Source organism: Triticum urartu, chromosome 1A (genome assembly GCF_056163025.1).
Source record: "Triticum urartu cultivar PI428250 chromosome 1A, HENAU_Tu73, whole genome shotgun sequence".
In the NCBI taxonomy this organism is placed as follows: Eukaryota; Viridiplantae; Streptophyta; class Magnoliopsida; order Poales; family Poaceae; genus Triticum; species Triticum urartu.
The window spans coordinates 458,448,550-458,520,638 of record NC_141873.1 but is presented as its reverse complement, the minus strand read 5'-3'; the positions used below and the strand labels follow the sequence as shown (position 1 = coordinate 458,520,638).

The 72,089-nt window shown below is 45.2% G+C and overlaps 3 protein-coding genes across 3 annotated transcripts; 1 reads left to right on the top strand and 2 right to left on the bottom strand.

Annotated features, from left to right (window-relative positions):
- The first annotated feature begins 21,766 nt into the window (after positions 1–21,766).
- On the top strand, positions 21,767–23,902 carry LOC125535454 (uncharacterized). The gene is made up of 2 exons (XM_048698505.2): positions 21,767–22,649; positions 22,771–23,902. The coding sequence occupies exons 1-2, from the start codon at positions 21,919–21,921 to the stop codon at positions 23,600–23,602; spliced, it is 1,563 nt and encodes a 520-aa protein (XP_048554462.2). The 5' UTR covers positions 21,767–21,918; the 3' UTR covers positions 23,603–23,902.
- A 2,042-nt stretch (positions 23,903–25,944) lies between these two features.
- Positions 25,945–33,217, bottom strand: LOC125518699 (guanosine nucleotide diphosphate dissociation inhibitor 1). Its single transcript, XM_048683529.2, has 13 exons — positions 32,934–33,217; positions 30,042–30,104; positions 29,825–29,908; positions 29,424–29,531; positions 29,118–29,290; positions 28,587–28,698; positions 28,243–28,323; positions 28,084–28,146; positions 27,892–27,993; positions 27,578–27,702; positions 27,244–27,454; positions 27,083–27,157; positions 25,945–26,308 (listed from the first exon to the last, which is right to left on the bottom strand). The coding sequence occupies exons 1-13, from the start codon at positions 33,018–33,020 to the stop codon at positions 26,252–26,254; spliced, it is 1,341 nt and encodes a 446-aa protein (XP_048539486.1). The 5' UTR covers positions 33,021–33,217; the 3' UTR covers positions 25,945–26,251.
- Positions 33,218–35,996: 2,779 nt separating this feature from the next.
- LOC125518709 (guanosine nucleotide diphosphate dissociation inhibitor 1) lies at positions 35,997–41,537 on the bottom strand. The gene is made up of 13 exons (XM_048683540.2): positions 41,274–41,537; positions 40,541–40,603; positions 40,250–40,333; positions 38,901–39,008; positions 38,578–38,750; positions 38,081–38,192; positions 37,816–37,896; positions 37,659–37,721; positions 37,483–37,584; positions 37,163–37,287; positions 36,841–37,051; positions 36,677–36,751; positions 35,997–36,406 (listed from the first exon to the last, which is right to left on the bottom strand). Exons 1-13 carry the CDS (start codon positions 41,358–41,360, stop codon positions 36,353–36,355), a joined length of 1,338 nt encoding a protein of 445 aa, XP_048539497.1. The 5' UTR covers positions 41,361–41,537; the 3' UTR covers positions 35,997–36,352.
- Positions 41,538–72,089: the final 30,552 nt, after the last annotated feature.

Genomic DNA, 72,089 nt, shown 5'->3' with positions numbered 1-72,089 from the left:
CCATGATCTTGCGTGTGCGTAGGAAATTTTTTGAAATTACTATGTTCTCCAACAGTGGCATCCGAGCCTAGGTTTTATGTGTTGATGTTATATGCACGAGTAGAACACAAGTGAGTTGTGGGCGATATAAGTCATACTACTTACCAGCATGTCATACTTTGGTTCGGCGGTATTGTTGGACGAAGCGGCCCGGACCGACATTACGCGTACGCTTACGCGAGACCGGTTCTCCCGACGTGCTTTGCACAAAGGTGGCTAGCGGGTGTCAGTTTCTCCAACTTTAGTTGAACCGAGTGGGGCTACGCCCGGTCCTTGCGAAGGTTAAAACAGCACCAACTTGACAAACTGTCGTTGTGGTTTTGATACGTAGGTAAGATTGGTTCTTGCTTAAGCCCGTAGAAGCCACGTAAAACTTGCAACAACAAAGTAGAGGACGTCTAACTTGTTTTTGCAGGGCATGTTGTGATGTGATATGGTCAAGACATGATGCTAAATTTTATTGTATGAGATGATCATGTTTTGTAACCAAGTTATCGGCAACTGGTAGGAGCCATATGGTTGTCGCTTTATTGTATGCAATGCAATTGCGCTGTAATGCTTTACTTTATCACTAAGCGGTAGCGATAGTCGTGGAAGCATAAGATTGGCGAGACGGCAACGATGCTACGATGGTGATCAAGATGTCGCCCGGTGACGATGGTGATCACGACAGTGCTTCGAAGATGGAGATCACAAGCACAAGATGATGATGGCCATATCATATCACTTATATTGATTGCATGTGATGTTTATCTTTTATGCATCTTATCTTGCTTTGTTTGACGGTAGCATTTTAAGATGATCTCTCACTAATTATCAAGAAGTGTTCTCCCTGAGTATGCACCGTTGCGAAAGTTCTTCGTGCTGAGACACCACATGATGATCAGGTGTGATAGGCTCTACGTTCAAATACAACGGGTGCAAAATAGTTGCACACGCAGAATACTCAGGTTATACTTGACGAGCCAAGCATATACAGATATGGCCTCGGAACACGGAGACCGAAAGGTCGAGCGTGAATCATATAGTAGATATGATCAACATAGCGATGTTCACCAATGAAACTACTCCATCTCACGTGATGATCGGACATGGTTTAGTTGATTTGGATCACGTAATCACTTAGAGGATTAGAGGGATGTCTATCTAAGTGGGAGTTCTTTAGTAATATGATTAATTGAACCTAAATTTATCATGAACTTAGTACCTGATAGTATCTTGCTTGTTTATGTTTGATTGTAGATAGATGGCTCGTGTTGTTGTTCCGTTGAATTTTAATGCGTTCCTTGAGAAAGCAAAGTTGAAAGATGATGGTAGCAATTACACGGACTGGGTCCGTAACTTGAGGATTATCCTCATTGCTGCACAGAAGAATTACGTCCTGGAAGCACCGCTGGGTGCCAGGCCTGCTGCTAGAGCAACACCAGATGTTATGAACGTCTGGCAGAGCAAAGCTGATGACTACTCGATAGTTCAGTGTGCCATGCTTTACGGCTTAGAATCGGGACTTCAACGATGTTTTGAACGTCATGGAGAATATGAGATGTTCCAGGAGTTGAAGTTAATATTTCAAGCAAATGCCCGGATTGAGAGATATGAAGTCTCCAATAAGTTCTATAGCTGCAAGATGGAGGAGAACAGTTCTGTCAGTGAGCATATACTCAAAATGTCTGGGTATAATAATCACTTGATTCAATTGGGAGTTAATCTTCCAGATGATTGCGTCATTGACAGAATTCTCCAATCACTGCCACCAAGCTACAAGAGCTTCATGATGAACTATAATATGCAAGGGATGAATAAGACTATTCCCGAGCTCTTCGCAATGCTGAAAGCTGCGGAGGTAGAAATTAAGAAGGAGCATCAAGTGTTGATGGTCAATAAGACCACTAGTTTCAAGAAAAAGGGCAAAGGGAAGAAGAAGGGGAACTTCAAAAAGAATAGCAAGCAAGTTGCTACTCAAGAGAAGAAACCCAAACCTGGACCTAAGCTTGAAACTGAGTGCTTCTACTGCAAGCAGACTGGTCACTGGAAGCGGAACTGCCCCAAGTATTTGGCGGATAAGAACGATGGCAAGGTGAACAAAGGTATATGTGATATACATGTTATTGATGTGTACCTTACTAATGCTCGCAGTAGCACCTGGGTATTTGATACTGGTTCTGTTGCTAACATTTGCAACTCGAAACAGGGACTACGGATTAAGCGAAGATTGGCTAAGGACGAGGTGACGATGCGCGTGGGAAATGGTTCCAAAGTTGATGTGATCGCGGTCGGCACGCTACCTCTACATCTACCTTCGGGATTAGTATTAGACCTAAATAATTGTTATTTGGTGCCAGCGTTAAGCATGAACATTATATCTGGATCTTGTTTGATGCGAGACGGTTATTCATTTAAATCAGAGAATAATGGTTGTTCTATTTATATGAGTAATATCTTTTATGGTCATGCACCCTTAAAGAGTGGTCTATTCTTATTAAATCTCGATAGTAGTGACACACATATTCATAATGTTGAAGCCAAAAGATGCAGAGTTGATAATGATAGTGCAACTTATTTGTGGCACTGCCGTTTGGGTCATATCGGTGTAAAGCGCATGAAGAAACTCCATACTGATGGGCTTTTGGAACCACTTGATTATGAATCACTTGGTACTTGCGAACCGTTCCTTATGGGTTAGATGATAAAAACACCGTTCTCCGGTACTATGGAGAGAGCAACAAATTTGTTGGAAATCATACATACAGATGTATGTGGTCCGATGAATGTTGAGGCTCGTGGCGGATATCGTTATTTTCTCACCTTCACAGATGACTTAAGAAGATATGGGTATATCTACTTAATGAAACATAAGTCTGAAACATTTGAAAAGTTCAAAGAATTTCAGAGTGAAGTTGAAAATCATCGTAACAAGAAAATAAAATTCCTACGATCTGATCGTGGAGGAGAATATTTGAGTTACGAGTTTGGTGTACATTTGAAACAATGCGGAATAGTTTCGCAACTCACGCCACCCAGAACACCACAATGTAATGGTGTGTCCGAATGTCGTAATCGTACTTTACTTGATATGGTGCGATCTATGATGTCTCTTACTGATTTACCGCTATCGTTTTGGGGTTATGCTCTAGAGACGGCCGCATTCACGTTAAATAGGGCACCATCAAAATCCGTTGAGACGACGCCTTATGAACTATGGTTTGGCAAGAAACCAAAGTTGTCATTTCTGAAAGTTTGGGGTTGCGATGCTTATGTGAAAAAGCTTCAACCTGATAAGCTCAAACCCAAATCGGAGAAATGTGTCTTCATAGGATATCCAAAGGAAACTATTGGATACACCTTCTATCACAGATCCGAAGGCAAAACTTTTGTTGCTAAATTCGGAAACTTTCTAGAGAAGGAGTTTCTCTCGAAAGAAGTGAGTGGGAGGAAAGTAGAACTTGATGAGGTAACTGTACCTGCTCCCTTATTGGAAAGTAGTACATCACAGAAACCAGTTTCTGTGACACCTACACCAATTAGTGAGGAAGCTAATGATGATGATCATGAAGCTTCAGAACAAGATACTACTGAACCTCATAGATCAACCAGAGTAAGATCCGCACTAGAGTGGTACGGTAATCCTGTTCTGGAAGTCATGCTACTAGATCATGATGAACCTACGAACTATGGAGAAGCGATGGTGAGCCCAGATTCCGCAAAATGGCTTGAAGCCATGAAATCTGAGATGGGATCCATGTATGAGAACAAAGTATGGACTTTGGTTGACTTGCCCAATGATCGGCAAGAAATTGAGAATAAATGGATCTTTAAGAAGAAGACTGACACTGACGGTAATGTTACTGTCTACAAAGCTCGACTTGTCGCAAAAGGTTTTCGACAAGTTCAAGGGATTGACTACGGTGAGACCTTCTCACCCGTAGCGATGCTTAAGTCTGTCTGAATCATGTTAGCAATTGCCGCATTTTATGATTATGAAATTTGGCAGATGGATGTCAAAACTGCATTCCTGAATGGATTTCTGCAAGAAGAGTTGTATATGATGCAACCGGAAGGTTTTGTCGATCCAAAGGGAGCTAACAAAGTGTGCAAGCTCCAGCGATCCATCTATGGACTGGTGCAAGCCTCTCGGAGTTGGAATAAACGCTTTGATAGTGTGATCAAAGCATTTGGTTTTGTACAGACTTTTGGAGAAGCCTGTATTTACAAGAAAGTGAGTGGGAGCTCTGTAGCGTTTCTGATATTATATGTAGATGACGTATTACTAATCGGAAATGATATAGAATTTCTGGATAGCATAAAGGGATACTTGAATAAGAGTTTTTCAATGAAAGACCTCGGTGAAGCTGCTTACATATTGGGCATTAAGATCTATAGAGACAGATCAAGACGCTTAATTGGACTTTCACAAAGCACATACCTTGACAAAGTTTTGAAAAAGTTCAAAATGGATCAAGCAAAGAAAGGATTCTTGCCTGTGTTACAAGGTGTGAAATTGAGTAAGACTCAATGCCCGACCAATGCAGAAGATAGAGAGAAAATGAAAGATGTTCCCTATGCTTCAGCCATAGGCTCTATCATGTATGCAATGCTGTGTACCAGACCTGATGTGTGTCTTGCTATAAGTCTAGCAGGCAGGTACCAAAGTAATCCAGGAGTGGATCACTGGACAGCGGTCAAGAACATCCTAAAATACCTGAAAAGGACTAAGGATATGTTTCTCATATATGGAGGTGACAAAGAGCTCATCGTAAATGGTTACGTTGATGCAAGCTTTGACACTGATCCGGACGATTCTAAATCGCAAACCGGATACGTGTTTACATTAAACGGTGGAGCTGTTAGTTGGTGCAGTTCTAAACAAAGCATTGTGGCCGGATCTACATGTGAAGCGGAGTACATAGCTGCTTCGGAAGCAGCAAACGAAGGAGTCTGGATGAAGGAGTTCATATCCGATCTAGGTGTCATACCTAGTGCATCGGGTCCAATGAAAATCTTTTGTGACAATACTGGTGCAATTGCCTTGGCAAAGGAATCCAGATTTTACAAGAGAACCAAGCACATCAAGAGACGCTTCAATTCCATCCGAGATCTAGTCCAGGTGGGAGACATAGAGATTTGCAAGATACATACGGATCTGAATATTGCAGACCTGTTGACTAAGCCTCTTCCACGAGCAAAACATGATCAGCACCAAAGCTCCATGGGTGTTAGAATCATTACTGTGTAATCTAGATTATTGACTCTAGTGCAAGTGGGAGACTGAAGGAAATATGCCCTAGAGGCAATAATAATGTTATTATTTTTATTTCCTTATATCATGATAAATGTTTGTTATTCATGCTAGAATTGTATTATCCGGAAACATAATACTTGTGTGAATACATAGACAAACCAAACGTCACTAGTATGCCTCTACTTGACTAGCTCATTAATCAAAGATGGTTATGTTTCCTAACCATAGACATGTGTTGTCATTTGATTAACGGGATCACATTATTAGGAGAATGATGTGATTGACATGACCCATTCCATTAGCTTAGCACCCGATCGTTTAGTATGTTGCTATTGCTTTCTTCATGACTTATACATGTTCCTATGACTATGAGATTATGCAACTCCCGTTTGCCGAAGGAACACTTTGTGTGCTACCAAACGTCACAATGTAACTGGGTGATTATAAAGGAGCTCTACAGGTGTCTCCAAAGGTACATGTTGGGTTGGCATATTTCGAGATTAGGATTTGTCACTCCGATTGTCGGAGAGGTATCTCTGGGCCCTCTCGGTAATGCACATCACATAAGCCTTGCAAGCATTGCAACTAATGAGTTAGTTACGAGATGATGTATTACGAAACGAGTAAAGAGACTTGCCGGTAACGAGATTGAACTAGGTATTGAGATACCGACGGTCGAATCTCGGGCAAGTAACATACCGATGACAAAGGGAACAACGTATGTTGTTATGCGGTCTGACTGATAAAGATCTTCGTAGAATATGTAGGAGCCAATATGAGCATCTAGGTTCCGCTATTGGTTATTGACCGGAGACGTGTCTCGGTCATGTCTACATTGTTCTTGAACCCGTAGGGTCCGCACTCTTAAGGTTTCGATGACAGTTATATTATGAGTTTATGAGTTTTGATGTACCGAAGTTAGTTCGGAGTCCCGGATGTGATCACGGACATAACGAGGAGTCTCGAAATGGTCGAGACATAAAGATTGATATATTGGACAGCTATATTCGGACACCGGAAGTGTTCCGGGTGATTTCGAAGAAAACCGGAGAGCCGGAGGGTTACCGGAACCCTACCGGGAGAAGTAATGGGCCATATGGGCCTTAGTGGAGAGAGAGAGGGGCAGCAAGGGTGGGCCGCGCGCCTCCTCCCCCCCCCCTGGTCCGAATTGGACTAGGAGAGGGGGGTGGCGCCCCCCTTTCCTTCTCCTTCCCCACTTCCTTCCCCCTCCTAGTAGGAGTCCTACTCCTACTAGGAGGAGGACTCCTCCTTGGCGCGCCTATAGGGCCGGTCGGCCTCCTCCCCTTGCTCCTTTATATACGAGGGCAGGGGGCACCCCTAGACACACAAGTTGATCCACGTGATCATGTTCTTGGCCGTGTGCGGTGCCCCCTTCCACCATAATCCTAGATAATATTGTAGGGGTGCTTAGGCGAAGCCCTGCGACGGTAGTACATCAAGATCGTCACCACGCCGTCGTGCTGACGGAACTCTTCCCCGACACTTTGTTGGATTGGAGTCCGGGGATCATCATTGAGCTGAACGTGTGCTAAAACTCGGAGGTGCCGTAGTTTCGGTGCTTGATCGGTCGGGCCGTGAAGACGTACGACTACATCAACCGCGTTGTGCTAAACGCTTCCGCTGTCGGTCTACAAGGGTACGTAGATCACACTCTCCCCTCTCATTGCTATGGATCACCATGATCTTGAGTGTGCGTAGGAAATTTTTTGAAATTACTACGTTCCCCAACAATTCCATCTTAGAGAAGCTTTACTCCAAGTCATGAGTCAAAGCAACTCGACAAGATGTGAATACATCAAAAGGCTTAAATGAAAAATGGTAACCCCATTTTGAGCTTAAACGATGAGTATGACCTATGATCAAGTGCTCTCACTTGACTCCTAAGTCAATATACTCTAACATAGGTGACTTTGTTGCCGACCATCTTTAGATGAAGTTCTCGTGTGTCTCTCCGTGCTTTTGTCTCTTGCATATTTGTTTCCCCTTTCAAAAAAACTTCATCTAGAACTTTTAGTTTATTTTCTTTCCTTTTTGTTCTGCATTTTCTGCATCCAATTCATTGCAAATCTTTCAGTAAATTCCTTGCATATCCTTGTGAGATCTTACTTGTCTAGTGAGCTGAGGTGACAAGTGGTTTCACTCTAATGAACTCGGTCACACCGGTTTGTTCTCTTTGGCCCAACCGAAGCACACAACTCGGAGTCACCGATTCCACCACAGGAAAACCAACTTGCCACTTATTCCTGATTTCTGTTTGCTCTAGCTCCACTCAATGATTCTTGTCCTCTACTAGCATCATATTAGACATGCTGCTTTGCTCTGTGACTCGAGGACCAACCCATTTGTATCACATGTCCAGAAGAGCCCTTCTTGGAAATTGGTGTCAAAGGGGGGAGAGAGATCACATCAAAGCTTAATCCCTCCTATAGGGGGAGAAAGAGAGAATACTCAGGGGGAGAGAGTTTCTCAACTAGGAGAAAGTAATATCATCAAAGACCCCAGATGCTTGGTGTTCAAGAGGAGAGATGTCACATGTCTTTAAGAGGGGAAAGACATGTTTGGTTGCTTGCTTTAGCTCAAGCTCTGTTGTTTCCTTTTTTGTTGCTCTGATTTTCTGTTCCCTATCTTCTCCCAATATCCCATGCAGATTCAGGGGGAGCAAGACATCTAAGGGAAGGAAATCTCTGATTTTATTGCATATCTTTACCTTTGGGGACATGTCTATATCCAATGTGGTACTTAGTACTCACTCTACATGTCATCCTAGTCTTGGTTCTCTTGCGGTTTCTCTTGCTTGCTTTGGTCAGTAGGTGTATCTGTGTTATTTAACCTTGTTTGCGCAGGTTCATCCCATCCTAAGCCAACTCAAGACCACAAGGTAAGTATATGCATCACAGTCATGTGAATGAGAAGTTCTTGCTGATGTACATATTGTTTGCAAGAAGGACTCATGAGCATGAAGGTACATTTCTCACATTCACATCATTTACTCTGATGCATATAGCCAAGATACATGTAACACATTACTTACTCTATCATGTTTACGCATTCACATGCTCCTATATTCAATATTCACATGATTGCATACATGTAGGGGGAGCCTATGCATGTTACATGTCTTTCCAAAGCTTTACTTGCTATTCTCTATATCTTTATCTAAAGCTTTGATGTATGTTGTCATCAATTACCAAAAAGGGGGAGATTGAAAGCACAAGTGCTCCCTGGGTGGTTTTGGTAATTAATGTCAACATATCTCTTGTTGGACTAACACTTTTACCTAGTATGTTTCAGATAAGTTCAACAATGGAGTGGCATGGACTAGAGGATGTGGAACCCCTTCAAGATGCTAAGGACAAAGGATTGGCTCAAGCTTCAAGATCAAGACTCTACATTTTCTATTTTAGTGATCCAAGATCACATTGAGTCTATAGGAAAAGCCAATACTATCAAGAGGGGATGAGGTGTTGCTTAATGGCTTGCTTGCTCAAAGTGCTTAGTGATATGCTCCAAAACCCTCAACTACCTTCCCACATCCACATATGACCTAAACCAAAAGTCAAACTCGGCCCCACCGATTCTATCTATCCGGCGCCACCGAGTTTCAGATGTCATAGCCACTGCCACAAACCCTAGCAAATCGGTTTCACCGATAGGGATCTCGGTCTCACCGAGATGGGATTGTAATCTCTCTGTGTATGTCCATTACCAAAATCGGTCTCACCAAGTTTGAGCAATCGGTACTACCGAGATTACAATGCAAACCATCTGGTTAGCTTATTACCAAAATCGGTCCCACCGAGTTTGTGTAATCGGTCTCACCGAATTTGCCTGACCAACTCTCTGGTTAGCTTATTACCAAAATCGGTCCCACCGAGTTTGTGTAATCGGTCACACCGAGATTACGTTATGCCCTAACCCTAACCATATCGGTCCTACCAAGTTGCATCTCAGTCTCACCGAAAATCCTAACGGTCACTAGGTTTGCTGAATTGGTCCGACCGAGTTTAACCATTCCGTCCCACCGAGTTTGGCAAATTGTGTGTAACGGTTAGATTTTGTGTGGAGGCTATATATACCCCTCCACCCACTCTTCATTTGTGGAGAGAGCCATTAGAACATACCTACACTTCCAATACACATTTTCTGAGAGAGAACCACCTACACTTGTGTTGAGGTCAAGATATTCCATTCCAACCATATGAATCTTGATCTCTAGCCTTTCCCAAGTTGCTTTCCACTCAAATCTTCTTTCCACCAAATCCAAATCATGTGAGAGAGAGTTGAGTGTTGGGGAGACTATCATATGAAGGACAAGAGCAAGGGGTTCATCATCAACACACCATTTGTTACTTCTTGGAGAGTGGTGTCTCCTAGATTGGCTAGGTGTCACTTGGGAGCCTCCAACAAGATTGTGGAGTTGAACCAAGGAGTTTGTAAGGGCAAGGAGATCGCCTACTTCATGAAGATCTACCGCTAGTGAGGCAAGTCCTTCGTGGGCGACGGCCGTGATGGAATAGACAAGGTTGCTTCTTCGTGGACCCTTCATGGGTGGAGCCCTCCGTGGACTCGTGCAACCGTTACCCTCCGTGGGTTGAAGTCTCCATCAACGTGGATGTACGATAGCACCACCTATCGGAACCACGACAAAAACATCCGTGTCTCCAATTGCGTTTGAATACTCCAAACCCTTCTCTTTACATTCTTGCAAGTTGCATGCTTTACTTTCCGCTGCTCATATACTCATTGCATGCTTGCTTGATATGTATTGTGTTTGTTAAACTTGTGCTTAAACTCCACTTAAACTTAAGAATATTAAAAACTGCAACTTTTGGCACTTAGTGTCTAATCACCCCCCCCCCCCTCTAGACACCTCTTCTCGATCCTTTCATTGGGATATCATTATTGTCTCTTATTTACTTTAATGCATCTATACACTTGGTAAAGGGTGGAAGGCTCAGCCTTATGTCTGGTGTTTTGTTCCACTCTTTCCGCCCTAGTTTCCGTCATACCGGTGTTATGTTCCTTGATTTTGCGTTCCTTACGCGGTTGGGTGTTATGGGAACCCCTTGACAGTTTGCTTTGAATAAAACTCCTCCAGCAAGGCCCAACCTTGGTTTTACCATTTGCCTACCTACCACCATATACCTTCCCTTGGGTTCTACAGACTCAAGGGTCATCTTTATTTTAACCCCCCCCCCCCGGGCCAGTGCTCCTCTGAGTGTTGGTCCGAACCGAGCTGCCTTCGGGGCCACCTCGGGGAAACTTTAGGTTTGGTTTTACTCATAGCTAGTCTCATCCGGTGTTGCCCTGAGAACGAGATACGTGCGACTCCTATCGGAATTTGTCGGCACATCGGGTGGCTTTGCTGGTCTTGTTTTACCATTGTCGAAATGTCTTGTAACCGGGATTTCGAGTCTAAATGGGTCTTCCTCGGAGAAGTAATATCCTTCGTTGACCGTGAGAGCTTGTGATGGGCTAAGTTGGGACACCCCTACAGGGTTTTGAACTTTCGAAAGCCGTGCCTACAGTTATGGGAAGATGGGAATTTGTTAATGTCCGGTTGTAGAGAACTTGACACTTAACTTAATTAAAATGAATCAATCGCGTGTGTAGCCGTGATGGTCTCTTTTCGACGGAGTCCGGGAAGAGAACACGGTCTCATGTTATGCTTGAACGTAAGTAGCTTCAGGATCACTTCTTGATCACTTTTACCTTCTCGACCGTGCATTGCTTCTCTTCTCGCTCTCTTTTGCGTATGTTAGCCACCATATAAGCTAGTGCTTGCTGCAGCTCCACCTCACTACCCTTTCCTACCCTTAAGCTTAAATAGTTTTGATCGCGAGGGTGTGGGATTGCTGAGTCCTCGTGACTCACAGATACTTCCAAACAGATGCAGGTGCCGATGATGCCAGTACAGGGGACGCTACCGAACTCAAGTGGGAGTTCGACGAGGATTCGGGCCGTTACTATGTTTCTTTTCCGGATGATCAGTAGAGGAGCCTAGTTGGGACGATCGGGGATCTAGCATTTGGGGTTGTCTTTCTTTATTTTGGTTCCATAGTCGGACCTTGATTGTATTCTGGATGATGTGTGATTATTTATGTATTGTGTGAAGTGGCGATTGTAAGCCGACTCTTTATCCCTTTCTTATTCAGTACATGGGATGTGTAAAGATTACCCCTCTTGCGACATGCCTACCATGCGGCTATGCTTCTAAGTCGTGCCCCGACACGTGGGAGATATAGCCACATTGTGGGTGTTACAGTAATGTAGTTAGAAATTGCATGTTCATGTTGAAAAGAGAACATCATCAGAGAGTGCCAGTACACTATAAACAACAATGCCTCTTCTTATTTGTACGACAGTAGTGTATCCCAAAATGAACCATTACGCGTGACTCTGGAGACCACCCTCCCGTGCCTCCAGAGGCGACATGGCCCTGTGCCACCAAAACCTGGGTCACCATGCCTCCGGGCAATATCCACACACACACACATCCCAAGAGCGTCTCAACCGTGGTGATCCTATGCACACATGATTGCAGATGATTCACACCCGTGCCTCCGGAGGCAACATACCAATGCCTTCGGACAATACACACATGTGCATGCACGCACATTCCTCTAGAGACTCAACCATGGCTAGCTCCTACGCACATGTGACTGCACATGCTTCAAACCCGTGCCTCCGGAGGCAACATACCAATGCCTTCGTAGGATGCACACATGTGCATGCACGCACATACCTATAGAGCCTCAACCATGCCTAGCTCTTAAGCACACGTGACTGCACATGCTTCAAACCCGTGCCTTTCGAAACAAAGGAGGTTGCCTTTTGCACGACCTGCTGTATAAAAATTAAACGAGCCGAAGGCGAGCAGGAGGTTCCCTGGCGCCGGAGGCGCCGTGTCACACCACGACAGACAACGCGCCGCACGAACCAGCACACTGCATGACCGAAACACACTTCGACCTATGCCCCCCTTCAAGATGTTTATGAAAATTACACGAGCCAAAGGCGAGCAGGAGGTTCCCTGGCGCCAGAGGCGCCGTGTCACACCACGACGGACAACGCGCCGCACGAACCAGCACGCTGCACGACCGAAACACACTTCGACCTATGACCCCCCCTTCAAGATGTTTATGAAAATTAAACGAGCCGAAGGCGAGCAGGAGGTTCCCTGGCGCCGGAGGCGCCGTGTCACACCACGACGGACAACGCGCCGCACGAACCAGCACGCTGCACGACCGAAACACACTTCGACCTATGACCCCCCCTCCCTTCAAGATGTTTATGAAAATTAAACGAGCCGAAGGCAAGCAGGAGGTTCCCTGGCGCCGGAGGCGCCATGTCACACCACGACGGACAATGTGCCGCATGAACCAGCACGCTGCACGACCGAAACACACTTCAACCTATGACCCCCCCCCCCCTTCAAGATGTTTATGAAAATTAAATGAGCCGAAGGCGAGCAGGAGGTTCCCTCACGTCGGAGGCGCCATATCACACCACGACGGACAACGCGCCGCACGAACCAGCACGATGCATGACCGAAACACACTTCGACCTATGACCCCCCCCCCTTCAAGATGTTTATGAAAATTAAACGAGCCGAAGGCGAGCAGGAGGTTCCCTCACACCGGAGGCGCTGTTCTTCAATTTAGTAAAGTTATACAGTCGTGCCTTTGCTAGTGTACACCTGTGCCTATACAGAATTGACACGATTGAACTGCCATTTTGCATTAAAAAGTTGGTGTTTTTCCTTACTTGAAAGGTCACATTTGATAGTGTTGGTAGTCCCCGCCCGTAACTATCCCATAAATCTCCATTACCCAGAATTATAATGGAAACAAAAAGGGAAATGAAAAAGGGAAACAGGGAACCAACCGCGCGAACTGGTATTTTTTTGTGTTATCGCGCGGAAAGGGAAAACAAAAAATTCTGGTAATTCGAGGGTCAAACTGCAAAACGCACGAAACCACAAACCGGAAAGGAAAAATCAGGAACCAACCACGCCAGCTGGTTTTCCCTTACGGGAGCGCTCCGCGCGCGACACTTGTCACGCGCAGAGTGCTCCCGAACCGATCGTTACGAGCACTCCTTCGAAGCGCTCGTTAACTAGTTGCTCTTGCAATTCGATCCTTCGGTCCGTGCAACTGCGTTGAAAAAGAAAAAGGAAAGCCAGCCCACAACAAATGCGGGAAGGGCAGCGGGCAGCCCATATACACAACAAAAGAAAACCACAGGCACGAGGGACAACGCCCTGGGTAAAAACAACAAGTGCAAGCTTTTTTTGCATGGTAATATGTATCTCAATCATATTATAAAGAACAAAGTACAAGTCACGTAAAGACCGACATGACAAAATTTAAAATATAGCAGAACATCTCTGAGCTTGACACCAAAGCCCGTCACCTGCCTCTGGCACCACCACAGCAGCCAACGAAGAAAAGAATGATGAATCACCTCCTCACCAGAGCTCAACGCGGCTCCATCTGATATGCAGTTTTGCGGACCTCCAAGGTGGCTCACCAAAAGTGAAGCCCTTACCGTTGAACGAATCAGACCGGCGCAACACCCCGGACACGCCATCGAACTCTAGATCTGACACCACACCACGACTAAAACGCCGAAGAAGGGAACCATATCTGCCATCCACGAACCACGAGCCCAGCACATGCTCTGTCTTCTAGATGTCGTCGATGCAGACCACAATCTGCATCCGCTCCTAAACTACCTCCCAAACTCCACGCCGACGCTAGAGAAAACGCCGTCGCAACGGCGGAGCCCGAGGACACAGGTCCACCACGAGGATGCCGTCGCCGCCACGCCATCCTTACTCGAACAGACTGGTTTCCAAATCCATCCTCAACCATAGGACCGATGGCCTTGTTAGGAAAGGATCTGAAGAATCTTTATTCAGCATTGTCATCGTCACCGCCGAAGCAAAGACGATGAACAATCTAAAAACCTAGATTACGAGAGAGTAAAAGGGATCCACACGCGTGGATCCGGCGACCCCCCTCACCACCGACGACCGAGGTCGCCGGTGGAGGGTAGCCGCTGGAGAGCGGCGTTGGAAGATCGGCCTCCCCTGGCGGCGGCTAGGGTTCCAGCCGCCAAGGACGAGAGGAAAACAGAGAGGCTGGTGGATAACAAGTGCGAGCCTGGGACAACAGTTCTGCACGAGTCTACAAGTAATTGATCATGTAGTAGAGAACTTAGCTGTGCAATACTTATTTCTCATTTAGATGTGAATTAGCAATCCCGATAAATAAATGTCAAAAATAAACGTAAAATAAAATGTTTTTTATTGAACCTGAATATAAAATGAAATGTTGGTACAAGGAGATAGTGAACTGCATGATGCTTAAACAATGAAACAAAAATAAGAGACTAGAAAATCAATCCATTCACGTGTTTTGAGTTAGCCACAAGGACCGAGACGCTTATATTCGGGTCACGAGAATCACTCTCGTGACAAACCCAGCCGCCTGAGTCAAACAGAAAAGGTAATGTTTACAGCCGGACGACCGGCTGAAATTCGATCGGTCACGTACACGCTGGCAACAGGCCCACCCACCATCGATTAAGTTTGTCTCCCTTATCCCCACGAACTGATCCATCATTCATTCTCTTTCCTTATCACCTTGACCGTCTTTTTTCCATGGCTCCCAAATAAATTTTCGCCGGTGATGACCGTTGTCGATGTCGTGAGCAGCCGTCATCCACCTGCCCGCGCTGCTTCGGCGAGCGGCCGCCATCGACCCGCCCTGTGCTGCTCCGGCAAGCATCTGCTCATCCACCAGCGCGGCCGTGTGGCAACCCAGCTTGTGGCACGGAGTGGGGTGCTACAACCGGCGGCGACCATGCTACAACGGCGGCCAGCGAGAGTGGCAGCCGGTGGTGATCCCAAAACAAGTTGTTGTCACTGGACACTCGAGTTTTGCTGCAGCCGGCCCATCGAGTTTACTGGATCCGGTGGTGGTAGAATGTTTGAACCGGCAATTCAAATCGCTATGACGGCGAGGTTTTTGGCTGCAACTGCTATGGAGTTTTGCTGGAACCGTCATGAAGAACTGCAGGAAGCGGCTTGGATTTTTGCTGGAAGCGGGTACGCACCAAGTTGCAACCGTTGTAGTTTTTGCTGGAACCATCATGAGAGGCGACCAGGTGAGGTGCTTCACGCTTGAGAATATCGCCTGAGGAAGGAGGGGACTTTTTTTGCTAGAACACTAGTGCTACAACCCCTTTTATTTCTTGCTGGTACCGGCGGCGATTTTGCTGGAACCCGCTACAGATTTTGCTACATTCATTCACGCCCAAGCTGCATCCCGTGACTGACGGCGGCGACCATTTTTTTGTTACAACAGTTGTAGTTTTTGCTACGTCCGTCGATGATTTTTGCTACATCCTTTTTTCATGCTGGACCTGTAGGCTTGACGGCGGCGATCCATTTTTGCTGCAACCATTGTAGTTTTTGCTACGTCCATCGAGGATTTTTGCTACATCCTTTTTCATGGTGGACCTACAAGCTCGACGGCGAGTAGCTGCGGGTGGGGGTGGCCAGCAAGTGCGGGCGGCGCGGGGGTGCCCGACGAGCACGGGTGCGAGCGAGCACAGGCGGCGCAGGGTGGCCGGCGAGCGCGGGCGTGAGCGCTGGGCGGCCGGCGAGCACGGGCGCGAGCAAGCATGGACAGCGCGGGGTGGCCAGCGAGCGCGGGCGACGCAGGGTGCTGGCGAGCACGGGGGCGAGCGCTGGGCGGGGCGGGGGTGCCGAGCGCTGGTGACGAGTACGGAAGGAAGAAGGCAACTTAGTCGTTGCCATACATAGACCGTTAATTCATACGGATCCAACGCTCGGCAGCGGACCGGCCGAAACTTGGGCCGGCGCGCCGTGCCTAACGTTGGCCAACGGAAAATGGCAAACAAAACACAACCAGCGGATCTAAAATCCCTGCTGCGCCTCGTTACTAACATCGCCAACAGAAGACACAACGACAAGCCAGGCCATCGACAAAAAACACTAATCTTAGCACATGGAAATCGGTCAGCACAGGAGTTAGATGAGACATAGCTAATTCACATCTATTCTCTCTGTTCCTAAATACTTGTTTTTCTAGGCATTTCAACAAGTGACTATATACGAAACAAAATGAGTGAATCTACACTCTAAAATATGTCTACATACATCCGTATGTAATAGTCATTTGAAATGACTAGAAAGACAAATATTTAGGAACGAAGGGAGTAGATGTGAACTATCAAATCCGTTACTTGGTATATCATTTGTGGTAGTTAATTATACAAGCATATCATATAGTATTATTAGTGGCATAATATGAATGTGCATGAAAGCAGAAAATTACTTTTTAGACATCTTCAGCACCCTAAAGATGGTGTACTCGAATTTGCGAGTGCCATTATGCTTGCTCCAAAAAAGCAAAATGTACATACGGATATAGAAGGACCTAATGTGACATTAGTTGACAAATGCACGATTAGTCACAGATAGATAAACAGTTTGTCTAATTCACATCTAGATGTTTTTTAAGGATGTCACATCTAAGCTCCCACAAATAAGACAGCAACAAGAAACAAAAAAAAACCACAAACATAGTGGACATCAGGTTAGATGTGACATACACATTTAGATGTGTTCTATACAGACTCGTAGATAAATAAATGTCTCGATGGATATATATGAATTAACTGTTATTTAGAAACATGGTACAAACTCAGCCACTCACACCTGCGAATGTACACACACGCACCTTCTCTTTCCAAGAGATTTAGCCGGCAAATCTTGAGGTTGAGGAGGTTCACCACAGGCTCCATGTGGTTGACAGAATCAATCATTCTAAATTAACTAAATGATACCCCGCACGTTGTTGCGGGAATTTCTAACAAATAATTTGATGTTTAGAAACATGAGATAGTATGTGCCGATGATAAATAATATTCTTGGAAAAAAATATTGTTTAGAATAAGAGAGAATAGTGTTGAAAAGCTAAAATTGTGTGCACATGAATTTTAGTATGTGCGATGATAAAGAATATTCTTTGGAAAAAATATTGTTTAGAATATGATAAATGTGTTTTTTTAAATAACATTCTTGGAAAAAAATATTGTTTAGAATAAGATAAAAGTGTTGAAAAGCTTAAATTGTGTGCACGTGATTTTTTTACTAATTATTACCTTCTTTGATAAACTTCTTCTCCTTTATTACCTTAATAGTATATCACGAAGGTTCCCCGCAAAAAAAGTATATCACCAAGGTGATACATCACCCGCAAAAAAAAACCAAGCTGATGCAAAAAAAACACCTTTAAGTAGAGACATCTCAGCCCTTGGAAAAAACCTGAAACAACGATGACAACTATTAACTATCCATTCCATAAAAACATAGCTTGCTCAGAAGAAAAAATGCGAGTTCACTAATAATCTAATTTTCTGTTAAAAGATATCACTAATAAATCACGAGGTACACTATTGAGTAAATCATGCTTCTCACCGGATCAACCTTGTGCAACATACTGCTACCATTCATGACAGTATACTCAGGTTGTTCTCATTCTTTTTGTTTGTTTTGTGTAGTGCGCAGCATTATACATGCTTTTGAATTTGATGAAGCTTAGTTCCACTCCTAGAAATAAGCAATATGAGTTATCTGCATTTACGCAGATGTTAATAAAATTAAATTATGATTAAAAGGTTGCCCCGAAATATTATAGTTTGTAGGGGATGAATACATCTGGCGTAATTCAGAGCCTTCCGATCCATGTCCATGATGGCAACATAGGGCTCCAGTTTCTGGTCATGTAGCAGTGTTCTTCTCTATCGATCTGGCACTCTCGTTCTGCTTGTTCGACCCTTGCAGTAGTATCCAGTGGCGGCTGCAGAATTTTGACAGTATTGAACGTAGATAAATCGGTCCAAAATTTTAATGATGCACAAATTATTCACTACGAAAAAGAAGTACTCGTTATCTCTATGATGTGATTAGATAAACCGATTCACCAAATCAATCTGTCCAAAAATTAGGCAAAAAGATTAATTGATATTTTGACATACCTCAGCCCTAGCTGGAGCGTTCAGTCTACGATCGTTGTCGTCGGTGTGTGGCGCCTCGCCTGCTGGCTGCTGCTACGTCCTCACCGCTGCCTGCCTGACACCTATTCCTCTAGTTAATGGATACCGGTGCTCTGCTACATGTCCGCCGCCGCCCCGTCGCAGTAGCACCCAGTTGGAAGGCGCAATGATTCGTTCATGATTTGTGTGAGACGAACTGGCTTTATCCTAGTAAACGGGCCTATTAATGATCAGTGGCGAGATAGTGGATAAAAAGAATATGGGCAGGCCCTCGTTTCGTATGCCACCTACATTTGCTGCGTGCCGCACAACGTGATAACGCACAGCATGTGTGTGTGACACAATGTGGTAAAAGAAGTTGAGGTGAGGTGTGTGTGACACAACTTGGTAGAAGAAGTTGAGGTGATGTGGAGGCAGAGAATCCATGTCAACCTGTGGTGGGTCCCTTTTGTAATTCGGTAACGGAGCGCTGATGTGAGTGGACTGCTGATGTGAATAGCTTGCATGTTAAGATAAATAGGATAGTGGGGTGAATCTTTTAGGTATATAGGATTACTAGAGCAACAAAAGTCTATCAACTGTCCTTAGTTCACCCTCCGGAATAAGACCAACCATATACCTGTCCATAAGGAAAAGGCATGAAAGGCCGCAAAGACTGAAACCGAGCAAGATGGGCAGAAGCGAGAGGAGCATCATGAGGAGGTCCTCATCGGTCGTTGGAAAGAAGGTGGCGATGTAAAGAACCAAGACGCCGGCGCAGCCCACAAGGAACGTTACTGCCCATCTGCTACGGTCGTCGGCCTCCGGTACTACCAGCTCCAGATCGCCGTCGGCCATCTGCTTCGTGTGCCCTCAATCAATCGATCGATCGATCTATGCTTGGATATTTTCTAGGGTTTGGCCGGTCTGGTTAAGGTCGATGCAGTATTTGTTTGTTGGGATCTCTGCATCCGGCCGGCTGTGCATGCAGAGCCCTCTGATCGGCATCACAGGTATGTACGTATCCACAGCTGGAAAGCAACGGGGATCATTATGTACACTGTTAAAAAAAAAGACGCCGGACCCTTAATTAGGAACCCGCATACTGTGACAACGCCGTGAGAAATTTTCAAAACATTTTTTTTAAAGAACCCACGTATGACGTTGTATGCATCTCCGGAATAGGGCTCTCATCTCACTTCATAAATAAAGCACAATCTAAAGATACACATCCGAATGATACACGGTGTGAGTTAGCCCTCTTACAAAGTAGATACTGAGATAACCGGACCACTGCACGCGACTATGTTAGCGAAGAAAACACATAACAACCTAAATACAACTCCACAAGACGCTTTAGGACACTTAAACTCCACGATAACGCCCTTGGGAAAGGTAACGGTGCTAAGTGTTGTCCCAACCGACCCCAAAGGTCTTCATCCGGAACCCTGACACGAAGAGGAAAACCACGACAGCGTCTTTGAGAATATCAAAGCACCCACATGTGTTGCTGTTGTCGGCGTCACAACACAAAACTTTCGCTCAATATCTCACCCATGCCACCATGAAGCACCCGAAACAACTGTGGCGAGTACAAGTCTCCAGATCCGGATCTAGGCGTCGCTATTGTCGACAACAAATAGCGAGCCTGAGCCACCCACTACTACACCCCTCGCCATTCGGACGACCAAGTGGCATAGTCACTACCACCGGCATGGTGCCCACAGGAGAGCCACCATGCGAACCACCAACCCGGATGCCACATCGGCATTCATGTCCCAAGCCACTGCCAACCATCAACATCACAAGCACCGACCATGGTAGGAAGAGTGGAAGACCCATCCTTTCACTCCTAGCCTGGCACCAGCCACCGGGTCCGGGTTAATTCCTCCATAGAGGTGTCAACGCCGGGAGCAACTAGTTAACGAGCGCTCCTTCGGGAGCCTCGCAACAATCAGCGCCACTTGGTGTGCTCTCAGCCATTTCGCCACGTGTCGCGCTTTGGACGCTTCCTTCGGATTTTTTTTATTATTTTTCTGCACGCGTTTTTGGCTTTTTAAACGGTTTTTTCTGGGGGTTTTCGACGTTTTAGTTTTCCCCCTGTCTTTCTTAGCTTTTCGATCAAAAAAATTTTGAAAAAAAAATTTGCGCGAAAAATGCGTTTTCTTTTATTTTTCTTTCACGAAAGTCACGGTTTTTCTTCCGCGAGAGGCACGGTTGTGCTTTAGCGAGAGTCACGGCCATGCCTTTCGGAAACGAAAAAAAACCGCGTTTTCTGTTTTTTTTTTTTCGCGAGAGTCACGGTTTTGCTTCCGCGAGAGGCACGGTTGTGCTTTTGCGAGAGTCACGGTCGTGCCTCTCAGAAAAGGGAAAACAAAACGTGTTTTTTGTTTTTTTTCTTTCGTGAAAGTCACGGTTTTGCTTTCGCGATAGGCAAGGTTGTGCTTTCGCGAAAGTCACGACTGTGCCTCTAGGAAAGGGAAAAACAAAACGCGTTTTCTGCTTGTTTTTCTTTCTGAGAGTCACGGTTTTGCTTCCACGAGAGGCACGGTTGTGCTTTCGCGAAAGTCACGACCGTGCCTCTAGGAAAGGGGAAAAATACGCGTTTTCTGTTTTTTTTACGAGAGTCACGGTTTTGCTTTAGCGAGAGACATGGTTATGCCTTCGCAGGAGTCACGGCCGTGCCTCTCGGAAACGGAAAAAAAACATGTTTTCTGTTTTTTTTTCCTTCCACGAGAGTCACGGTTTTGCTTTCACGAGAGGCACGGTTATGATTTCGCGAGAGGCATGGGCGTGCCTCTTTCGGAAAGGGAAAAAATCGTGCTCCCGGTTCGGTTTTTTCGCCCGGTTTTTTTTATGAAAAAAAGTTTGTCTAAACCTATCAACATGGGATCTACTCCCTCCGTTCCACAATACATGCCTCCCATTTGTCAAAATATAGATGTATCTAGACATGTTTTAATACATAGGTACATCCAATGGAAGTCAAGTATTTTAGAACGGAGGGAGTAATTTTGAAGATCTCGACGCAAGGAATCCAATGATGAAAACGGTTTGAGATTTGGACGCACGGTTTAAGAGATAAAACGTTTTAAATAAACGAATCTATGAAAAAAGGAAAAACTTCCAGGTTGCGACAAGTGTCGTGCTGCATGTGCGCCACTTGTCGCGACCTGAAAAATGAAGTGTTCTTTGCAACGAGTACTCTTTAATTAATGATTTCGGTCAACGCCTCAGTCCCTAGCTAGTCCCAGTGGTTCTTTAAAGTCAACGCGAAAACGAGACCCATTCAAAGGCGGCCCTAGCATCCGCAATCCTACGGATAGACAGATCCCAATTTCCAACGAACTTCAGCTTTGATCTCCAATATATACTCCGGGCCGGCAAGCAGTCCGATACATCAACAGTCCAAGGTTTGTTTGCACCTCGTTCCAATATATAGTTCGCCAACAAACTTGCAAGCCCTAGAGCACCGCGCCGCGTACGTGCGCGATCGCGGACGACGGGAAACCAGACCGAGCGGCGCGAACGAGATCGACCCATCGACGATGGCATCGGAGCCGGCCGTGCTACCCGACGACGCCCTCGCGGAGGTCCTCCGGCGCCTCGCGCCACACGTCCTGGCCGCGGCCCGGCGGGTCTGCAAGGCGTGGCGTGACGCCGTCGACGCCCGCCTGCGCGGCAGCCTGCTCTCGCGGTCGGTGCGCGGCATCTTCATCAACTTCACCCGGCATTGCTTCTCCGAGTTCTTCTCCCGCCCCTCGACGGGCCCGGCGATCTGCGGGGGGCTCGACTTCCTGCCCTGCATGGGCGTCCAGGTCACGGACCATTGCAACGGGCTCCTGCTCTGCGGCGAACGGATGAACGAGGACCGTGCGCTGCCGCGTGAGTACGTCGTCAACCCGGCCACGCGTCGGTGGGCGCGTCTGCCCCATCGCCCTCGGCCGCACGTGCCGGGATTCGACCAGACCGCCTACCTCGCGTTCGATCCCGCCGTGTCACCACACTACCAGGTCTTTCTGATCCCACGCTTGCCACCGGCCGGCGAATCGGATGACGACGAATCGGACGACGACGAGTGGCCTCCCGCGTCATACGTGATGCATGTGTTCTCTTCGGTGACACAACAGTGGGGCGAGACGACCTTCCTTCGGGAAGGGGAGGCTGCACGGATCGTCGGCAACATGGATTCGGATTTGTGGTATAAACAGCATCGTTATCATGCCGTCTACTGGCAAAGCACGCTCTACATTCATTGCCGGCATGGCTATCTTACAAGGTACTAGCTACTTACTTGCTCCTCGGTGGTCATCCTAATTTAGCAAATAGGAGTATATACTACTAGTATGATCCACTTTATGTTGTTATTAAGCTGTTTATCCGATTGTTCATATTTGCAGGATGTCCTTGTCAGATCTCACGTACACAGTGATTAAGCTACCAGGTGCCTGTGAATTGAGAGGCTATCCCAACCACCATCTGGGGAGATCACTGGGAGGGGTGTATTGTGCGATACTTAATGGCTGGAATCAACTTCAGCTTTGGTATCTCAATGAATCCATCGGTCGAATTGAGTGGGTGTTAAAACATGATACCTTTCTTGGAAAGACCTTTGAACGCGAGGACTATGCTCGACAACTGGCCAAACGATGGATCTTGCAGGATGTTAACTACCGCAAGTGGTCCTCCAAATACCCTGAGGACGCTGCTTTCACAACACATGCAAATTACAAAGCGCCGGTGGAAGAGAAATATGATTGGAACTCCGACGAGGATAACATTCTTGACATTGAAGATGATGTTCAAGGGGGATACCGTGACAACTATTATTTCCTTGGGTTTCATCCTTATAAAGAGGTTGTCTTCTTGATTTTATCAGGGAGATCAGCCAGGGGACTGGCCTATGACTGGAACAACTCAAAATTCCAGGATTTGGGCACTTCATGTCTGACAGATTATGACCCCTTCAACGAACTACCATGCGGACAGACTGACTCATCTTTCCCATACACGCCTTGTTGGATGGGCGAGTTTGCTGGTAACGAATTAGAATCTCTACTTGAAGATGAGAAACTATATAGAAAAAAGTTGGAACAGAAATCTCAACGTAAAGAGAAAGCCACCTTTACCTTCATGGACGAGTACGATTTGCGCAAGCATCGTGGGCACACCAAGAGAGTCAAGGACTCTAACGCCAAGAATCGCCGTAGACGCCACATGGCGGCTTGGTAAGAACCAATCTTGACCGACTTGAAGTTCACCATGATTCGCCGGGGTAACCAAGTTCGAGCTTGGTAAGGCCACAGCGGAGCTAGTAACTGCCATTGCCAGATCCGGGCCGCTTGAATAAGTCAAGATACCTGCATTCTCAGTAGGAATTATTCAAGCTGTTTTCTTCCTTCGGTGTGTGGATCCAGACTCGTCAGCTATTTAAGGACTTTGGCGCTGTAAAACTGCTTTGTTGTTACGATAGTACATAAAACCACATTTGTCGCTGAAGTTAGTGGAATATTTTGTAATACAAATAGTTCCTTCCAGTAGTAAAAGTGATTTTGTTATCTATATGTGATAGATGCTGCTACTTCTAATCAACTCAATATACATTCGTCTTGGTGTTCTTTTAGTGTAATAAGGTTTTGCATTTGGTCCTATTTGGATTATTTTCACCATTCGTGTTGCAGCCACCTAATTAGGATAAAGTATACTATTGTCATCTCAGTTAGTAATCGGGTATATATGTGGTCTGTTGCCAGGGAGGCACCGCCTTATAATGTATACTACCATTTGCCAATTCCATCGTTTAAAGTGGTTATATGTTGCAATACTGAGGCATTTCCTCCATTAATCAATAATGTCCTTACTAAAGCAAACGGGATGCAGTTTCGCACAGGGAGAGTTCTCACCAATCTGCCATTCTCAAATTGGGGGATCACACACATTGCGCAACACAGTGGGGATAAAAGAAGCAGTCGTGCCGCCATTTTGCCTAGTTAGTGTAGGGTTAGGTATAGGTATAGGTTCGCCTTAGGGCAATTGGCTTGATGCTGTACTTGAGTTGTGCCCTGGCGCTCACTAGCGGCTCTTGGTGGTCATCGGCTCTCTCTATTGGTCATATTCTATGATTGATGATGGTCGTTGGTGGTGGATCTGGTGAAGGCTCCTCCACGGCTGGTGAGACCAAGCTAATGCAATCGTCTCTCCCGTCTTCCTTGGCCAGCATAGAGATGGAGCGGAAGACGACGGATCTACACTCGGCTCGTTTAGATCTGGCGGTCCATAGGGTATTGAAGTTGACCTTCTAGCCACCGCACTGGCCTTGGCTTCGTAAGTTGAAGATCGAAGGAAAAAATGCTTCCAATTCTGCTTTTCAACCCAAGGTGCTTTTTTCGATTGGATTTTTCAGTAATGGGCCGGTTACTAGAAATCCCGTTGGTCCCCAAAAAAATTGGTGTCTTACGACGGGATGATTTGAAATAGAATTTGTATGGCTTATAAAGGCAAACTATTATAGGCAAGTTGGAGACGAGCGTGCTCGCACTTGGAAAAAAGATGATTGGCGAATGAGTAAGGAATTGAACCTACGCCCTTGGGGAGAAAAGGCAGCTCATTAACCACTAGAACAACAATTAGTTTTTATACATGATACATTAAATGCCATATATTTGGGTGCTAAGATATTTTAAATTCAATTTTCAATGGATATTTCAAGCAAAAAGATTCAAATATTACAAGATTTTTGGATAACCAGCTTTTACCTGGTCACCCCGGTAAAAACAGAAACGAGAAAAGAAAAACATCGGTTCAACCTCCATAGGGAGGCCCTTATTTCCTTGCCTGCTATCGGCAAGGATTGCACCGGAGATGGTGGCCAAACCATCTCCGATGATGTTGCTATGTGTACAGTACCCAATTGTGTTCTTGTTGTCATCGTTGGGGTCCTATGTGTAAAAGAGAGGACATGTTTTAAAATCCTGACTGGAACTTTGACGAAGATAACTTTCTTGACATTGAATACGCTGTTGAAGAGGGATACAACAGAGACTATTACTATCCTTCTAAGTTCTAAAGAGATCGTCTTCGTGATTCCATCAAGGAAAAAAGCAAGACGAATGGCATATGACTGGAACATCTTAAAAATTCAGGACTTAGGCAATCTGTGTCGAGCAGATTTCGAACTCGTCTGCGAACTACCATGCAGAGAGGCGGATGCAGCTTTCCTTTACACACCCTGCTCTGCTGGATGAGCAAGTTTCCTGGAAACGGCTTTGAATCTTGGAATTGGAAGAGGAATCCAACTTTACGTGCATGAATGAGAGTTCAAGCTGTGCAAGTTCCATGGGCTAGCAAGAGGGTCACGGACTCTACCGCCAAGATCCGTCGCAGACGCCGCTAGTAGGGCACACCTGCGCCAATGTGAAGGCCAAGGCGACCAAATTTGACCTTGGCAAGACCACCAAGAAGCTAGTCACTGCCATCGCTGGATCGGTCCTGCTGCTTGATTGCTTTTCTGGAAACAGAAAAGATGAGTCGTACAGTTGGTGCGTGCAAACGATTTGGAATATCAACCCTGTTCGTAGCCAGAATTGTAAACTTATTTTAACAGTTATATTATGATACATACATAAAACCACAAAGTTCATAGCCAACCCTGCTCACTGTTCACATCATTCACTAATTACTCTTCTAGTACAGTAGTAAATAAAACCACCATGGTTCAATCGTCTGGAACCAACATTTTTTTCCATATTGCTGCAAGCGACAAGCATGCAGAAGACAATGGCCATAACACAAACTTTTGATCTGCGGGTGAAATAGTCAGGACATTTGTTATGGTTTGTCCTGCAGTGTTTGAAGAGAACGGCCGTATTTTGATTATGAAATCTAGTATTCTTCTTCAGCAGCACTAGCAGCACTCAAATCAACGCTGAGATCAATAGTCTGCAATGAGAAAACAAGAATAAAGTTAGAATGTAAAGTGGAGCTAGTCAGCACCTCTTTTTGTGACCCATTTAACACCTTTACATGGTGTTCTTGTGCAATTTACTCCCCTTGTTTAACAAACCATACAACGGAACAGGAGGAGTGCAGGAAAGGTACTTATATACCATAATAAAGGAGATACTAACAGCATGTACAGGCGTAGTTAGCTTTAACTACTAGCAGGCAGTGAGAATATCAGGCGATACCACCACTTAGATGATCCCAAGCTACCAATTCGAAAATTTCAAATCTAAATGTTTCAAAAAATTCCAAGAAAATTGTGAATGTTCACAACACATGTGTCTGCAACCCTAAACAATTCAGATCCAAATTCAAAGTACACATTGATAAACAAAAAATACAAATCCAGCATGAATAGTGTCAATAAGGACCAAAACATCAATAGTGTGAAAAACTACACTTTTCACATTTGGATTTGTCTTTTTTGTTTCTCAATGTTACCTCCGTCTCAAAATGTAGGACGTTTTTGTAGGCTAAACGTCATATATTTTGAGACGGAGGTAGTATATATCGAATTTAGATATGAATTTTTTTTAGGGGTTGCAGATACATGTGTTGTGAACATTCATGATTTTTCTCAGAATTTTTGAAACATTTAAATTTGAATTTTTCAAGTTGGTATTATGGGAGCATCTAAGTGGTGGTATCACCTGATATTTTCCCCTATCAAGAATTTAAAATTTTGAAAGGAAAATGAAGATGAAATATTACCTTTCCGGTGATCATTGTATACATGTTAAGAACGTCTGTCACAGTTGTCTCAAAATGTGTGGTAGCATCATAGCTCTACAGAGAAATAAACTGTCATAAACATCTATAACAGTCTAAATAAACAAAACCTCTTGTTATGATACATATACTGCAAAATTTACCGTTGAGATGAAGCAATTATCAAGATATGGTTCGTTCACTGGTTCATATCTGTCATACATATCAAAAAAGAGCTCATCTACTGGACCAAGTAGATCAATGCCAGGCTTGAGTTCGGATTGTATATTATCACTCTCTGCTTCTGCAGAGACAAATGCAATGAACTTCCCTTTTGGTGCGACGTTGTGGGTGTATGAGCAACAGAAGACATACCTAACAAGAGCAGACCAATAGAAATATCATAAATGAGGATTGCGTAATCATTCAATCAAGTGATGAGCTGTAAATCTAGTCATCCATCAAATGAAAATTGTTTGGGCTTGAGATAGGGCTCACATGTCTGAATTGCGTCCAAGTTGTTTCTGTGGCAAAATAATCTGGACTGAGTGGGACTCATTTGTATTTGGGATTGGATGACTCATAATAGCAATTGCACGTGCAACTTTGCCGATCTTCCTGACCTGTTGAAAAACATGAGCAAAACATCATCATTGGAAGCAATGCATAACAAAAGCTCCAGACGAGGTTGTAGTAAATATGAACTTCTCAAGAAGGGAAGGGAAGGGAATAATGAAGATAAAAGGCCAAAGTTAGACTAAATGTTTGCCATGTATTAACCTTGACAGAGTGCAGGCAAGAAGAATATTCACCTTGTTGGTCAAGTACGAAGGATCGCAGACAACTTTCTTGCATTTTGCGGTTTCACCTTCTGATGTAACACCACACGCTTTTCCTTCCATATCGAATTCAACCTACATGAATTAGGTGGCACAGGTGAAAGAAATTGTGATTTACCATACAGATCATGTGGGTTATACTAATAGGAAGGTGACAAATAATACCTTGCATTCTGGCTTACTTAACATGTAAGTGCCACCATAAACAGCACTTAGACGTGCAAAACCCTGTAGCATAAAAAAAGCATTGTAACAAATGAGCATCTTAGTAACATGTATGTGCAGTATGACAATAAAGGTATAGCAAACTGAAAACACACTGACCTGTGGCAGCTCACCCAGCCCATATAGAGGATAAATATAAGGCGAGCCCCCTTGAAAACGTGCAAGAGACTCCGAATATAACTAAAAGCAGATGATGGTAAGATGTAATCGAAATCCATGAGTCACACAATCAAATAAAAGCAATGACACTGCTAAAAGGAAGAACAATTACAGGGACTGGATTATGAATGATTGGCAACTACTCCCTCTGTCCCACAATGTAAGACGTTTTTGCAAGCTGTTCTAGCTTGCAAAAACATCTTATATTGTGAGACAGAGGGAGTACATGATGAACTTATAATACCAAACAAGGACCATCTACCATTGTTTTTGTCAAGACTTACTTTCATCCTTTTCACAGTATCAAGTGCTGGTTCATTGAGGTGACGATCATCCCTATGGAGAGCAAGCGCGTGGCCAATGAAATCCACTGTATCATCAACTAAGCCGTACTTTCTGCAAAAACACAAACAGAAAATATAGTTATTTTGCAGAAAGGGATAATAACAAGCACATGAAATATCCTTTCACACCATGTAGAAGGTTGAAGGCCAGGGACTAGTTATCATTATTAAAAGAAGCTAAAAAGTAACTGAAATAGGTTCACAGTTGGGAAGACAATACAGTAAGCGAATTTCTGAGGAAACTGAAAAGTTGGACAAGAACGATACTGTATACGTGCAACTGAACCAACTCTTTGCGTTCATACTTGATTTTCCTGAAAAGGTCATCCACATTTGGAAGCATGGTTCCCAGGCATTGTGTACTACCCTGACACCACTATAATTGTCGGCGACTTGGGTGTTGCAATTTGTTTATGACTAACATTACTGACAAAGCAATGAACAGAATGGAGCAATCATCAATGCACTCACGCTATCAATTCTTTAGTTGTCAACGTAGTAAGGTCCAATCCCTGATGTGTTTTTGGATCAGCTTCATCGTAATTTTGGACATAAATGAAGAAGTTCCTTGCTCTGCGTTTCTCAAAAAGGCCCATCAAAGGAGACTTCAGAGCCTCCATATCAGTCGCGGGAACCTTGTGGATCTGATCGAACATGATAACAGAAACAAGGTAAGTTGCACCTCTAGCATAGGATCAGATTACAGAACCTAACAACCTATGGAAGATACAGGATATGTGATGATAAAAACAAAAGGAAATAAGCTGAAGAATCTACCTTCCCTTTGCTGAAGACAAAGCTCCCATCAACAGCTTTGAATGACAAATACTTCGTTACATTAGTGTGAATGAGGGTTCGAACCAATGTCCCATTTGCCATCATAAACTGATCACAGAAACGTTTTGTGATAATCAATGAACAAATAAACATAAATCTGGACAGCTACCTTACAGGGTTGTTCTTTTTGTTCTATTTTTCCTGTTAGTAATACATGAGAATTCCATACTTTGTTGAATCATCAGTGAATCACCACATTAATTACATAAAGAAGCTCCGCATGTTTCCCATAAAGAAAAAAACTATGCACCATCATGAGGGTTTATTTGTGTAATCATAGCAAACATAGGTGGTGTAGCTGTGTTGTAAAGATAGTTTTGGATGGGAGGGGACTGTTGCACCTTTGGAACCATGTCTACGTTGTAATCTTTGCTTGAGCCTAGATGTGCCGGGGGCTTGTCTTCCCCTCTAAATTTCTTCCAGAGCTGTCCCCAAACAAGAATTTATTGGGGTTAATATAAATGATAAAAGCTCTGACAAAATCAATTAAAGAACAACGTGTAATAGCATAAAAAAAACTTCACAAAATCTCGAACCTCCAGCATTGGACTTGCTTACCTGATTAAGGTTGAGAGAAGTGGAATCTCCACCATAATAGTCATTTCTATCCATGTGCAAAACCTGTAATATCATCAAACACATGTTCGTAAGGGGGTTCTATACATGAATTTTCAGTATTACTACATTGCTTTACAAATGCAAGTGCTTTCAAAAAGGGCCATAAAAAGATACAAGGCTCATGAGCTACTCAAGATCCTGACTCAGAACAAATACTCATATATGCCTATAATTGTGTAGCATGTCGTTGCCAGTGAACAAATATTCAGGCCCTTAATGTGTTTCAAAATTCATTCTTTGCACTTTTTGGGATAGCAAAAAAGCACTACTAAAATTTCCTGTTGTTTAAAAGAAATGATTATGTTCATATTTGTATCAAAAGCGTATCCAGATCAAGGGGTAGTTGTTAGTAGAGATTATATTGTTAGCGATGAAAAAATAATGAGGCCACTTTGCTAGAAGGAATTTGCTTGAAGACATAAGATTGTTAGCAAGTTCGTTTTGAGATTTCCCCTCAGTGGTTTCTGGTTGTGGGGAGTGTTCAATAGGCTGGAGAGGAAGGCATATGAACTCACTTGTACCTTTACCCGCAAAAAAAACACTCGCTTGTACCTTCCTCTGATTCTTTATCCCATCTCTAAAATAAAATTAAGTGAAAACTCCTACAGAAAACTGCTTCACACAACCAAATATTAATAACCTATGTCAAAATTATACTCTTGGGAAAAATGGTAAGAAAAAACCTAATCAAATTCCTCCAACTAACTAATTCACCGCAGTATCTCATCTGACAAAATCTCCCAAACAAACTGACATCCTTGTCTATTCTAATTTCATCATAAGGATATTTTCTAGCAAGAACTTTTTGCGGAACACGAGGAAATATGCACCTCTGCATCAAATGTTTGTGTTAAGACAAACCACTTGAACCTTGTCTGCGCAGGAAGACCGGACATAGCACTACATCGGACAGTGGCCCCGACAAGTCTCCCTTTCCTTTTCTCTTGTCCTATGACTTCCTTCCATCTCTCTTTCTGTTTTCCCTCTAACAATGTTCTCTCTCGCATAGGCACGTAGGCATATGGCTTTGTTCTATTCTTGCATTTTCTGTTGCTGCTGTTTGACTTTGGCGTCTACCGTGCGCGAATCTGGACCGGCAGACTGCTGGTGTCATATCCTCTAAATCAATAATGAGTATCACTAATTTCTCTTGATTTACATTTTTTTTTCTTTGGTTTCACCTGAACCAACTCCGGCTATGTTGTCTCAACATAGCCGGTCCCAAGCCCGGGTAAAGGAGGAGGGTTGTGATAGGCTTGGCGAGCCAACGTAAAAACTCAGCCACTCTTATGGAGATGTCTTTTTAGAATAAGAAGCGTGCGGAGAATGTCAAGAGAGGTCGGGGTAGACCGAATTTGACATGGGAGGAGTCCATTAAGAGAGACCTGAAGGATTGGAGTATCACCAAAGAACTAGCTATGGACACGGGTGCGTGGAAACTTGCTATCCATGTGCCAGAGCTATGAGTTGGTCGCGAGATCTTATGGGTTTCACCTCTAGCCTACCCCAACTTGTTTGGGACTAAAGGCTTTGTTGTTGTTGTTTGTTGTTGTTGGGTTCACCTGAAGCCAACGTCCCTCTGCACAGCTCTGCCCCTGGCATAGACTGAATCGAGTTTGAAATGAAGCTCAAATCAAGAAGTGGTGGCAAAGGACAATGGCACAGAGGCACACCATGAGCACCAGAGGGGCGGCGACAGCGAGCCACCGGTCCGCAGCCAATACCCAGGGTTTCTGTATCTACACCAAATGGATGCATAAATTCTACATGATGCGCCATTTCCAGTAATGATTAATAGTAACTCACTAATCTTTATCTTTACTCCTATGAAGAGACCAGTTGGACCACTGTGGAGTCGTGTGAATCATTCCTTTTTTTTCCTTGAACACACATCTAAGTGCGTGCCATTTTGTATTAAGAAGAAGAGTGTCACGATGACACAGAGTTTCGAGTCTCCAGCCTATGGGCGCAGCCACTTGGACATGGTAGCACAGGCTATGTTCAACCGATATGGATGGTGGTGTAGCAATAGTGTTTTTGCTGCATGAGTGTGACATGTAATCTTGTCTGCATTTCAGTCCAGCCCTTGAGCAAATTTTTCCATTTTTCTAAGAATTGTTAATACTTTGCAATAAAGATGGTTCAAGTACATGGATATGCAGAGACCGGGAATCCCCCCTCCTCCTCCTTTTTGAGGCACTAGGTAGCATCAGGGGGTCTGGCATGGCCGGGGAGCTGCCGAAGCGCCTTGAGCACGGCTTCACTGAGGATCAACTCGGACCAGGTCCTTACTTCTCGGCATCGCTCCAAGCATGCCGAGGCCACCAGATTCGCCATGAATAATCCGAATTAGTACCAGCGTGTGACATTCAGATGCAATTACACACCACCCACTTAATGTTGCAAAAACGCCTGGATCCATCACGAATTCTGGCCTCGCTAGTTTACATCCAGCATGAAGAACCAGGCTAGAAGTCAGAAGCTTGGGCGATGCAACACACATGTCGCCCTCCCCTCAGAATACACCTCGCTCAGCATGGAAAGCTCACAAAACTGGCGAATCAGTGGCTGGCCCCCTTTGGATCGACTAAGGCGCAGGTAAACAGAGTTAGTACAAACGAAGTGTTTATCTAGCAGCAAATCTAGTCCAGATCAAACAAGCGCAGCACCGCCTGGTGTACCAGGCAGCGCGCTCCAGTGATCCAGTCCACCCCGGGCAGCGGAAGCAAGATAGGGAACGCTGAGCGGTGACAGGGACGCGGAACCCAAGCATGGAAGCGACGGATCGGGGGCGAGACAGGGGCGGAGAGCGACCGATCGGCGGCGACTCACCTTGAGGCCGTCGACGGAGAGGAGGCCGCTGAGGATGCACTCCTTGAGCCCCGTGCCCAGCACGATCACGTCGTACTCCTCATCCATGGCGGCGGCCTCTCGGCGAGCTTGTCGCGATGGTTCCGGGGAGCAAGAGGCGTCAGCACGGAGGGCGGCGGTGGTGGGGAGAAGTGGAGTTGACAAAAGGGCAGCAGTTGGGGGTGGGGATGGGAATGGGATTTGGCGTTCGGGAATCCGGAAGAAGTCGGACGCGCATGCGATGGCACTCGGAGGAGGACAACACGACCCGTCTCTTTCGCGTGCAGGCCCCTGGATAAAACCAGACTTAGTCTCTCCGCGTCATATGAATATCTTTTAATGATTTAGGTTAAAAATGATTTGAATATTGCTCACCACACCTTTTCTAGTATAGATGAGAAATAACCCTGTCTTGTCTTAACCTCTACGCTGTTGAATTTTACGCGAAGATTCATGAGGATTTTTTCTTCTAATTTTTTTGTCTGATAATCAAGTAGTGTAGGAGTTAGATGACACTTTGTTAATTCTGATACTCTCCCGCATGCATGTCTCTACTAGAGGTTGTAGTCGCCTAGCTATAAAATTGACCTCTTGTTTTAATAGAGATGCCGCCTCCAACTCAAACAATAATGTGCATTAATGAGCACTACGTCAGAAGTTATCACTAAAATACATGGACAAGGAGAATGAGATATTTTCTATTATTCTCTCGCATCATGCTTTCTCCTTCACGTCAACAATCATCATATATATGAAAAAATCAAGAGTAAGTGTAAAGTCTTCGTAGATGCCATAAGTTGTATCTAAGATGAACATGCTACCATCTGCGCGAGAAGCTCGCCAAGATAAACATTTGTGGCTCCCATATTTAGGTTCAAACATTTCGATTTTTTTAATATTCTTAACTCTATACTAATTTTACAATATCAAAACAATTGAATTCAATTTTGATACGCACACAACAAACAGGGACATGTTCTACTATGAGTAGTGGATAATTCAAATTGTGTTCTCCAAATGTTGTTCACAAGTGATTATTTGTGTTTCTCAATGTCTGTGTGAATGGTAAATAAATAGTAAAGGTGTCTTGTGATGTAGACTTTAGGCCATGTTTGTTTCAGCGTTAGGCAACAAATTTTTATAAAAAAATTAGAAGCTGAAAGAAACAACTATTTGAAATCAGCTTTGCCACTAAAGCGAATCTAGTTTCAGACCATTTTTAGTGCAATTGTCTAAAGCACGTCCAGATGTACTCTAGTGACAAAGTTGATTCTATAGATCAATTTTGCTACTGAAGTGAATCCATTGGTGGTTTGAAGCCAACTAAATTTGTAATAAGTAAGGCCTATGTTATTTGGTTATATCATGACCTTTCGATGTGTCATATGCCTTACTGGAAATATTTATGACTATTAGGCTTTCGTTCGTATTATTTTTACCTAAAGAGAGGAGTGCACCTAAGGCACATCTTCGAAACGGCAACCATAAAAATTTGGTCGTGAACAACCCATGAATAGTAGTACCCAACCGCTCTGCTTAATAATCTGCTAATTGTTTGGTCAACCCTTCCTTTTTACCTCACTTAACCCAAAGAATCAGTGCACACACAAGGGAAGTTTGCCCGTACACAAGTTTACATGAATTCCCCTTTTCAACTTAAACTCAAAGGGCTCCGTCCATGGGCGGATCTAGTGTGAGGGCCATTAGCGCCATTGCCCCCACAAACAATTTGCAAATTTTCTTTTACTACTGTAAAGTTTATCCATCATATAATAATTTTGGTGTACTATAATAAAAAAATCTAGTCATTGAAATCTTCTATATCTAAAAAGCTAGCCCCCACTAACTATCTCTCTTAACATGCAAGCATGCCACATTATCACACAACATGCACGAGAAAAGGCCTACACTCACTACCATATGTCTCGCAACATGCAAGCATGCCACTTCATCATGAAACCTGCATGAAAAGAGACCTATCTCAACATGCGAATTTCTATTATTTTATTTTATTTATATTTAATAAACATTTTACAACTACATAGTAATCAAACATAATAAATTATATGTAGTCTCAGTTTTATCCTTTTGTATATATTTCATACAATGAATCACATTGAGATATGTTGCAAAATATTCCCGCAATAACGTGTGGGGTATCATCTAGTGTTTCCATGGTTGCCCCCATATTGTCAGATCCTAGATCCGCCACTGGCTCCAACGCCTATTCCTCAAGCATTGAACACTAGCCGGTAGCTTCCCAAAAAGATGATAGAAGTGAGACATAAAATAAGACAAACAAAAATTTGGGCAACAAACTAAAAAGATGATAGAATGAGACATACGATGAGCAACAAAAACTTAGGCAGCAAATTATAGTGTCGATAAGGCAACTAAACCTCCAAACCACTAGATATATTCCATATTATCTCATGCAACAAGTTCGTAAAAACAATGGTGTTATTGACTCACTACACAACAAAAGTATACAAATTTGTAAAGAAATGATGTTATTGACTCACCACACACAAAAAAATCTTTAACTCATGCAACGAATTGTGAGTAAATTGAACTAAATTCTAATTGATGCGTGCAAAAACTTTAAGCTTACACAACAAAAATGCTAGATGTATGCAACACAAAATCAACTTATCAAAAGACTAGCAAAACATGTGCAGCAGCAACAAAAACCAGATGTGTGAAACACAGCAAACATATACTCCCTTGTAAATAAATATAAGACCGTTTAGATCATCAGAGGAAGTACAACACACTTCCATTGCAAGGAAACACACATTTCCAAATAAGATGATTTTTGCCAGACTGCACAAAGATATCCTTAACTATTTCTTCTACAGCAGCCTTGTTGCCCAAGTGAGTGCAATATTCCTTGTTACCAATTTTTATGTAGAAGATCGACAATTGTTGCAAATAAATCAAACAATCTCTAAATTTTGATACTTCCTTTGGTTCAAACTTCAAACCCACTTTCTATGTTTCTCACGTAACATTTCAAAACCATCTGCATGCTTACTTTCTTGAACGAAAGAAAATAAACCACATTGACCTTACTCGGAAGGAAAATACATCCAAGACACCAATATGTATGACTGTAGAATACATCAACAAGACGAACATGAACATGCTAAAGCCATCGTTACGATAGAATAACGTTTACAACCCAGTGGATCAATATGGAAGTTAACGAAGGAAATCAGCACCATTCCACATATAATAATTTCGCATAGTGCTGCTGGCAGGCGTGGGACCTGAACCCCCTACGCACCTGAACCCCCTACGCAGTATGCAGCTCATGTCACACATGACCATCCTGCAGTAGGATTCCGGTGGTGTTCCTCCATTTAGTATAGTCTTGAAGAAAATGCTTGGTTTGATGAGATCTAGTACTCTTCTGCAGCGCTGGCAGCACTGAGATCAACGCTAAGATCAACAGTCTGCAAGAAGACCAGAGAGTTATGCCAAAACAGCTTTCAGCCACAAAAATGTGGAATTTATTAGGTACCAAAATTGCCGATACAAGAGCTAGATATATATAGGTCCAAATTCTACAGAAAAAAAAGCCAATAGAGAATCACTAGTGAATAAAATATAGACGGCAGTCCTCGGGAACAAAATGTGAATTCTCAGAGTTTACCCCACATCAACAGAAACTACTAATCGCCCACCAGCATTGCAAAGGTAAAAGGAGTGAATCTCAAGCTTACCTTTCCAGTAATCAGTGTGTACATATTAAGAACATCTGTGACAGTTGTCTCAAAGTGAGTAGTGGCATCATAACTCTGCAAAGAGGGAAAGAAAAGAAAAAACTGCCATGAACATCTACAATATGAGACCAACACTGTATTGTCATATATAAAGCAAAACTTACCGATGAGACAAAGCAATTATCAAGAGAAGGTTCATTGACGGGTTCATATCTGTCATACATATCAAAAAACAATTCATCTACTGGACCAAGTAGATCGATTCCAGGCTTTAGTTCGGACTGTGGGTTATCAGTCTCTGCTTCTGCAGACACAAATGCAATGAACTTCCCTTTTGGTGCGACATTGTGGGTGTACGAGCAACAGAAGACATACCTACAATATATATACCAGCATGCATGTCACAAAGAAGCAATGGAGAAACTGAATTTAGAAATTTATCCAGCGATAATTATTTGAGAACTGAGACAGAAAGTGAGCCCTCACATGTCTGACTTGCGCCCAAGTTGCTTTTGTGGTAAAATAATCTGAATCGAGTGGGAATCATTTGCATTTGGAATTGGGTGGCTCATAATAGCAATTGCTCGTGCAACTTTTCCAATCTTCCTTACCTGTTCACAGAGTAAACGTCATGGGACAATGCTAGTGTGTAGCAAAACAGTATGCAGACAATAAGAATTACAAGAGACCAAACCGTGAAGGTTCAAAACTTAAGTAAGTTCAGATGGACCATGAGAATTTCAGTGAATTTGGTACAAACATGTCCAAACAAAAGTATAACATCAATTGAAAACAGCGATATATACCTTGTTGGCCAAGTAAGAAGGATCACAGACAACCTTCTTGCACTTGGCAGTTTCACCTTCTGATGTAACACCACACACTTTCCCCTCCATATCAAATTCAACCTACAATAGAGTATTGGGTAAAAGAATTCACACATAATGGCATAAATGATTAGCATAGATGCGGTAAGACCAACCTTGCACTCTGGCTTATTTAACATATAAGTGCCACCATAAACAGCACTTAGACGTGCAAAAGCCTGAACAGTAAGAAAGCACTTTAGCATATAAGCATCTTAAAGGCAAACATGCAGTAGAAAATATATTAGCTCAAGTAATCGAAAAACAACTGACCTGTGGCAGCTCACCCAACCCATACAATGGGTAAATATAAGGTGAGCCTCCTTGGAACCGTGCAAGAGACTCAGAATAGAGCTAGCAGCAAGCAACAAAGTTTCATTATGCTCCATTGATAAAACACAATTAAATAGCAGAAATATCACCAAAGAACAAATATACAAGGGTGGCAGATCATAGAAATTATATTGATGTTAACAAGCCAGAAACCTTCTATCTTCTTAAGAACAGAAAAAACTAAAAAAAAATAGCCAGGGCATACTTTCATTCTTTTAACAGTATCAATTGCTGGCTCGCTTAGGTAGCGATCGTCCCTGTGAAGAGCAAGCGCATGGCCAATGAAATCTATAGTATCATCACTCAATCCGTGTTTCCTGGAAACAAAAAACAAAAAACAAATAAGATTACTTGCAGTGCAGGAAGTAACAAGGGATATCCTTCCACTTTTAATGGTAAGTGCAGATCAGTACATGATACTGAAATCAAATGTCCTGCAACTCTACTGTTTTCTCAAAAGAGAGTAAATTATTAAACCAATCCCTACTTCTGAAAAAAAAAACAATAAAAATCAAGGTAATGCAGAAGATGCATGTGCAATTAGAACAAGCATGTATTCTTTCCTAACAATGAGGCAGACAGAACTAGTTTTTCTACATTTCAGCCACTAAACAGAAAATAAGCAACTACCTTATATAGTCCTTTTTACCCCCAAAAAAAAATCTGATATACCATTGATGCCATAACAGATGAGATACTTACGCAATCAATTCTCTAGTTGTCATCCTTGTAAGGTCCAATCCTTGATGTGTTCTTGGATCAGCATCATTGTAATCTTGGACATAAATGAAGAAGTTCCTTGCTCTACGTTTCTCAAATATGCCCATTAAAGGGGATTTTAGAGCCTCCATGTCAGTGGCAGGAACCTTGTGAATCTGATGCAAATGCAACACAACAACAGAATGTAGGTGGCCATTTTGAATAGTGGTGTTTAGAATCATGAGATCAAAGAATGGCTTATGACGAGTCCAACAAAGGTGCCATCCATACAAGACAGGAGGTATGCGTGTAAGCTAAAGCAATACCTTCCCTTTGCTGAAGACAAAGCTTCCATCAACAGCTTTGAAAGACAGATACTTCGTCACATCAGTGTGAATGAGAGTACGAACCAAAGTTCCGTTCGCCATCATAAACTGGTCAGAGATAGAAAGACAGATACTATTTTTATCAAATGTTTACAATCTCAACATATTACATGTAGCCTGTAGGTTTATAGCATTTCATAATCTGAACCAAGCATCTGTTTATTGTTAATAAAACCACAAGTTTCTATGAAAAGAAATAAAAATAAAAATAGTAAAATACAAGTAATGGGAAACACTATCAGGATTGTGGAGTCATGACAAGGGTTCCAACATAGGAAGAGAGTTGAGCGGTTATTGGTCAAAACTGTATACAAAGGAGCCGCATTAAAATGAAGCAAAAAAATGCAAGGAAACATTGAAAAATGTTTAGTACTTCTTGGCCACAAGCCTCTTGAAGGAGTTGCAAAGCCATTGACAGTTTGGCGCCTACTAGTATGATGCTAAATTTAGCACAGACCAATTCGATTTAGACAAGGTTGCATGCTCTATCTGCTAAAATTACTCCATCAGGCCCACACATCACTCCCCAATCTGCTTTAGAACCATGGTTACCAGATTCGCGGATCAATGGGTTTGCCACATACAAAAGTTGGGTTCCCTAATAGGTGTACATTTCTGATTCGCGGACAAAGATGGAGATGGGATACGCAAACCAGATATCTAGGCACAAGGGTTTTACTAGAGAACATCCCCATTCGCGGACAAACTAGTTAGGAAGTGAACCCTAAGGTAGCAACGGAAACTTCTAAAGAAACATAGTACCGTAACCTATCTCCCTAGCGCTCTGCTGTACCAGCGCCGCCTTTCCATCTAAAAGACGATATGGTTAAAGAAAGTCTCCAACCCTCCATCCTCACCAGATCCAGGTGGTCAATGTCTCAAGGCTGCAGGCTACAGGCCACAGCCCCATCCTCCCTGTCACTGCTCCTAAGAACGGTATTAGTGGCGGATGGCAGCTGGAAGAAATCATATCCTCCCATCTTCTAATTTATCTTGATTTCATTGGTTTGGCAGTTTGGCACCCATCTACGAATCGGACACCAAATCCTTACTGATTGTCATCTATTTCCAACCGACAGGTTTCAAAGGGTGTTACACAACTCCGGTAACCATGTTTGGAAGACTATTTACTGATCATACACCAACTGTTTTCCTTATTGCTAAATCACTTGACTGCCACAAATAAGTTAGTAAATATTTTTGCAATGAAAAGAGTACATTTATTGTATACTCAGTTAATATTTGCTGCATACAGAAAGATGGATTTAATCAAAAGGGGCATGTCACACCTTTGGAACCATGTCTACATTGTAGTCTCTGCTCGCACCTAAATGCGCCGGTGGTTTTTCTTCCCCCCTGAACTTCTTCCAGAGCTGTCGACAACATATACAAACATTAAAGAGGTATAACTAAAAACAACTACAAGACTAAATCAATCATATCAACTAACAAAACAAACAGAGTAACTTTTGTTTATATACATATATTTTCAAGAAGTACCCATTGATACAATTATAACCTCATTCTAGGTAGTTGCGATCTTAACTTAAACCACTCGATAGAGACATATAGCTGCTTGCCTGGTTCAAGTTGAGGGAGGTGGAATCTCCTCCATAGTAGTCATTTCTATCCATGTGCAAAACCTGCAAAAAAAAAAGCAAAGGAGGATCCTTAGAACACATTTAGCAATATCGCCATTTTTGCACCCCTTCAGACTACAACATGTATCGAGCATCCCACCACTTTTGGATCAGCAGCATCTCACCCAATTAATACACCATAAAAGATCATGCTTCCAAAATGGGTAAGCATGTCATGCCACAACAACTCAAACCACGCCCTACCTTTTTCCTCCCTAACTGCTGTGCCCCAGCGTTGCAAAACTCATACCGGCGCCTTACAAGCATGGATCACATCTACTAGCATAAACTGAGCGAGATGCCGTCACTGCAGTTTACCTTCCGATTCAGCCACGCCCCAGCGTCCCCACCTCCACATCACTACAGGCTGCCTCCCCCAAGTCGAACGACCGGCCAAGTTTCGCAACAGTTCCTACCACGAACAACAGAGGGACACTGCGTGGCAGCGAAAACAATCGCCCATCTGCTGAAATCAGGTCCGGATCAAGCCGGGCGCCACTACCATCGCCCGATCTACTACCTGGAAGCAGCAGCAACCACCCCGCCCGCGCGCCGAGCGCGCGGGCTCCGTCGGAAAACACGCGCACGGGAGCTGACTGAGCGGCGTCACGGCAGGCAGCTGGAACGGGGAAAGGCACAGATCGATCGGTAGGGGGGAGGAGGCGGGCTTCACCTTGAGGCCGTCGACGGAGAGGAGGCCGCTGAGAATGCACTCCTTGAGCCCCGTGCCCAGCACGATCACGTCGTACTCCTCGTCCATGGCGGGCTGGCCGCGGCGATCGCGGGTAGGGGCGAGCAGAGCAGAGCAGAGCAGCGGCAGCAGATGGGAGAGGGGGGAGGCGGAGGAGTGGGGTTGAGTTGGACGCAAGCAACGGGGGCAGCTGCTAAAAGAGCGGTGGGATGGATGGATTCCGGGAGGGAGGTGCCAGGTGCGTGCGTGCGATGTCGATCCCCAGAAACACGGCACGGCGTTTATGCGTGCAGGTCCCTGGGGCGATGCTCTATTTGCGCGTACGGGTGCCTTTATCTATTGAGATTTTTTTTAGGTTTTTTTTTTTTTGCTTTTGGCCACGCGGAGCGTGGGGCGTGAGTGCGTGGGCGGAGTGGTCGGTCGAGCACATGACGGCACGCCGCAGAGGTAACGCACGTGGGCCGGGTTTCTGGGCTAGCTGTTCTGTAGTCTGGCGACTCTTTCTGGGCTAGACCGATTTACATTTGAAATCCAAATCACTAACCAGGTTCGCTTTTGGTAAGCTGCGACTCAGTTGGGCATGGCTGAATAAATACAGGATAAAAACCATATTCTACACATAGTTTGGTAGGTGTACTCACACCTCCAAAGATTTCCCTCTAGTTAGGGTTTATAGTCCTCCCGGGGCGATTTTTCGCCGCCGTCGAGATCTGCATCCCCTACCTCTCCATTGATTCCTCCCGGAGCTGCTTGCGATCAGGGGAGTCCCTTGGGACGACCAAGGTCCTGGTCGGGACGGGTGGAGGAGAGGAATTAGGGTTTCCCCACAAGGCCCGAAACTTTTCGATTGGGCTAGGTTTTCGAGATGGCTTCAAGCGCATCTGCGGGCGCTGCTTCCACGGGGGCGCAGGAGATCGATGAGATGGAATCAATGATGAAGGAACTAGGCCTTCGAGAGGAGGATCTAGATGATGTGGTCTTTGATGAGGAAGCTGCACCGCCTGAGGCTGCTCGATGGATGGCACTCGCTAGGGTTCATTGCACCAAAACTGGTAGTCAGTACTGGTTTTTCAAGAATAGAGGGCGGCATGGGATCTGGCCTAAGAGGTGAAGTTCAAGCCCTTGGAAGACAATCTTTACACAGTTCAATTCTCTTGTCTTGGGGATTGGGAGACAGTTACCCAAGATGGTCCATGGCACTTCAGGGGGGATGCAGTCATCCTTAAACCCTATGATGGTATAGCGAAACCAACGACAGTACCACTTGATACAATAGAGATATGGGTGCAAGTGCACGATGTGCCGCCTCTTTACGCCCATCTGGTGCCTTCCCTTGCATCAAAGGTCGGTGAAGTTCTCTTTGCAGAACCCCAATCACCGGACTTCACGGGAAATTTTCACCGTGTCTGGGTTCGGATAAATGTGACGAAACCTCTGAAGAATGCAGTTTCCATGATCAGGGAGGGGAAGCGGCAGATATATAGAGTGAAATATGAAAAGCTTCCGGACTGGTGTGCTGTGTGCAGACATCTGGGGCATCTGTTTAAAGAGCATGGAGATCGGGTTCATCCACCATCAGCACTGATCTTCAAAGAATTGCGAGTTGCATGGGTTATGCGTACGGGCCAAGGTCCCGGGGCTGGTCGAGGCCGTAGAGGCGGACGCAGAGGCGGACGCAACGGCGGCCGTGGGAGAGATGACTCTGGTGATGACAAGAGGGATGACAACAGCAAATTCATGCCGGATGAGGATGCAGATATGGATGAAGCTAGGCTTAGTAGGAAGAGGGGAGCAGCTCGTCATGAGGATGGAAACGGTGTGGCCAAAACTATTATGCTGGTTGAGAACGAGACAAGCACCTCGGCCTCGATGGTGCCTATTAGCCCTTCTTCGAAACAGGAGCCCAAGAGGAACAAGCAGACACCTTTGGAAAATAGCAGAAGCAGTGGGATTAATATCACCAGCAACAAAACTTATGATGCGCGGTTGGCGGGCTCCCTAGAGGAGTCGCGCCGAGCGCAATGAGTCTGCTATGTTGGAACTGCCGCGTGGCTGGCAAACCCGCGACAGTTCGAGAGCTTCGTGACCTCATGAGGCAACTTGCCCCCTCAATATTATGCATTGTTGAAACCTAGATTGAGGGCTCTCGAGTAGAGAATATGGTGGAGTATTTAGGCTTTAATAAAAGTTTTGCTGTTGATAGTCGTGGTAGAAGTGGTGGTTTAGGAATATTTTGGAATGATGAAATAAAGCTCGAAGTTATTGGTTACTCTGATTATCACATTGATGTTACGGTTGATGAGTTTCTTGATACAAAAATCAGAGCAACCTTTTGTTTATGGTGAGGCACAAGTTAACCAACGATATAAAACTTGGGATATGCTCAAAGGGATAGCGGGTTCTAGCAATCTACCCTGGGTTGTAATGGGTGATTTTAATGAAGTACTACATGCTCATGAACATGATGGTGTTGGTAGCCAAAGCCAAGCCCAAATGGATGCCTTCCGTGATGCACTGGACACGTGCGGTCTGACAGATATCGGTTATATTGGGAGAAACTGGACTTTTGAGAGGAAAGTGTCAGGTTGATCGTTTACAAAGGTACGGCTGGACAGAACCGTAGCAAATATGGAGTGGTGTGTTGCTTTCCCGGATGCAATCACCGAACACAAAGATGCAGCGTCGTCTGACCACGTACCAATATACCTGAAGATCAAAGACATGCATGCATGCAGGCGGGCCCCTCGTAGATTTAAGTACGAGCTGTGCTGGGAACGCGACCCGGCTCTATTGGACGTGGTGCATGCGGGTTGGGCCCAGACCCCGAGCGATTATGTGCAGTAGTTGGGGGACAAACTCAGGAATCTCGCAGGAGATTTGTCACATTGGGATCGGGTGCACTTAGGGAACGTGCGCATGCAGATTCGCCAGCTGCAACGTCAGCTACAGGAGCTACGGGACTCACGAGGAAGATCTGATCCTTCTTTGGCTGAAATAAAAATTGTGGATAATTTGGTTGAACTTTTTCATCGTGGGGAAATATTATGGAAACAAAGGGCCAAAGTTGAATGGCTGATGCATGGTGACAAGAACACTTATTTTTTTCATCTAAGGGCGAATAGGAGGAGGAGAAAGAATCAAATCAAATCCCTCCAGCGGCTAGATGGACAGATGACGACGGACGTGCCTGAGATGGAGTCAATGGACACCGGTTTTTACAAAGAGTTGTACACTTCCCAAGGAGTCCATGGCATGGATCGGGTGCTTGATACCGTGCCAAGGAAAGTCTCACAGGAGATGAATGAGGTTTTAAGCGCTCCGTACACCGCTGATGAGGTCAAGACCGCTCTGTTTCAAATGTTCCCCACAAAAGCACCGGGCCCGGATGGCTTTCCAGCCCACTTCTTCCAGCGCCACTGGGATGTTTGTGGTGGCGAGGTAACTAAAGCGGTTCTAAACATCGTTGAGGGTCGGGAGTCAGCCGAAAGTATCAATGACACTACATTGGTTCTTATCCCAAAGGTGAAAACCCCAACACTCCTATCTCAATTCCGGCCAATAAGTTTATGCAATGTAATTTACAAGATAGCGTCCAAGGTGATATCTAATAGGCTTAAGCTCATATTACCGGATATAATCTCCGAGGAACAATCAGCCTTTGTGCCTGGCAGGATGATCACTGACAATATTATCATGGCCTATGAGTGTTTACATTTCATGAAACGGAACAAAGCAAAGAAACACCAATCCTGTGCCCTAAAGCTTGATATGATGAAGGCCTATGATAGAGTTGAATGGGAATATTTATGTGCCATCATGTTAAAGTTGGGGTTCTCGGTTCAGTGGGTGAATATTGTGATGAGTCTTGTTTCCACTGTTAATTTTTCTATCCTTTTTAATGGGAAGAAGCTTGAAGATTTTAAGCCATCCAGAGGTATAAGACAGGGGGACCCAATATCCCCGTACTTGTTCTTGATAGCAGCAGAGGGCCTGTCGTGCCTATTAAAATCGAGAAGGGAGTCATCCAATTTGGAGGGGTTGAAGGTGGCAGCGCAGGCACCACCGGTTAATCACCTCTTATTCGCTGATGACAGCCTGCTGTTCTTCAAGGCAAATAGTATGGGAGCTACTGAGGTGAACCAGGTCTTGGAAGTCTACTGTCAGTCTTCGGGGCAGAGAATTAATAATTCGAAGTCATCAATTTATTTCAGCAAGGGGGTCCCGGAGAATGTTCGAGAGGATATAAAAAATATTTTGCATGTACCCAATGAAACGCTCAATGAAAAATATCTCAGGATGCCATCTGATGTTGGGAGCAGCAAGAACGGCTCGTTTAAGAAACTGAAAGACAGGTTGTGGAGCAAGGTCCACAGATGGATAGAAACAACAATGTCCTCGGCTGGCAAAGAAGTACTAGTGAAATCTGTTGCCCAGGCGGTACCAGTCTATTCAATGTCTTGCTTCAAACTTTCTAGAGGGCTATGTGAACATCTAAACAAGCTTATTAGGAAGTTTTGGTGGGGATGCAAAGATGGGAAAAGGAAACCTCATTAGGTCTCTTGGAAGGAGATGACTCAAGCGAAAGGTATGGGGGGCCTGGGCTTTAAGGATTTTGAGCTGTTTAACTTATCAATGCTAGCGAGACAGGCATGGCATCTGTTGCAAAAACCGCAAAGTATGTGTGCGCGGATGTTGAGGGGTATATACTACCCGAATGGCAATATCCTGAGTGCTTAGCTAGGCAGCTCTCCAAGTCAGATCTGGAGGGCAACCATCGAAGGCCGTGATATATTGCAGCAAGGATTGATACGCCGAATTGGGAATGGGGAGAGTACAAAAATCTAGGATGAGAACTGGCTACCTAGAATGGAGATGAAGAGATCATATGGATGCCTGAGCAGCAATCCACCTACATATGTCTCTGAATTAATTGATATGACATCGGCGGGCTGGGACAAACAGAAGGTCCAAGCGACCTTTCCCAACATGGACGCGAAAATCATCCTGGGTATCCCTATCTGCACAATGAACGTTGATGATTTTTGGAGCTGGAGTCACGAGAAGAATGGTATGTTCTCGGTCAAGAGTGCATATCGCATGTTGGTTAGCACTAGACAGAGAAGGGAATCTTGGCTGGAGAATAGGTCGGGCACATCAAACCTGTCGACAGAAGAACTTGGAAGAGACTGTGGAAAACAGCAGTCCCTGGGAAGGTCCGTATGTTTTTGTGGAGACTATCGAAACACTCCATACCAACCAACGATGTTCGGGCACACATGCATATGTCAGATTCGAGTGCATGTGGTTTGTGCGGCGCACAAGACTCATGGAGGCATTCCCTGTTGGAGTGCACCATGTCAAGACGCACATGGGCCCTTGTGGATGAAGAAATGGCGCAAGCCCTAGCGACAATCACTAAACCACATGCGAAGCAATGGCTGTTCACTCTCATCGATTCATTATAGCATGAGTCATTTGTGAAGCTCTCGGTCACACTTTGGGCAATTTGGGCAGCAAGGAGGAAAGCCATACATGAAGGAATATTCCAAAGTCCCCAAGCTATTCAAGGTTTTATTACTAGATACCTTGCTGAATTGAGTTTACTGGCAGAACCACAGGACCAAAATCAGAGATCTCCTACCACAACCACTGTAACGTGCCAGCGCCCCAAAGCGCCACCGCCGGGACACGTAAAGATTCATGTCGATGCCGCATGCAGAAAGGGACTGGGAGGAGTAGTAGCTGCAGTTTTCCGGGATGAAGCAGGAACATATATGGGGAGTTCGACCCTTGTGATCGCTGGAGTCGATGATCCCGAAATATTGGAAACAATTGCATGTCGGGAAGGGCTGGCCCTGGCCCAGGATCTTAACATCAACAGCTTAGTGATTGCATCAGATTCAAAGGGTGTGGTAAAGGCAACCAACAGCAAAAGCCAGGGGAGCAGCGACGCTATTATTTCTGAGATTCACAGTAGAGTTTTTACTTTCAGTTGTGTTTTTACTTTTGAAGGCCTTGCCATTAATGTAGAGGCACATAGACTAGCCAAGTATGCTTTTCCTTTAGGTCCGGGGCGACACATTTGGTTGGGCCAGCCCCACGACCAGAGATGTATTCCACTTGTTGTGGCATTTGATGAATAAAAGCTTGGTTACTCCATAAAAAAACATAGTTTGGTAGGTTGCATATAGATTGGCTACATTAGGAGAGCATTTTTTCCCTAACGTTTGATGGCCTGCATTGAGCTGGGTCAATGCATTACCCTGATGGTGATTGTTGAATTCCAAGCTAAGGAAAGGATCTTCTTTTACCTGGCAAAGCTTATGGCAGGCACAAACTCCCTGAAACATGGTTATATTTGGCGAGTGTGAAATGGACAAAACATCAAAATTTGGTAAGACGTATGGATCCTAAGTTGTGCCAATAGGAAAGTCGAAATCACTAATTAAGGAGTACTCGTTGCAAGGAACACTCCACTTTCCCTGGTCGCGACAAGTGGCGCACATGCAGCGCGCCACTTGTCGCAACCTGGGAGTTTTCCCTTTTTTCGTAGATCCGTTTATTCAAAACGTTTTATCTCTTAAACCTTGCGTCCAAATCTCGAACCGTTTTCACCATTGGATTCCTCGCATCGAGATCTTCAAAACTAGATCCCATGTTGATAGGTTTTGATGAACTTTTTTTCACGAAAAAAATCGAACGAAAAAAACCGGGCGAAAAAACCGAACTGGGAGCACGGTTTTTTCCCTTTCCGAAAGAGGCACGCCTGTGCCTCTCGTGGAAGCAAAACCGTGACTTTCGTGGAAGGAAAAAAAATAGAAAACGCGTTTTTTCCGTTTCCGAGAGGCACGGCCGTGACTCTCGCGAAAACACAACCATGCCTCTCGCGAAAAAAAACAGAAAACGCGTATTTTTTTCCCTTTTCGAGAGGCACGGCCGTGATTTTCGCGTAAGCACAACCGCGCCTCTCGCGGAAGCAAAATCGTGACTCTCACGAAAGTAAAAAAAATAGAAAACGCGTTTTGTTTTTCCCTTTCCGAGAGGCACGGCCGTGACTCTCGTGAAAGCACAACCGTGCCTCTCGCGGAAGCAAAACCGTGACTCTCGCGAAAGAAAAAAAACAGAAAACGCGTTTTTTTCGTTTCCGAAAGGCACGGCCGTGACTCTCGCTAAAGCACAACCGTGCCTCTCGCGGAAGAAAAACCGTGACTTTCGCGAAAGGAAAAAAAAACGCGTTTTTTCGCGCAAAAAAAAATCCAAATTTTTTTGATCGAAAAGCTAAGAAAGACCGAGGGAAAACCAAAACATCGAAAAAACCCAAAAAAAGTTTAAAAAGCCGAAAACCCGTGCGAAAAAACAAAATCCGAAGGGAGCGTCCAGAGCACGACACGTGGCGAATAGCTGAGAGCGCGCCAAGTGGCGCTGATCGTTGCGAGGCTCGCGAAGGAGCGCTAGTTAACTAGTTGCTCCCTAGGAAAGTTGTAACGTCTAAGACGGGACAACTGTTAACTAAGGTAGGTGACCTCATTGATCCTGTTTCCAATAATAGGGATGAACATCTGATTAGACAAACTATGTGACCCATCGATGTACAATGGATTCTTTCAATTCCACTCCCGCAACATGATATGCCAGATTTCATTACTTGGAGTTATATGAAAAATGGTATGTTCTCGGTTCGGTCAGCTTACTCTGTCGAGTGGGATCACCAGTATGGCAGCAAATTAAGACACTCTAATGGAATGGGGCGGACCACAGTTAACCCCATTTAGAGTAAGATATGGAAGTTAGCTTGTTCGGCAAAAGTTAAAAAAATTATATGGCGTACGCTTCATGGAACACTACCATGCCGGATTACACTCGCTAACAAACATATGAAGGTCTCGCCCATTTGCCCTACTTGCTCTGAGGGTTTAGAGGATACAAAGCATATGCTCTTTCGGTGCAGTAAAGCAAAGGGAGTTTGGAAAAGTTTGGAGTTGGATGACATTATTGATAAAGCTTGCGAAGTTGACCATGTTGAAGAGGCAGTGTTGGAATATCTACTACTTCTTCCAGACAAGAATTGTGGTTAATGGGCTACAATAATGTCCGTGAGATGATTGATGTCTCAACATGGTATCTATGGTGGGAAAGACGAAAATTGATGTACAAGGAGAAAACGCAAAATGCAATTCAGATTTCAATGGGGGTTTTAGCTCTTACCACAAACTTTGTAAATGCTTTATCCCCCAAGGCCTCTATAAAAGGGGGGTGGTTGTGTCCCCCCAGAGGTTTTGTGAAACTTAACGTCGATACTTCTTTTGACCACGACCTGCTTAGGGGCACGATGGGGGCGGTCCTGAGAGACGACAGAGGCAGATTCATTGTGGGAGAAAATGGGAAGATTGACTATTGCGCGGATGTGTTGATGGCGGAAGCCTTAGCTCTGAACTTTGGTCTATCACTAGCGCAAAGGGCGGGATGTAATCGCCTTATTATTAACTCGGATAACCTGGAGGTGATTGAAACTATGTAGGATGGAGGACAATCGGCAGGTGCGGCGGCGGCAATTTTCGACGATTGTTTTCATTACACGTGTGATTTCTTTACTACTATATTCGAACATTGTAATAGAGAAGGAAATAAAGTAGCTCATGAGCTTGCCAGATTAGCTAGATTTTCTTTGACTTCTGATTGGTTTGAGGAACCCTTAAATGAGATTATAATGATCCTCACAAACGATGTACTTCTTGTCTCTAATGAATAAAGTCTCAATTATTTTTCAAAAAAAAAGTTTGGTTGCATATAATGGACCCAATTAAGAGTAGACAGAAACATGACGCACCGAGTTACAATAGAGTGCCCTGTCGACAGAGGTAGACGGTGGCCGTCGTGCTGCGCCCCATGCGACAAGCACAAAGCGCGGGCGAGCGATCCCATCGGTGGCGCGATGAACCATTTGCTAGCAACATCGACGCAAGGGAAGTTTGCAAGTAGAGACGAGGAGGAGGCGCTGAGGCAGAGGACAGGGAGGAGAAATGCAGTGCGCATGTAATGGCTGCGTCAGTGTAGTAGGCCACGGGTGAGGAGATCGAGAAGAACGACGCAGGCAGTGGTGCCACACATGACATGTCGTTCATGCGACAAGGTTGACGATGATAAGTGAGAACAGAAAGAAGCCATTCTGAATTTCGTCTAAAACATCAGATGAACACCTTAGTATAGTATAATAGGAAGATACACATATACTCATCTATGACCGCTAAAATAGAAAACGTACAACACGGAAGTCATGTGAAACAGTGGGATGAAGCTATTGGTCAAAGGAAATTTCAAAAGATCAACCGTGCGTGATGAGCTTAACAAAATTAATCCATAATAACTCCAAACATGAACACAACTTGAACATTTACAGTCAACGAATCTAAAAATCGATGTCTGAATGAAACCAGAATGTCGATGTGTATCTTTTTCATGTACAACTTATCTCGAATCAAAGTACCGTAGTGTAGATTAGAAGGGACTAGATGAAGGAGATTAAGGAGTGTCATTAAAACATACCACACAAGTTCACTAGTGAGATGTAAATCTACTCACCGAAATAGAAAAATGAGCAACACAAAAGTCATGTGAAATATCAACATGAAGCTAATGATGAGGAAATTTCAAACGGGCAATCCGGTGTGAAGATTTTTCAATACTAGATGATACCCCGCGCGTTGCTGTAAAACTTTTTGCCTTTCATAAGCAGTTCCGACAAAAAGAATAATCAAATAAAATAAAAATGGTAATTAAATATCCAATGAAATATTGATATTTATGTTCAACGAATACACTTTAGTGCAAACTTGCAAAGATGTGGCATTGTCATGGAATTCCCATCCTCAATATTTACATTAGGCCCTATATAGATAGAAAGAGGGAGTAGCTTGTAGTACTCCCTCCTTACCAGTTTATAAGGCTCATTTCAAAATCGCCAGATTTCCGTAATATAAGGCTCAATTCATGGTCTGCTCGGTTGAAGCGTACGCAATTCCTATGCACGCAATTAATTCGCTGATTGCTGTTCTCGTACGAAGAGAAATGGCCGTCGCTCCTTTTCTCTCCCTGGCTGCATGCCTGCATGCATGCATCACACACTTTTTTAAAACGACTCGAAGCATAGTGCACGCGCGCTGGAGTTATTGCGTCGGGAGTCGAACGGCTGAGAATTAATACTACGACGCGCATAGTTCTCGCGAAGAAAAAGCAGAAGGCTTATTGGGCACTTTCTAAACCAGCTCAATTCATCCCAACCAATAAATATTTCCCTTAGTTGGTGAGATTCCAAAAATGAGCCTTATAAACCAAAAAATAAACTTCAAAAGAGGCATTTATTCACCTGCACGCAAATGTTAAAATTCTTATAGCCAATTTGTAACCACTGGATAAGAAAATACGAAGGTATGGCTATATGATAGGAGAGGTAGAGTGAGCAGTGAGCTTATATCTTTTTCATTAGTGATAAGAAGATTACAGTTTCCAGTAAGTTAAATCCATACACAATAATAACGTATGCTTTGTTGTTCTGATATAGGAAAAGAGTTAGACCATTCTGGAAGTGAAACCAACGACAGGGTGAGTTTAATGAGGAGATTTAATTGTAGATCAAGGGGTTAGCAATTTTCTCGGCGCCGTCAAACCATCGAGAACTTGTTCATGATGTAGCAGTGAGAAAGATGTGATTGTTTATAGAGGAGACACCACAGGCCGTAACACAACATCGGCCGCCGAGCGTATCCTGGAGGCACCGTGACACCCTCTCGTTCATCCATTAGAGCAATTTTAATGAGACGACCCATTTCGTCTGCGGCCGTCCATTTGGATTGGTGCGGACAGAAAAGGCGGCCCAACGCGCCGATCTAAACAAACGCTCGTCCATTTTTTCGTCCGCGGGCGATCCATCCCCGACCCATTTTTAGCCTGATTTGTGTCGGCGCGGACACGCGACGGACGCACGCGCTCGCCTACTCCTGTCTCTGGGCTCGCTGGTCTGTGGCACATTGGCCTCCCTCCCCCGGCCAACAAGCAACCCTCGCCCCCGCCTCCTTCGTCATCGACGCCGCCGCCCATTTTTGCGGCGACTCTTCCAACTGCCGCCGCCTCCACATCCGCCCAGCAACGCCGCCCCTGCCCCCAGTCGCCCGCCGCCGCCATTTTGCCGCCAGGGAGCAGACTAGTTCCCGCCGCCGCTTCCCCCACCGCACAGCCGCCCGCGACCAAGAAGACGCCTTGCCGCCCCCGCCACATACGACCGGCACGCTCGTCGGACGCCGGCAGGGCAGCTAGCTGGTCTGTGCGCGCCGCGTCTCCCCTCGCCGGTCGTCTCCTTCTTCGACGCCCGCAAGTTGTTCGACAGTTTGCCAAGGTACGAAAATGGACTCTGCCGACGAGTTCTTTTTCCACAATTTCATTTGCGACTCCGACGATTCGTCGTCCGACGACGAGGAGGAGATATTGGCTGCCGTGTTGGTCCAACACCACCTCAACAACCAGCGGCTGTTGTTCCGTGGCTCCATTCCGGACCACCTTCCGGCGTTGAATCGTAACCGAGAGAGTGGGCATTTCCTTCTCTGGAAGGACTAATTTGATACAACAAACTCGTTGTTCAAACATCACAAATTTCGCCGCCGGTTCCGTATGAGTAGGCATGTGTGACGCCCTCGATTCAATCGTACACTAATCATACACGCAAATGTGTATGATCAAGATCAAGGACTCACGAGAAGATATCACAACACAACTCTAGACACAAATTAAAATAATACAAGCTTTATATTACAAGCCAGGGGCCTCGAGGGCTCGAATACATAAGCTCGAAAACACAAGAGTCAGCGGAAGCAACAATATCTGAGTACAGGCATGAGTTAAACAAGATTGCCTTAAGAAGACTAGCACAAAAGCAACAATGATCGAAAAGGCAAGGCCTCTTGCCTGGGAGCCTCCTAACTACTCCTAGTCGTCGGCGGTCTTCACGTAGTAGTAGGCATCCTCCGGGTAGTAGTAGTCATCAGTGGCGTCGTCTGGCTCCTGGGCTATGTCATCTAGTCGCAACAATCGGGTATGGGGGAAAAGAAGTAGCAAAGCAACCGTGAGTACTCATCCAAAGTACTCGCAAGACTTACATCAGATCTAAACTAAGTATGCATCTGTATCAAAGGAATGGGTTGTATCTATGGACTAAACTGCAGAATGCCAGAAGGGAAGGGGAAAGCCTAGCCTATCGAAGACTAGCATCTTCTAGAAACCACCATCTTGCAGCAACAGGAGGGAGTAGAGTAGCATAAAGTAAAGTAGCAGTAGTGTTATCAACCTCGGCCAGAGATCCTTTCCCGACTCCCTGCGAGAAAACAATCCCAGAGCCATACTATCCATTTCTCATCACCATCCATTTCTAATCACAATCCATTTCTCATCACCATCCATTTCTAATCACAATCCATTTCTCATCACCATCCATTTCTCATCACAATCCATTTATCATCACCATCCATTTCTCATCACAATCCATTTCTCATCACAAGTATCCAGTTCTAGTTGTATCGATCGGGATACAACTCCAAGTGTCCGTTACCGTAGGACAGGCTATCGATAGATGTTTTCTTCCCTGCAGGGGTGCACCAACTTACCCACCACGCTCGATTAACTCCGGCCGGACACACTTTTCTGGGTCATGCCCGGCCTCGGCTAAACAATATGCCGCAACCCGACCTAGGCTTAATTCAGAGGCCAGCACGCCGGACTAAACCTATGCCCCCAGGGGTCATGGGCCATCTCCCCGGGAACTCTTGCACGTTGCGTGGGCGGCCGGTGAGCAGACCTAGCTACCTCCTTCAAAAAGGTAGGTGCTTACCAGTCCAACGCGGTGCGCGCCGCTCAGTCGCTGACGTCTATTAAGCTTCGGCTGATGTATACGACGCAGAACGCCCATACTATGCTCACGTGATGGTTAGTGCTACCAGGCCAGAGGCCCCTTGGATCAAATATCCAAATCGTAGTGGATTAGGAACGCGCGGTAACGAGCAGAGACTCACGATCGATGTGACCCCGTCGCCCCGTCTCGAGTACTTGCGGCAAGGGCTAAGAATGCCCGACCACGCCTCATAAGTATCCCGCGGGCACCTTCCAGGTCAACCCGACTCCACATCACTCGCTATTAAGCTCGCGCGGGTACCCCTCAGGGTCGACCCGTCTTTAGTAACATGGCTCGGTGTAAAGTCATAGTAACCATAGTAACTGTGTGTCTAACACCAAGGGGAAAACCCGAGGAATCACCCCCGGTGAATTCCACTCGATGTTATCATCAAGGTGAATGTAAGAGGATCCACCCTCGAGGTTCACGCTTGAGGGGTTACACGATAGAGCCGTAACGGAAGTGGTTAAGGAGGAAATCACCCTGGATGACCACGACCATATAGCTACACTATAGAGATCTCATCAGGAGTGATGTATGAGGTTCCACCCTCGGCACTCGATGGTAACTCTGTAGAGTTGAGCAACAAAAGGGGAAAGTGATGTGCGGTGTCGGGGCCTGGACGTCGATCATGTTGATCGAGCCATCGAACATAAAGCGAGGCAACTGGGACAAGGTGGGGGTCACTGATGGATCACTAACCAACCTATACTAAGCAGTTTAGGATAAGCAGGTAAGGTGTGAAAGCGGGTAACAAAACATGCTATGCATCAGAGTAGGATCATACAGAAATCAGTAGCAGTTCTAATGCAAGCATGAGAGGGAAAGAAATGGGCGATATCGGAATGCTCAAGGGGGGTTTGCTTGCCTGGTTGCTCTGGCAAGGAGGGGGGGTCGTCGTCGACGTAGTTGATCACAAGCGCAGCATCGGTCTCGGGGCCTACCGGAGAGAAGAGGGGGAAGAAACAGTAAATACAGAGCAAACAATGCATCACAAGGCATAACATGGCAATACGCAGCGCTAGGAGTGTACTAACGTAGTGCTGCACGATACAGGTGAAGGGGGGACTCAACCGGGAATGTTTTCCCGGTTCCGGACCTGTGTCAGACAGATGACCGGAGGGGGAATGTTCCATGTTCAGATAGTTAGAGGCATCTGACAGGTAAACGGATCGCGTATTCGGATTCGTCTCGTCGTTCTGAGCAACTTTCATGTAGAAAACATTTTCATCCGAGTTACGGTTTATTTTATATGATTTTTCAAAGAATTTAGACATTTCTGGCATTTATTTTATTATCTAATTCAACATTATCCAGAACAGTAGTGGATGACATCAGCATGACATAGAGGTGATGTCAGCAGTCAACAGGACAGTTGACTGGGGTCAAACCTGACCTGTGGGTCCAGTGGGACCCACATGCGAGCCTCACAGTAGTTTAATTAAGTTTTAGTTAAACTATTTAGGTTTAATTAAGGGTGGGTCCTACTGGTCAGTGAGTGATTAGAGATTTAAGTAGCTAATTAATTAATTTCCAGATTTAGTTATTTATAAGAATCATTTTAACAGGCGGGGCCCACATGTCATGGAAACAGGGCCAGCCAAGCCAGCGTTGACTAGGTCAACTGGGCCAGGTGGGACCCAGGGTCAGTGGCTGAGCGGTGGGGCCCGCGACGCCACGTCGGCGTCGAGTCAGTTCGGCCACCGGAGTGCGCCGGCGAGGCCGAACGGCGGCAAAAACTCCGGCGAGCCCGGATCTCGCGTACGGATGGCCATCTGCCGCGTTTTCGAGTGCGTTGGAAAGCTGGCGGTGGGCCGCATCAGATGGCGGCAGTAGCGAGGCTGGGGACGCACCGTAGCTACTGCGGCGAGCACAACGGCGCATGGCCGGAATCGGTCGCGAGAGGAAAACGGCGAAGCGGGCGCGTTCTAACTAAACGACTAGGCCAGACGGCATTTACGCGCGTGGTCGAGCACGATGAGCAGCTGCGCATGACCATTTGGTCGCCAGACGGCTGCCGGCGACGAGGTTGCGCGGTGGCGAGCTCGGGCGAGTCGAGATCGGGCACTAGCGGTCGAAAGCGACAACGATGAAAAGGGTGGGAGGAAGGCAGAGCTCACTGTGAGAGCGTAGGGTCTAGGCAGCGGGCGCGGGGAGAACCGGTGGAGCAGGTTGACGGCGAGGTCACGCGGTGGCCGTAGATGAGGAAGAGGAAGAATGCAATGGCGGTGGCACTCCTGGTCCCGATCCAGTGTCGAGGAAGAAGAGGCGGACCACGACGGAGCTCCTAGACTTGTCGGAGCGGCGAACAGTGGTCGGTGGCTGCGGGATCGACGGCGGCACGTCGGCGACCGTGCTCGGGCGAACAAGACAGAGAGGGAGAGGGTGAAGCGGCGAGGGGAGGGCCAATGGGGGCTAGGGTTTGCCTGGGTGGTCGCGGGGTCGGCCTTTATGCTCTAGAGGAGCCGGCAGATGGCCGGCACGCGGCCAGGGAATGGCCATGGCGGCCAGATGCCTCCCACGAGCCCCTGCCTCCTGTAGCAAGGTGGGAGAAGCCCAGGTTGGGTTGGGCCAAGTGCACTGTGCACTTAGGCCCAATCCCCAACAGTAGTCTTGGCCTTTTTTTCTATTTTATCTCTATTTTATTTCCAGAGATAGTTTTGCAATAATTTGAGCCATCAAACGACTTAGTAAAAATGTGAAACTTGGTCACATAAATACTATGGTATATCCCACATTGCCACAGGAAGTTAGGGAAATTTTGGAATCCTCTGGCATTTTTCATAAATGAATTTGGGCATTTATAGTGTTGTTTTGGCACTGATTTAAATGCTTTGTCCCACTTTGACTTGATGGTGATGTTGTTTTCCTTAACAACAAGTTGTTTTGGAATATTTTCTAGATGGCGAACATTTTTCCAGCATCTTTTGTGCAACTTCAAATTTCACTTTGAATTTGAATTGAGTTCACAGAAGGATTGTGAAATGAGATATTTAACCACTGTGATTAATCAATGCAAATGATGATGACTTTGCATGATCATAAGGGATTACTGTGGTGTGATATTGGGGATGTTACAAATCTCCTCCACTACAAGAAATCTCATCCCGATATTTAAGTGGGGAATTAAAGAGTAACTTCGAGAGAAATGACCCTTATAGGGATAATTATCTGGTGAACAATGGAGGAAGTGTGACATAAGTATCGCTCAAGTTGAAACTTCAAAAAACACCGAGAGCAAAGTATGAAGGTTCAATAGGAAGTTTCAAGCGAATGGACAAACGATCGATACTTGAACAGAGTGTGAGAAGGGGGTTCAGAGCATCGGGAATAAATCATCTCTCGAAAGGTGGCTCGTGACATGATACGAAGCCAAATGCAAGAATATTTCAGAATCAAAGATATATAGGAGAGTCAGGTTCCGATCCTATGGAACTATGGGTTATGGGCCCACCATGTGGGTTAAAAGTAGAAAGGGGGCTGATAGCAAGGAACGTCAGATGATAGACTGTCAGTTATGTTGGCATCAATGTTGGTACCAAGGGCGAGGAACAAAGAGAACCATTTTCCTGCTCGTTGAACGAGGCGGACCAATAGGCAAAGTTCTCGTCCATCGGCTGCTGCCGGAATGTCATCAACAATAGTAACAGGGTCTGGCTGACAAAAATGTACACCGAGGTGTTTACATAAGCAGGGATATATTATTGCTTATATAATATAGTTCACGAGAAGGTTTAAACAAATCAATGGAAAGGAAAAGTGATTATCAGGTTTAAACAGAGCAATGGAAAGGAAAAGGTGTTTAAACACATATTTCAAGGGTATATCCTTCCCAAGTACAAGCAGAGCATGATATCCATGACATGATATAACATAGCAAACCCTTTAGGAAAGGGGGAGAAATATCATGACATTAGCCATGCAACGGTGTTTGGATAATTGAGCAAGAAACATTTAACATTGGGCTTCAAATGTTCTTGTAGAAAATCGGAGTACCACAGACATGCTTCGAGATAGCATTGAGATGGTCTTCGAGCAAGGTCGGTCTTTAGATACACAAAGGGTCCATCAGGATCAACTCATAGAATAAGTCTTACAATTTCCTCATGGGAGAATGGATAACCTTGCTGAAAAGGAATCTATAACAATAGGGCCTCCGGCCAGGGGTGATAGGCATGACATCACCTTTACCAATATATAAGGACCAATGTTATGACTCTTGGAAAATATATCCCAACCATCATATCTGGCCGAGATTCAGATCTCATTGGTGTCAGGATACCTTAGACTCAGGATGCCTGAGAAGAAAAAGGTGCGGCACAATTTGATGAGATGACATTATCCTGGTTTGAAACAACACGGGGACCAAGATATGAACGGAGATGGCGAGAAGTATTACTATATCAAGAATTATTAAGAGGTGGTGAAATTCTCATGACATTCTTGACGTAAAAGATGGTAATACTCCAAGGTAAAGAAGAAAAATTGCTGGATAGCACGGGTCTCCAGGTATAACACAAAACACGAACAAGTTTGTGTTGGAGGGAAAGCAATAATGTTGTCGGTGATAACACAAATCATCGAGGGACAAGGATGGTATTTCTAGTCATGAATTCAATTGACATCTCTGAAGAAGCCAAAGTGTGACGGTGATCAAGACAAGTTTGTCGAGAGACTCTATGAAGATGCCCTCGAGCAGAAAGGGAGGATGAAGTGAAAGGCTATGAGAACCACGGATTCGACACAAGCTCAAAGTCAAGCTTGTTTTTCGAGGTGAAATGATAAGATGAGGAAGATCGACATAAGCTTAGCTCATCGTCGGAAGTTGCTCCGGGCATAAGGACCAGGTAGCACAGTTTAAAGTTGACATGATAAAAATATAGCCGGTCAGTCTAGGAATGATGTGATGGGGTATAAAACTTCCCAGTATCAAGTACTAGGTGTAATACCAGAAGGTAAATCGGAGTAGAGGTTGGACGGGGGAATGATTTGCAGAGGATAAGTAATTGTAACTTACCCAGTAAATGGGATCAAGGAGGAAATATGGTCGGGACCATAACTGAAAGGGATCCAATTTATGATATTGGAAGAATTATCCAAATGATTAAATATCCTTGCAAGAAGCTTTCATGATAAGTTCCACACCGTGTCTGTGGGAATGAAGACAAAGGTTCAGGGTCGACTCCCACTTCTATAATGCATAACATTTCATTTTACTTCTCGCTCTTGAAGAATTTGTAGTGCGAAAGATTTATCTGGTGAAGCACCAGAAGAGTATGACTCACATCTCTTTCGAGTTCACACGGATTAGGGAAGGCATAAGTTCAACCCATAGGGGTATCTTAGGAGCATATACCACTAACTTCAGGATTAAAATATACCAGCTCGAAAGCAGAGCATGGTTGACAAAAGCAGATGATAGAATTTACTAAAGGCATTATGTGTCAGGGCAAAACTCACAAGTTTAATGAATATGAAGGACATTGTCGGAGAATAATCCAACCAAGGATATGGCGGTCCATAAAAGATCTGATGTGACTATCGATACTCACCCAGAAGAAGAAAGAATGCAAAGGCATCGGGTTATAGATATAACTGGATAACTTCAAAGCTTGAATACAAAGGAACTACGGTTTTCAATTTAGAAGATCTGAAGCAGAGGCTCTGATCAAAAGATAACTGAGTTGAATCGATACATATCGACAATCAATCAAAGTTTGATTTGACAAGAACAAGCTCATGTTTGGAGTGACATCTGAGCCGGAAGGATGAATGCTAGGATCTAATTGAGGATTACGAGCATTCGCGACATATTGGACCAAGGGGCTCGAAATGATATTGATAGAGGATGTCAATGAAGATTACTAGAATTATGGAATTAACCATAATGCAAGCAAACAAGAATTTCAACAACAATAGGCTGCTGAGGATTTTCGGAAGATCGAATAGTATTTCAAAGACTTTTGTGAAACATAAGAACAACTGGGGAAAAACAAATCCTCGATAGGTGTGAGGATTAATTTGTCGGTGTATTCAGGCGACAAGGAACTGCAAGGAAGTAGGCACAAAAGGATTCTGGGAACAACACAAGTATTTCAGGGTATCTTGTAATAACAAGAGCAACTGGGGATGAAGGTATAAGCGACAAGGATATGCAGTTAGTCAAAGGGGCTTATCGGTGGTAGGGAATTGCAAACGTGATGAGCACAAGTTATCGGGATAACATCGGAGAGTATCTTCGGAATCTTCTGGTGCAACAGGCGATCATCTGTAATAAGGGGCTCTCTGGGAGGAAGTAGTTACGAGATCCTAATGTTAGAGTTAGCAAAATCATTTAACCCGAATGGAAGAGAGATCAGAGTCCCAGGGTATAGACAAGGAATAAAAGATCCTAATACCACCCAAATGGCAACGTGGGCCCGTAAGGCACACAACCATGTTAGTAAAAGTTTTTCAGTGACTAGACTCAACTTCGGCCAAGGAGTTTGGAAGGGGGATTCCTACAGGCAGTTGGCTCTGATACCAACTTGTGACGCCCTCGATTCAATCGTAACTAATCATACACGCAAATGTGTATGATCAAGATCAAGGACTCACGAGAAGATATCACAACACAACTCTAGACACAAATTAAAATAATACAAGCTTTATATTACAAGCCAGGGGCCTTGATGGCTCGAATACATAAGCTCAAAAACACAAGAGTCACCGGAAGCAACAATATCTGAGTACAGATATGAGTTAAACAAGATTGCCTTAAGAAGGCTAGCACAAAAGCAACAATGATCGAAAAGGCAAGGCCTCCTGCCTGGGAGCCTCCTAACTACTCCTAGTCGTCGGCGGTCTTCACGTAGTAGTAGGCATCCTCCGGGTAGTAGTAGTCATCAGTGGCGTCGTCTGGCTCCTGGGCTCCGTCATCTGGTCGCAACAATCGGGTATGGGGGAAAAGAAGTAGCAAAGCAATCGTGAGTACTCATCCAAAGTACTCGCAAGACTTACATCAGATCTAAACTGAGTATGCATCTGTATCAAAGGAATGGGTTGTATATGTGGACTAAACTGCAGAATGCCAGAAGGGAAGGGGAAAGCCTAGCCTATCGAAGACTAGCATCTTCTGGAAACCACCATCTTGCAGCAACAGGAGGGATTAGAGTAGCATAAAGTAAAGTAGCAGTAGTGTTATCAACCTCGGCCAGAGATCCTTTCTCGACTCCCTGCGAGAAAACAATCCCAGAGCCATACTATCCATTTCTCATCACCATCCATTTCTCGTCACAATCCATTTCTCATCACCATCCATTTCTCATCACAATTCATTTCTCATCACAATCCATTTCTCATCACAAGTATCCAGTTCTAGTTGTATCGATCGGGATACAACTCCAAGTGGCCGTTACCGTGGGACAGGCTATCAATAGATGTTTTCTTCCCTGCAGGGGTGCACCAACTTACCCACCACTCTCGATTAACTGGCCGGACACACTTTTCTAGGTCATGCCCGGCCTCGGCCAAACAATACGCCGCAACCCGACCTAGGCTTAATAGAGAGGCCAGCACGCCAGACTAAACCTATGCCCCCAGGGGTCATGGGCCATCTCCCCAGGAACTCCTGCACGTTGCGTGGGCGGCCGGTGAGCAGACCTAGCTACCTCCTTCAAAAAGGTAGGTGCTTACCAGTCTAACCCGGCGCGCGCTGCTCAGTCGCTGACGTCTATTAAGCTTCGGTTGATGTATACGATGCAGAACGCCCATACTATGCCCACGTGATGGTTAGTGCTACCAGGCCAAAGGCCCCTCGGATCAAATATCCAAATCGTAGTGGATTAGGAACGCGCGGTAATGAGCAGAGACTCACGATCGATGTGACCCCGTCGCCCTGTCTCGAGTACTTGCGGCAAGGGCTAAGAATGCCCAGCCACGCCTCATAAGTATCTCGCGGGCACCTTCCAGGTCAACCCGACTCCACATCACTCGCTATTAAGCTCGCGCGGGTACCCCTCAGGGTCGACCCGTCTTTAGTAACATGGCTCAGTGTAAAGTCATAGTAACCATAGTAACTGTGTGTCTAACACCAAGGGGAAAACCCGAGGAATCACCCCCGGTGAATTCCACTCGATGTTATCATCAAGGTGAACGTAAGAGGATCCACCCTCGAGGTTCACGCTTGAGGGGTTACACGATAGAGCCGTAACGGAAGTGGTTAAGGAGGAAATCACCCTGGATGACCACGACCGGATAGCTACACTACAGAGATCTCATCAGGAGTGATGTATGAGGTTCCACCCTCGGCACTCGATGGTAACACTGCAGAGTCGAGCAACAAAAGGGGAAAGTGATGTGCGGTGTCGGGGCCTGGACGTCGATCATGTTGATCGAGTCTTCGAACATAAAGCGAGGCAACTGGGACAAGGTGGGGGTCACTGATGGATCACTAACCAACCTATACTAAGCAGTTTAGGATAAGCAGGTAAGGTGTGAAAGCGGGTAACAAAACATGCTATGCATCAGAGTAGGATCATACAGAAATCAGTAGCAGTTCTAATGCAAGCATGAGAGGGAAAGAAATGGGCGATATCGGAATGCTCAAGGGGGGTTTGCTTGCCTGGTTGCTCTGGCAAGGAGGGGGGGTCGTCGTCGACGTAGTTGATCACAAGCGCAGCATCGGTCTCGGGGCCTACCGGAGAGAAGAGGGGGAAGAAATAGTAAATACAGAGCAAACAATGCATCACAAGGCATAACATGGCAATACGCAGCGCTAGGAGTGTACTAACGTAGTGCTGCACGATACAGGTGAAGGGGGGACTCAACCGGGAATGTTTTCCCGGTTCCGGACCTGTGTCAGACAGATGACCGGAGGGGGAATGTTCCATGTTCAGATAGTTAGAGGCATCTGACAGGTAAACGGATCGCGTATTCGGATTCGTCTCGTCGTTCTGAGCAACTTTCATGTAGAAAACATTTTCATCCGAGTTACGGTTTATTTTATATGATTTTTCAAAGAATTTAGACATTTCTGGCATTTATTTTATTATCTAATTCAACATTATCCAGAACAGTAGTGGATGACGTCAGCATGACGTAGAGGTGATGTCAGCAGTCAACAGGACGGTTGACTGGGGTCAAACCTGACATGTGGGTCCAGTGGGACCCACATGCCAGCCTCACAGTAGTTTAATTAGGTTTTAGTTAAACTATTTAGGTTTAATTAAGGGTGGCTCCTACTAGTCAGTGATTGATTAGAGATTTAAGTAGCTAATTAATTAATTTACAGATTTAGTTATTTATAAGAATCATTTTAACAGGCGGGGCCCACATGTCATGGAAACAGGGCTAGCCAAGCCAACATTGACTGGGTCAACTGGGTCAGGTGGGACCCAGAGTCAGTGGCTGAGCGGTGGGGCCCGCGGCGCCACGTCGGCGTTGAGTCAGTTCGGCCACCGGAGTGTGCCGGCGAGGCCGAACGGCGGCGAAAACTCCGGCGAGCCCGGATCTCGCGTACGGGTGGCCATCTGCCGCGTTTTCGGGTCCGTTGGAAAGCTGGCGGTGGGCAGCATCGGATGGCGGCAGTAGCGAGGCTGGGGACGTAGCGTAGCTACGGCGGCGAGCAGAACGGCGCACGGCCGGAATCGGTCGCGAGAGGAAAACGACAAAGCGGACGCGTTCGAACTAAACGGCTAGGCCAGACGGCATTTACGCGCGCAGTCGAGCACGATGAGCAGCTGTGCATGACCGTTTGGTCGCCGGACGGCTGCCGGCGACGAGGTTGCGTGGTGGCGAGCTCGGGCGAGTCGAGATCGGGCACTAGCGGTCGAAAGCGACGGCGATGAAAAGGGTGGGAGGAAGGCGGAGCTCACTGTGAAAGCATAGGGTCTGGGCAGCGGGTGCTGGGAGAACCGGTGGAGCAGGTCGACGGCGAGGTCGCGCGGTGGCCATAGATGAGGAAGAGGAAGAATGCAATGGTGGTGGCGCTCCTGGTCCCGATCCAGTGTCGAGGAAGAAGAGGCGGACCACGACGGAGCTCCCGGACTTGTCGGAGTGGCGAACGGTGGTCGGTGGCCGCGGGATCGACGGCGGCACGTTGGGGACCGTGCTCGGGCGAACAAGACAGAGAGGGAGAGGGTGAAGCGGCGCGAGGGGAGGGCAAGTGGGGGCTAGGGTTCGCCTGGGTGGTCGCGGGGTCGGCCTTTATGCTCCAGAGGAGCCGGCAGATGGCCGGCACGCGGCCAGGGAATGGCCATGGCGGCCAGATGCCTCCCACGAGCCCCTGCCTCCTGTAGCGAGGTGGGAGAAGCCCAGGTTGGGTTGGGCCAAGTGCACTGTGCACTTAGGCCCAATCCCCAACAGTAGTCTAGGCCTTTTTCTATTTTATCTCTGTTTTATTTCCAGAGATAGTTTTGCAATAATTTGAGCCATCAAACGACTTAGTAAAAATGTGAAACTTGGTCACATAAATACTATGGTATATCCCACATTGCCACAGAAAGTTAGGGAAATTTTGGAATCCTTTGGCAATTTTCATAAATGAATTTGGGCATTTATAGTGTTGTTTTGGCAGTGATTTAAATGCTTTGTCCCACCTTGACTTGATGGTGATGTTGTTTTCCTTAACAACAAGTTGTTTTGGAATATTTTCTAGATGGCGAACATTTTTCCAGCATCTTTTGTGCAACTTCAAATTTCACTTTGAATTTGAATTGAGTTCACAGAAGGATTGTGAAATGAGATATTTAACCACTGTGATTAATCAATGCAAATGATGATGACTTTGCATGATCATAAGGGATTACTGTGGTGTGATACTGGGGATGTTACAGCATGTTTTCAACCGTATTAGAGAGGGAATGGTCGGCTATGATGACTACTTCGAGTGCAAAGAGGATGCCATCGGCAAGATTGGTTTATCCTCTTATCAGAAATGCACTGCCGCCATCCGAATGCTTGCGTACGGAGTGCCTGGTGATCTCATTGACGAGTACGTCCGTATGAGCGAGTCTACATGCCTAGAGTCCCTGTATAAGTTCTGCAAGGCTGTGATTGCTGTGTTTGGCCCTGAGTACTTGAGAGAGCCGACAGCTACAGATACAACCCGTTTGTTGGCGATGAATGCTAGCAGGGGCTTCCCGGGGATGCTTGGCAGCATAGACTGCATGCACCGGGAGTGGAAAAACCGCCCTTCTGCTTGGCAAGGACAGTATAAGGGACATGTCAGGGCTTGCACTGTCATACTAGAGGCCGTGGCGTCTCAAGATCTCTGGATCTGGCACTCTTTCTTTGGCATGGCTGGATCACACAATGATATCAACGTGCTTCAACGCTCGCTGGTGTTTGCTAGGCTTGCCGAAGGCAACAGCCCACCGGTGAACTTTACTGTCAACGACCACAACTACGACAAGGGTACTATTTGTTGGAAATATGCCCTAGAGGCAATAATAAAATGGTTATTATTATATTTCTTTGTTCATGATAATTGTCTATTGTTCATGCTATAATTGTGTTATCCAGATATCGTAATACATGTGTGAATACATAGACCACAACACATCCCTAGTGAGCCTCTAGTTGACTAGGTTGTTGATCAAAAGATAGTCATGGTTTCCTGACTATGGACATTGGATGTCATTGATAACGGGATCACATCATTAGGAGAATGATGTGATGGACAAGACCCAATCCTAAGCATAGCTCAAAGATCATGTAGTTCGTTTGCTATAGCTTTTCCGAATGTCAAGTATCATTTCCTTACACCATGAGATTGTGCAACTCCCGGATACCGTAGGAGTGCTTTGGGTGTGCCAAACGTCACAACGTAACTGGGTGACTATAAAGGTACACTACATGTATCTCCGAAAGTGTCTGTTGGGTTGGCACGAATCGAGACTGGGATTTGTCACTCCGTATGACGGAGAGGTATCTCTGGGCCCACTCGGTAATGCATCATCATGATGAGCTCAATGTGACCAAGTGGTTGATCATGGGATCATGCATTACGGTACAAGTAAAGTGACTTGCCGGTAACGAGATTGAACGAGGTATTGGGATACCGACGATCGAGTCTCGGGCAAGTAACGTACCGATTGACAAAGGGAATTGTATACGGATTGATTGAATCCTTGACATCGTGGTTCATCCGATGAGATCATCGAGGAGTATGTGGGAGCCAACATGGGTATCCAGATCCCGCTGTTGGTTATTGACCAGAGAGTCGTCTCGGTCATGTCTGCGTGTCTCCCGAACCCGTAGGGTCTACACACTTAAGGTTCGGTGACACTAGGGTTGTTGAGATATTAGTATACGGTAACCCGAAAGTTTTTCGGAGTCCCGGATGAGATCCCGGACGTCACGAGAAGTTCCGGAATGGCCCGGAGGTGAAGATTTATATATAGGAAGTCAAGTTTCGGCCATCGGGAAAGTTTCGGGGGTACTCGGTATTGTACCGGGACCACCGGAAGGGTCCCGGGGGTCCACCTATCCCGGAGGGCCCCATGGGCTGAAGTGGGAGGGGAATCAGCCCCAGTGGGCTGGTGCGCCCCCCTTGGGCCTCCCGCTGCGCCTAGGGTTGGAAACCCTAGGGGTGGGGGCGCCCCACTTGGCTTGGGGGGCAAGCCACCCCCTTGGCCGCCGCCCCCTTGGAGATTGGATCTCCTAGGGCCGGCGCCCCCCTAGGGACCCTATATATAGTGGGGGGAGGGAGGGCAGCCGCACCCTAGCCCCTGGCGCCTCTCTCTCCCTCCTGTGACACTCCTCCCTCTCCCTGAGCTTGGCGAAGCCCTGCCGAGATCACCATTGCTTCCACCACCACGCCGTCGTGCTGCTGGATCTTCATCAACCTCTCCTTCCCCCTTGCTAGATCAAGTTGGGGGAGACGTCTTCCCAACCGTACGTGTGTTGAACGCGGAGGTGCCGTCCGTTCGGCACTAGGTCATCGGTGATTTGGATCACGATGAGAACGACTCCATCAACCCCGTTCTCTTGAACGCTTCCGCGCGCGATCTACAAGGGTATGTAGATGCACTCCCCTCTCCCTCGTTGCTAGATTACTCCATAGATTGATCTTGGTGATGCGTAGAAAATTTTAAAATTCTGCTACGTTCCCCAACAGTGGCATCATGAGCTAGGTCTATGTGTAGTTTCTATGCACGAGTAGAACACAAAGTAGTTGTGGGCGTGGATATTTTCAATTTTCTTGCCGTTACTAGTCTTATCTTGATTCGGCGGCATCGTGGGATGAAGCGTCCCAGACCAACCTTACACGTACGCTTACGTGAGACTGGTTCCACCGATTGACATGCACTAGTTGCATAAGGTGGCTGGCGGGTGTCTGTCTCTCCCACTTCAGTCGGATCGGATTCGATGAAAAGGGTCCTTATGAAGGGTAAATAGAAATTGGCATATCACGTTGTGGTTTTGGCGTAGGTAAGAAACGTTCTTGCTAGAAACCTATAGCAGCCACGTAAAAACTTGCAACAACAATTAGAGGACGTCTAACTTGTTTTTGCAGCATGTGCCGTGTGATGTGATATGGCCAAAAGGATGTGATGAATGATATATGTGATGTATGAGATTGATCATGTTCTTGTAATAGGAATCATGACTTGCATGTCGATGAGTATGACAACCGGCAGGAGCCATAGGAGTTGTCTTTATTTATTTATGACCTGCGTGTCAACATAAACGTCATTTAATTACTTTACTTTATTGCTAAAGCGTTAGCCATAGTAGTAGAAGTAATATATGACGAGACAACTTTAAGAAGACACGATGTTGGAGATCATGGTGTCATGCCGGTGACAACGATGATCATGGAGCCCCGAAGATGGAGATCAAAAGGAGCAAATGATATTGGCCATATCATGTCACTATTTGATTGCATGTAATGTTTATCATGTTTTACATCTTATTTGCTTAGAACGACGGTAGCTTAAATAAGATGATCCCTCGTAATAATTTCAAGAAAGTGTTCCCCCTAACTGTGCACCGTTGCGAAGGTTCGTTGTTTCGAAGCACCATGTGATGATCGGGTGTGCTAGATTCTAACATTCGAATACAACGGGTGTAAGCCAGATTTACACACGCAATACACTTAGGTTGACTTGACGAGCCTAGCATGTACAGACATGGCCTCGGAACACAAAAGACCGAAAGGTTGAGCATGAGTCGTATAGAAGATACGATCAACATGAAGATGTTCACCGATGTTGACTAGTCTGTCTCACGTGATGATCGGACACGACCTAGTTGACTCGGATCATGTTTCACTTAGATGACTAGAGGGATGTCTATCTGAGTTGGAGGTCATTGAATAATTTGATTAGATGAACTTAATTATCATGAACTTAGTCTAAAATCTTTACACTATGTCTTTTAGATCAAATGGCCCACGCTAATGTTGCCATCAACTTCAACGCGTTCCTAGAGAAAACCAAGCTGAAAGATGATGGCAGCAACTATACGGACTGGGTCTGAAACCTGAGGATCATCCTCATAGCTGCCAAGAAAGATTATGTCCTAGAAGCACCGCTAGGTGACGCACCCATCCCAGAGAACCAAGACGTTATGAACGCTTGGCAGTCACGTGCTGATGATTACTCTCTCGTTTAGTGCGGCATGCTTTATAGCTTAGAACCGGGGCTCCAAAAGCGTTTTGAGAGACACGGAGCATATGAGATGTTCGAAGAGCTGAAAATGGTTTTCCAAGCTCATGCCCGGGTCGAGAGATATGAAGTCTCCGACAAGTTCTTCAGTTGTAAGATGGAGGAAAATAGTTCTGTCAGTGAGCACATACTCAAAATGTCTGGGTTGCATAACCGCTTGACTCAGCTGGGAGTTAATCTCCCGGATGACGCGGTCATTGACAGAATCCTTCAGTCGCTTCCATCAAGCTACAAGAGCTTTGTGATGAACTTCAATATGCAGGGGATGGAAAAGACCATTCCTGAGGTATATTCAATGCTAAAATCAGCGGAGGTGGAAATCAAAAAGGAACATCAAGTGTTGATGGTGAATAAAACCACTAAGTTCAAGAAAGGCAAGGGTAAGAAGAACTTCAAGAAGGACGACAAGGGGGTTGCCGCGCCCGGTAAGCAAGCTGCCGGGAAGAAGCCAAAGAATGGACCCAAGCCCGAGACTAAGTGTTTTTATTGCAAGGGAAGTGGTCACTGGAAGTGGAACTGCCCCAAATACTTAGCGGACAAGAAGGCCGGCAACACTAAAGGTATATGTGATATACATGTAATTGATGTGTACCTTACCAGTGCTCGTAGTAGCTCCTGGGTATTTGATACTGGTGCGGTTGCTCACATTTGTAACTCAAAGCAGGAGCTGCGGAATAAGCGGAGACTGGCGAAGGACGAGGTGACGATGCGCGTCGGAAATGGTTCCAAGGTCGATGTGATCGCCGTTGGCACACTGCCTCTACATTTACCTACGGGATTAGTTTTAAACCTCAATAATTGTTATTTAGTGCCATCTTTGAGCATGAACATTGTATCAGGATCTCGTTTGATTCGAGATGGCTACTCATTTAAATCCGAGAATAATGGTTGTTCTATTTATATGAGAGAAATGTTTTATGGTCATGCTCCGCTGGTGAATGGTTTATTCGTAATGAATCTCGAGCGTAATGTTACACATATTCATAGTGTGAATACCAGAAGATGTAAGGTTGATAATGATAGTCCCACATACTTGTGGCACTGCCGCCTTGGTCACATAGGTGTCAAATGCATGAAGAAGCTCCATGCAGATGGACTTTTGGAGTCTCTTGATTACGAATCATTTGACACATGCGAACCATGCCTCATGGGTAAAATGACCAAGACTCCGTTCTCAGGAACAATGGAGCGAGCAACCAACTTATTGGAAATCATACATACTGATGTGTGCGGTCCAATGAGTGTTGAGGCTCGCGGTGGCTATCGTTATGTTCTCACCCTCACTGATGACTTGAGTAGATATGGGTATGTCTATTTAATGAAACACAAGTCTGAGACCTTTGAAAAGTTCAAGGAATTTCAGAGTGAGGTTGAGAATCAACATGACAGGAAAATCAAGTTCTTGCGATCAGACCGTGGGGGAGAATACTTGAGTCACGAATTTGGCACACACTTAAGAAAATGTGGAATAGTTTCATAACTCACGCCGCCTGGAACACCTCAGCGTAATGGTGTGTCCGAACGTCATAATCGCACTCTATTGGATATGGTGCGATCTATGATGTCTCTTACCGATCTACCGCTGTCATTTTGGGGCTATGCTTTAGAGACTGCCGCATTCACTTTAAATAGGGCTCCGTCGAAATCCTTGAGATGACACCGTATGAATTATGGTTTGGGAAGAAACCTAAGCTGTCATTTCTAAAAGTTTGGGGATGCGATGCTTATGTCAAGAAACTTCACCCTGAAAAGCTCGAACCCAAATCGGAAAAATGCGTCTTCGTAGGATACCCTAAAGAAACTATTGGGTATACCTTCTACCTCAGATCCGAAGGCAAGATCTTTGTTGCCAAGAATGGGTCCTTTCTAGAGAAAGAGTTTCTCTCGAAAGAAATAAGTGGGAGGAAAGTAGAACTTGATGAAGTATTACCTCTTGAACCGGTAAGTGGCATAGCTCAAGAAAATGTTCCTGAGGTGCCTGCACCGACTAGAGAGGAAGTTAATGATGATGATCATGAAACTTCAGATCAAGTTGCTACTGAACTTCGTAGGTCCACGAGGACACATTCCGCACCAGAGTGGTACGGCAACCCTGTCTTGGAAATCATGTTGTTAGACAACGGTGAACCTTCGAACTATGAAGAAGCGATGGCGGGCCCAGATTCCAACAAATGGCTGGAAGCCATGAAATCCGAGATAGGATCCATGTATGAAAACGAAGTATGGACTTTGACTGACTTGCCCGATGATCGGCGAGCCATAGAAAATAAATGGATCTTTAAGAACAAGACAGACACGGATGGTAACGTAACCATCTATAAAGCTCGGCTTGTCGCTAAGGGTTATCGACAAGTTCAAGGGGTTGACTACGATGAGACTTTCTCACCCGTAGCGAAGCTGAAGTCCGTCCGAATCATGTTAGCAATTGCCGCATTCTATGATTATGAGATATGGCAAATGGACGTCAAAACGGCATTCCTTAATGGTTTCCTTAAGGAAGAATTGTATATGATGCAGCCGGAAGGTTTTGTCGATCCTAAGAATGTTGACAAGGTGTGCAAGCTCCAACGCTCGATTTATGGGCTGGTGCAAGCATCTCGGAGTTGGAACATTCATTTTGATGAGATGATCAAAGCATTTGGGTTTATGCAGACTTATGGAGAAGCCTGCATTTACAAGAAAGTGAGTGGGAGCTCTGTAGCATTTCTCATATTGCATGTGGATGACATATTGTTGATGGGAAATGATATAGAATTCTTGGAAAGCATAAAGGCCTACTTGAACAAGTGTTTTTCAATGAAGGATCTTGGAGAAGTTGCTTATATATTAGGCATCAAGATCTATAGAGATAGATCGAGACGCCTCATTGGTCTTCCACAGAGTACGTACCTTGACAATATATTAAAGAAGTTCAAAATGGATCAGTCAAAGAAGGGGTTCTTGCCTGTATTGCAAGGTACGAGATTGAGCACGGCTCAATGCCCGACCACGACAGAAGATAGAGAAAAGATGAGTGTCGTCCCCTATGCCTCGGCCATAGGGTCTATCATGTATGCTATGCTGTGTACCAGACCTGATGTAAACCTTGCCGTAAGTTTGTTAGGAAGGTACCAAAGTAATCCCGGCATGGAACACTGGATAGCGGTCAAGAATATCATGAAGTACCTGAAAAGGACTAAGGATATGTTTCTCATTTATGGAGGTGACGAAGAG

Bases quoted from the DNA above. Each gene is read 5' to 3' on its own strand.
- LOC125518709 (XM_048683540.2), bottom strand. From the start codon at position 41,360: ATGGACGAGGAGTACGACGTGATCGTGCTGGGCACGGGGCTCAAGGAG. The intron at 38,193-38,577 runs GTAAGTATCTCA...TTTTGTTTCCAG, and splicing joins ACAACTAGAGAATTGATTGC to GAAACACGGATTGAGTGATG. The intron at 37,897-38,080 runs GTATGCCCTGGC...GCTTGCTGCTAG, and splicing joins ATACTGTTAAAAGAATGAAA to CTCTATTCTGAGTCTCTTGC.
- LOC125535454 (XM_048698505.2), top strand. From the start codon at position 21,919: ATGGCATCGGAGCCGGCCGTGCTACCCGACGACGCCCTCGCGGAGGTC. The intron at 22,650-22,770 runs GTACTAGCTACT...TCATATTTGCAG, and splicing joins CGGCATGGCTATCTTACAAG to GATGTCCTTGTCAGATCTCA.
- LOC125518699 (XM_048683529.2), bottom strand. From the start codon at position 33,020: ATGGATGAGGAGTACGACGTGATCGTGCTGGGCACGGGGCTCAAGGAG. The intron at 30,105-32,933 runs GTGAGTCGCCGC...ATGATATTACAG, and splicing joins TCTCCGTCGACGGCCTCAAG to GTTTTGCACATGGATAGAAA. The intron at 26,309-27,082 runs GTAATATTTCAT...TTCTCATTGCAG, and splicing joins ATACAATGATCACCGGAAAG to ACTATTGATCTCAGCGTTGA.